Genomic DNA, 72,089 nt, shown 5'->3' with positions numbered 1-72,089 from the left:
TCCTTTTAGAGGAACTAGGTACATCAATATTATTTCTCTGAGAATCTTGCTCGATTCTCTTAGGGTGGCCTTCAGGATACAAAGGTTCCTCAGTCATTCTACCAGTTATAGTAGCCACTCTAACAGCATAATCATTTTTCTTAGTATTCATTTCATCAAGCACTTCTTTCTGAGCTTTAAGTACTTGTTCTACTTGAGTGGTAACCATAGAAGCATGTTTGCTAACAAGTTTAAGTTCACCTCTAATATCATCCATATAATCACCCAAGCATTTAATCATAAAGGTATTCTGTTTTAATTGTCTACCAAAATAAGCATTAAAGTCATCTTGCTTAAACATAAAGTCATCAAACTCATCCAAGCACTAACTAGCAATTTTAGTGGGAGGGACTTCAGCTTTATCATATCTATAGAGAGAATTTACCTTTACTACCTGTGTCGGGATATCGGGAGGTTCTTCAGTGAATAAGGAATTGAGATCATATACTTCTTCAATAGGCGGTAAATTAAGACCATGTATTTCTTCAATAGGAGGTAAATTCTTAACATCTTCAGCTTTAATACCTTTTTCTTTCATAGATTTCTTTGCATCTTGCATATCTTCGGGACTGAGAAATAGAACACCTCTCTTTTTCGGAGTTGGTTTAGGAATAGGCTCGGTAATTGGCTTTGGAGCTGGCTCAGGAGGTGGCTCAGGAGGTGCCCAACTATTTTCATTTGTCAACATATTATTCAATAGAATTTCAGCTTCATCTGGTGTTCTTTCCCTAAAAAGAGAACCAGCACAACTATCCAGGTAATTTCTGGAAGCATCAGTTAGTCCATTATAAAAGATATCAAGTATTTCAGGTTTCTTAAGAGGATGATCAGGCAAAGCATTAAGTAACTTGAGAAGCCTCCCCCAAGCTTGTGGGAGACTCTCTTCTTTAATTTGCACGAAGTTGTATATTTCCCTCAAAGCAGCTTGTTTCTTATGAGCAGGGAAATATTTAGCAGAGAAGTAATAAATCATATCATGAGGACTACGCACACAACCAGGATCAAGAGGATTAAACCATATCTTAGCATCACCCTTTAATGAGAACGGAAATATTTTGAGTAAATAAAGGTAGCGTGATCTCTCATCATTAGTAAACAGGGCGGCTATATCATTTAACTTAGTAAGATGTGCCACAATAGTTTCAGATTCATAGCCATAAAAAGGATCAGATTCAACCAAAGTAGTTATATCTGGATCAACAGAAAATTCATAATAATCCTTATCGGGAACACAGAGAGGTGAAGTAGCAAAAGCAGGGTCGGGTCTCATTCTATCTCTAAGAGATTCTTTACTCCATTTAACTAGCAACCTCTTAAGTTCGTATCTATCCTGGCAAGCAAAAATAGTTGCAGAAGATTCAACATCAAAAAGATAACCCTCAGGAATAGCAGGCATATTTTCATCATCACTATCATCATCGTATTCAGATTCAATAATTTCTCTTTCTCTAGACCTAGCAATTTGCTCATCAAGAAATTCACCAAGGGGCACAGTAGTATCAAGCATAGAAGTAGTTTCATCATAAGTATCATGCATAGCAGAAGTGGCATCATCAATAACATGCGACATATCAGAATTCATAGCGATAGCAGGTTTAGGTGCCGCAAGCTTACTTATAACAGAAGGAGAATCTAGTGCAAGGCTAGATGGCAGTTCCTTACCTCCCCTTGTAGTTGAGGGCAAAATAGTAGTTCGATCGTCTTTCAAGTTCTTCATAGTGTCCAGCAGATATAAATCCCAAATGACTCAAAGAATAGAGCTATGTTCCCCGGCAACGGCGCTAGAAAAAGGTCTTGATAATCCACAAGCATAGGGGATCACAACAGTTTTCGAGGGTAGAGTATTCAACCCAAATTTATTGATTCGACACAAGGGGAGCCAAAGAATATTCTCAAGTATTAGCAGCTGAGTTGTCAATTCAACCACACCTGGAAACTTAGTATCTACAGCAAAGTGTTTAGTAGCAAAGTAATATGATAGTGGTTGTAACGGTAACAAAAGTAAAGACAGTAAAAGTAATGCTTTTGGTATTTTGTAGTGATTGTAACAGTAACAACGAAAAACTAAATAAGCGAGAACCAGTATATGGAAAACTCGTAGGCACCGGATTAGTGATGGCTAATTATGCCGGATGTGGTTCGTCATGTAATAGTCATAACATAGGGTGACACAGAACTAGCTCCAGCTCATCAATGTAACGTAGGCATGTATTCCGTATATAGTCATACGTGCTTATGGAAAAGAACTTGCATGACATCTTTTGTCCTACCCTCCCGTGGAAGCAGGGTCCTATTGGAAACTAAAGGATATTAAGGCCTCCTTTTAATAGAGAACCGGAACAAAGCATCAGCACATAGTGAATACATGAACTCCTCAAACTATGGTCATCACCGGGAGTGGTCCTGATTATTGTCACTTCGGGGTTGCCGGATCATAACACATAGTAGGTGACTATAGACTTGCAAGATAGGATAAAGAACTCACATATATTCATGAAAACATAATAGGTTCAGATCTGAAATCATGGCACTCGGGCCCTAGTGACAAGCATTAAGCATAGCAAAGTTATAGCAACATCAATCTCAGAACATAGTGGATACTAGGGATCAAACCCTAACAAAACTAACTTGATTACATGATAAATCTCATCCAACCCATCACCGTCCAGCAAGCCTATGATGGAATTACTCACGCACGGCGGTGAGCATCATGAAATTGGTGATGGGGGATGGTTGATGATGATGACGGCGACGAATCCCCCTCTCCGGAGCCCTGAACGGACTCCAGACCAGCCCTCCCGAGAAAGATTAGGGCTTGGCGGCGGCTCCGTATCGTAAAACGCGATCATTTCTTCTCTTTGATTTTTTCTCCCTGAAAGCCAATATATGGAGTTGGAGTTGGCGTCGGAGGGCCACCAGGGGGTCCACGAGGTAGGGGGGCGCGCCCTCCACCCTCGTGGAGAGGGTGTGGGCCCCCTGGTCTTCATATTTGGCGAGGATTTTTTATTGTTTTTTCTAAGACGTTCTGTGGAGTTTCAGGTCATCCAGAACTTTTATTTTCTGCACATAAAACAACACCATGGCAATTCTGCTGAAAACAGCGTCAGTCCGGGTTAGTTCCATTCAAATCATACAAGTTAGAGTCCAAAACAAGGGCAAAAGTATTTGGAAAAGTAGATGCGATGGAGACGTATCAAAGATCAAGTACAATAGTATCTGAATGAGGAAATGAAAGGGTTGAGGAAATAGAACCAGTAGCTCGGAGAAGACAGTGATTTGGTAGACTAGTTCCAATTATTGTGACAGTCGTACATCTGGTTGGAGCGGCTAGGTATTTAAACCTGAGGACACACAGTCCTCACCGTATTCTCCTTGAGCTAAGGTCACACAGACCTCGCCAATAACTCGTGGTAAGTCTTCAGGTGACTTCCAAACCTTCACAGACTCAGTCACTCGGCGATCCAAAATTTCCTCTTGGATGCTCTAGACCATGACGCCTAACCGTCTGGAGGATGCACAGTCCTCAAAGGTAACAAGCGTCGGTTCCACACAGGAACAATCTCTTCAGTGATGCTTAATCACTTTGGGTTTGTAGGTGTTTGGGTTTGGGTTTTCCTCACTTGATGAGTTTCGCTCAAAGTCCTCGGAGGATGGGATGCTCTCAATGACAAGTGTCAGTTTCTCTCAGAGCAGACAACTAGCTAGTGGTTGTAGGGGGCGGCTATTTATATCCTAGGGAGCAACCTGACATGATAAGACATAAATGCCCTTTAATGATATGACCGTTAGGTGGATATTTTGGGACAACTGGCGCATAGCACAGCAACGGTCGGATATTTGATCTATCAAAGTCCTCGGGGCTATCATGTTCCTCACTTGTAGGCAATCCGCACTGGCGAATTCCTAACTCCTTAGTCAGAACAAATTCCGCAGAGACCAGAAGATCTTCATCTCCGTCAATGAAGAAATTGACTGAACTATATGAGATTTCCAATGGCTTCCCTCGGAAGGATTTGTAGGTGTAGGATTTTGAGATGAGCATCACTTGGAAACTTTTCCTTAGTTTCACCTCGACCCCCTTTAACAGTACTGTGTTTCCTATGACTCAAGAAAGAGAAAATGAAACTACGAAAACAAAAGTCTTCACGCTTCATATTCCTCGGATGAAAATCAAGTCTTCAGGATCACACCAATTTGTTCACTTTCAAAGTCTTCAGAAAGCCAAAGTCTTAAGTTGAAGACATTCATTTTCTAGGGGTCGACTTTCTCTGTAAATATCAAACTCCTCATAGACTTATAGAGATGTTGTGAGGGCATATTTATCCCTTAGGTGTTTTGGTGATTGATGACAATGCATTTGCAGACTAATCGTGTGCCTTGAGTTTCTCAGACGCTTATCACTAGGCACGAGACGATTCGGTGCCCCTCGAAGACTATTGAAGACGGCGTTGTTCTACATTTCTTTTTGGTGGATTTGAGTCGTAGGAGAGCCGTACTATTAAGAGGGGGTCTGCGTCAGAAAGGTTCGGGTGGAATCATCACATACAGGTTTCCTTCCTTGCCTCCACCTTTCCCTTGCACTTTGGAGCTTTCCTCCGTTATCCTCTTTGTGCTTGCTCTGACGGCTACTGCTGTACTTGCGGTAATACTGCTCTATGGAGCGGTAGTACCGCAAGCACCTACGGTAGTACCGCTGGGGTTCACGGTAGTACCGCTCCTCTGGAGCCTTAATACCGTGGCTCCCAGGCCTAGTGCTGCTCCGGTACAGTAGTAGGGGCGGATGTAATTTTTTACATCCGCGCTCACACGATAGTACCGCACGTACAGCGCGGTAGTACCGCGGGAGCTCACGGTAGTACTGCTCCCCTGGAGTCGTAGTACCATGGCCCTCATACCTAGTACCGTTGCGTCGCGGTAGTAGGAGCGGATGTAATTTTTTACATCCGCGCCTCAACGGTAGTACCGCGCCTCATGTGCGGTAGTACCGCGCGTGGCCTGGTTCAGCTAGGTTACGGTAGTACCGCGTCTTAGCGGTAGTACCGCGTCGGATTTTTGCACTGTTTCGTTTTCAGTGGAAGAAGGCACGGATGTATTTTTATTCATCCGCGCTCTTCGTAGGCTAGGACTCTCCTGCCTTGCGGTAGTACCGCAAGGGGGAGCGGTAGTACCGCGCTAGCGGAAGTACTGCTCTCAGACAGGCTAGTCCCAGCCTCTGCTGCTGCCGTGGAAGTACCGTGGTCTCCCACGGTAAGTACCGCGTGGCCTTGCGGTAGTACCGCGCTTCTGGAGTGGTAGTACCGCATGTCGCAGGTTGAACATGTGCATAACGGTTGGATCTCTTCCATCACTATAAAAGGGGCGTCTCCTACCTCTAGTTGACTACCTCTTCCACCTCTAAGCTCCATTGTTGCTCCAAGCTCCATTTTCGCCCGATCTCTCTCCCTAGCCAATCAAACTTGTTGATTTGCTCGGGATTAGTTGAGAAGGCCTCGATCTACACTTCCACCAAGAGAGATTTGATTCCCCCCACTTATCCCTAGCGGATCTTGTTACTCTTGGGTGTTTGAGCACCCTAGACGGTTGAGGTCACCTCGAAGCCATACTCCATTGTGGTGAAGCTTCGTGGTGTTGTTGGGAGCCTCCAATTGTTGTGGAGATTGCCCCAACCTTGTTTGTAAAGGTCCGATCGCCGCATTCAAGGGCACCAATAGTGGAATCACGGCATCTCGCATTGTGTGAGGGCGTGAGGAGAATACGGTGGCCCTAGTGGCTTATTGGGGAGCATTGTGCCTCCACACCGCTCCAATGGAGACGTACTTCCTCTCAAAAGGAAGGAACTTCGGTAACACATCCTCGTCCCCACCGACTCCACTCTTGGTTATCTCGCACCTTTACTTTTGCAAGCTTACTTGTGTTGTTTCCCTTACTTGCCCGTGTGCTTGTTGTTGTCGCATCATATAGGTTGTCCACCTAGTTGCATGTCTAGACAACCTACTTTGATGCAAAGTTTAATTTGGTAAAGAAGAGCTAAAAATTGTTAGTTGCCTATTCACCCCCCCTCTAGTCAACTATATCGATCCTTTCAATTGGTATCAGAGCCTCGTCTCTTTATTAAAGACTTTGTCGTCCGAAGAGTATGGTTGACACCACAGACGGTGCGGAGGAGCACTCCGGTGTGAATCCTATCTCGTCTACGGCCGATGGGGGAACCTCGATCTCTCGTGAGGAATTCAATGTGGCTCTACACACATTGAAAGACTCCATGACGACCAAGGTTGAAAGCATGTTTACTAAATTTCTTGAAGGACTTAAACTGTCCACCTCGCCGATGAAAGTGGGTGATCCCACTAACAAGGTGACGGATGCTACCTCCGGCAAGGGGGAAGCTAACAGTGAAAAGAGTCCTTCTACTTGTGGTAGAAATGGCACCGGCATCTTTGCCCATGTGGAACCTCCAATTTATGGAGGACCGATTCCCTCTACTCATTTAAATCATGCCGGTCCTCCTCCTAAGATTGTGAAAAATGAGGATTTTGATTCTTGGGTGTATCGCTTCAAGCGTCATTTAAATCATGTGAATACTAATCTTTGGAGATTCATTGAAGAAGGTTTCTATCCACATGACTGAAGTAACTTCACCCCGAGAGAAGTGGTGGATAATCAATTCAATGAGAGTGCTCTCTTCATCATCCAAGATGCAATTCTTCCTGAAGATCTCCCTCATCTTCGACCTCATGCCATGGCCAAAGATGCATGGCAATGCGTTGTGTCTCTCTATCGAGGAAGTGCTAGCATTCAACGCTCCAACTATGAAGTGGTACAAGATGAAGCCGATGAGTTTGCAATGAAAGAAGATGAAGAACCTCGTGAGCTCTTTTGAAGAGTGACCAAACTCGCGGTCTCACTCTGAGGTCATGGGAGCAAGGACACGGATGACAATTGGATCAAGCGCAAGTTCCTCAAGGCCATGATGCCCTACAACAAGGCCATGTCCTCCGTCATCCGTCAAAGACCAGACTTCCACTCCATGACCTCAAGTGAAGTGTTGGATGAGTTCGTTGCAATGAGCATCTTGGACAAAACCGCCGACAATGCGGTGCTCCGTTCTCAAAGGGCAAAGAAGCCCAACCTTGCTTTGAAGGCCAAGGTTAGTGTGGAAGAAGAGGAAGATGAGGAGAGCAACCCCGAAGACACCAAATATGATTATCATGAGCACATGGCTCTTGCTTCAAGACAATTTTGGAGCAAGAAGAATACAAGACCCAACTTCAACAAGAGTAACTCAAGTGGCTTCAAGGGCAAGCAACGAGTTAGAACTTGCTTCAACTGTGGCAATGTGAGCCATTTCGTTGTGGATTGTCCTTACGAGAAGCAGGAAGACAATGGTTGCAAGTTCATCCGAAAGGACAAAGCCAAGTCCTTCCCCAACAAGAACAACTTCACCAAGAAGACTCCTACTCGTGGGTTGGTGGTTCAAGAAGAATACCATGAGGATGACAATGATGATGAAGATGGAGAAGGAATGGCCATGACGTCCATTGTCGTTGCTACCACTCCCCGGGTGTCTCTCTTTGATTCACCCAACGAGAACATCACCGCCAAGTGCCTCATGGCTAAAGCTTCCAACAAGGTAACCCCCAACATCAAAACCACCATCATTACTAATCCCTCCTTGGAGGATTGCATTGATGAACATGATGGGTCTAATGAGGAAGTGAATGAATTTGAGTCTTTTATGAGTAAGCTCAAGGGCAAATCCAAGAAGCACTTTGTTGCTCTCTTGGAACAACTTGGTGAGGCCAATAACATGATCGAGGCTCACGAAGAAACCATCTCTAAGATGGAAGGTCATAGTCGTGACTATGCCGATGAGATATCGGATCTCTCTAGTGCTCTTGAGGAAGAGCATGGGCATCATTTGACTCTTGAGGAGTCATACAACAATGACCATGCTAAGTTAAAGAAAGATCTTGATCATGCTCTTGTCGTGTCTCGTGTGCTAACTTCCGTGAAGGCTAAACTTGGGGTTGATCATGCTAGACTCAAGAAGGAGTTTGAGATACTTGACAAGGCCCACAAAGTCTTGAAGGGTGCTCATGCTAACCTCAAGGAGTCTCATGCTCAACTCCAAGTTAAGCTAACCAAGGAAAAGGCCACCTTCCCTCATATGGTATTAATTGATAATGCATATGCTACTAACTCATGTTGTGAGCATGTGCATCTTGTGGAGGAGAATGCCAAGTTGAAGGATCAACTTGAGAAAGGCCTTGTGACTTGCATTCAAGGTGAGAAGAACCTCAACGACCTTTTGAGCAATCGAAAGGAAGTTGTGGCCAAGAAGGGAATTGGGTTTGCACCCAAGTCCAAGAGTAAGAAGAAGAACGACAAGACCAAACGTCCTCCTCCTCTCAAGCAAACTTTTGTGAAAGAGGGAGAGGGTGCTCCTAAGGAGAAGAAGGAAAAAGTGAAGGGCGTCGATGTCAAAAAGGGCAAAACCATTTCCTCCAACAAAGTCGGTGACTTTAACCCGTCATATGTGTTGTGCCGTGCTAGTGATGGACATGTTTATGCTAAATTTGTTGGTTCTCCTTATGAGTACATTGAATGGCCTATTTGGGTTCCTAAGACCCTTGTTACTAACATCAAAGGACCCATTACTAAATGGGTACCTAAAACCAAGCATTGATCTCTTGTAGGTGTTTGCTTTCGGTGGGGGATCATGGTTGCTCGATAGTGGAGCAACAAATCATATGATCGGGAGCAAGGACTTGGTGGTGGACGTGCAAAAGATTCCATCTATGCCCACCAATGTCGAGTGGGGTGATGCCTCACATTCTAAGGTATTGGGTCTTGGCAAGGTTGTCATTTCTCATGATCTAACGATCGAGAAAGTCATGCTTGTTGAGTCCCTTGCATACAATTTACTTTCCATTTATCAACTTGCACTCATGGGCTTTGCCACTTTCTTTGACATTGACACCGTGGCCCTCTTATGGAGCAAGACTCTTAAAGTAGCCTTTGTTGGGCATGTCGAGAATGGTCTCTATGTGATAAACTTTTCGGAGCGACCCACTAAGACCGAGACATGCCTAATGGCTAAAGTTGACGTGGGATGGCTTTGGCATCGCCGTTTAGCCCACGTCAATATGAGATCTTTGCAAAGTCTTCTCAAGGGGGACCATGTCCATGGACTAACAAATGTTAGTTTTGCCAAAGACCATGCTTGCAGTGCTTGTATTGAAGGAAAGCTTCATGAGAAGGCTCACCCTCCCATGACCATCATCTACTCGAAGAGACCCTTGGAGCTCCTTCACATGGATCTCTTTGGGCCCCCATCATTTGATAGTCTTGGAGGTAGAAAGTATTGCTTGGTGATTGTGGATGATTATATACGCTTGGGTATACTTCTTCAAGAGGAAGAGTGAGACTCAAAAAACCGTCATCGACTTTGCAAATGAAGCTCAACGTCAACATAATGCAAAGATCTTGACAATAAGAAGTGACAACGGCACCGAGTTCAAGAACTACACCTTGGATGAGTTTCTTAGTGATGATGGGATCAAGCATCAATATGCTGCACCATATACCCCTCAACAAAATGGTGTTGCAGAGAGGAAGAACTGGGTGTTGATGGATGCGGCAAGGACCATGATGGCGGAGTTCAAGTCTCCATACAACTTTTGGGCCGAAGCCATCAACACCGCATGTCATGCATCCAATCGACTCTATCTCCGCAAAGGCTTGAACAAAACTCCTTATGAGATACTCACCGGCAACAAGCCCAATCTCAAGTACTTCCGGGTGTTCAGGTGTAAGTGTTTCATTCTCAAGAAAGGTGTTCGTTTGTCTAAATTTGAGGCTAGAGCTTATGAGGGCATATTTGTTGGTTATGCTACAAACTCTCATGCTTATCGTGTTCTCAACAAGTCCACCGGACTCATTGAGGAGACGTGTAACATGGAGTTTGACGAAAATAACGGCTCCCCAGTGGAGCAAAGTGGTACTTGTGATGTAGGTTATGAAATTCCTCCCCAAGCCATAAGAAGAATGGGTATTGGTCATATTCTACCGATTGAGGAACCCTTTGTGGCCGAAGGAGAAGGACAATGCTCCACTCAAGTGGAGCCATCACCTCCCCAAGACCCACACGCTTCCGAAGAACAAAGTGAAGGCCCTCAACCTCATGAACAAGACCAAGGGCAAGATCAATCTCAAGATGATGGTGAACCTCCAAATGATACCCAAGGTCAAGTTCTCCCCCTCGAGCAAGTTCAAGATCATGCTCAAGCTCAAGATCAAGAACAAGCTCAAGACGACGCTCAAGATGATCAAGTTAACCCTCCTCCTTCCACATCCGAGGAGGAATTAGAGCGTCGTGCCGCGAAGATTGCTTCCAAGCTCACCACCAAAGGCCATCTCATGGAAAATGTGGTTGGAAGCCTAAGAAAGGGGGTAAACACTCATAGACAATTAGCAAACTATTGTGAACATCACACGTTTGTCTCTTGTGTTGAACCCAAAAAGGTCTATGAGGCGCTCGAAGACTCGGATTAGCTCAATGCCATGCATGAAGAACTCAACAACTTCGAATACAACAAGGTGTAGAGATTGGTGCCAAGGCCATCGGGGAATCACAACGTCATTGGAACCAAGTGGATTTTCAAGAACAAGCAAGATGCTCATGGGAACATCATTCGCAACAAGGCAAGATTGGTAGCACAAGGCTACTCCCAAGTCGAGGGTATCGACTACGGTGAAACCTTTGCTCCCCTTGCTCGCCTTGAATCCATTCGTTTGTTGATTGCTTATGCTTCCCATCACAACTTTAAGTTGCAACAAATGGTTGTGAAAAGTGCTTAATGGTCCTACTAATGAGTTGGTCTATGTCAAGCAACCCCCCGGGTTCGAGGACCCCTACTTCCCGGATCATGTGTATCAACTTGATAAGGCACTCTATGGCCTTAAACAAGCCCCACGTGTGTGGTATGACCACCTTACCGAGTTGTTACAAGATCGTGGATTTGAGGTGGGGCAAATCGACCCCACTCTTTTTACTAAGAAGGTCAAAGGGGAGTTGTTTGTATGCCAACTATATGTTGATGATATTATCTTTAGTTCCCCTAACAAAGCTTTCAATGAGGAATTTGCCGCTCTCATGACCTCCAAGTTCAAGATGTCTTCGATGGGAGAGTTGAAGTTCTTCCTTGGTTTTGATATCAAACAAAGAAGAGAAGGAACCTTCATCAACCAAGCCAAATATACTCAAGACATGCTAAAAAGATTCAAGCTAAGTGATGTCAAGCCGGCGTCTACTCCAATACCTACCAAGTGCCAACTTGACATCGATCCCAATGGTAAAGCGGTGGATCAAAAGGTATATCGCTCCATGATTGGCCCCTTGCTTTAACTTTTGTGCATCTAGACCGGATATCATGTTGAGTGTGGGAATGTGTGCATGGTTTCAAGCCGCACCAAAGGAAAGTCACTATGTGACGGTCAAGCGAATCTTTCGATATTTGGCTCATACCCCAAACTTTGGCTTATGGTACCCAAGAGGGGAAAACTTCAAGCTTGAAGGATATACGGATTCCGATTAGGCGGGAGACAAAGTGGATAGGAAGTCCACCTCCGGAGGGTGCCAATTTCTTGGTTACTCTTTGGTGAGTTGGTCTTCCAAGAAGCAAAGTTGTGTGTCTCTCTCGTCCACCGAAGCAGAATATGTGGCGGCCGGTAGTAGTTGTGCACAACTCTTATGGATGAGGCAAACTTTAAAGGAGTACGGTGTCATTTGTGACAAAGTGCCTCTTTGGTGTGATAATGAAAGTGCCATCAAGATTTCTCTCAACCCGGTGCAACACTTCAAGACGAAGCATATTGAGATTGGGTATCACTTCATCCAGGATCACATTAGGTGAGGGGAGATCGAGCTCAAGTATGTCAACACTCATGATAACCTTGCAGATATTTTCACGAAGCCCTTGGATGAAGCAAGATTTCGCGAGTTAAGGCATGAGCTAAATATCATTGTTTCGAGCAATGTGACTTGAACCCTTGCACCCCCCACCACACTCAACTTGTTGTCTAGTTTAGGTGTAGGCATGGACATAGGGGGAGTGTTGTTCTCTCAATGAACTCTCCCTCCCCCCATTATGCATAAATAGATCAACTCTTTCACATTAGCCATTTTTGATGGTACTTGTGCTTCAAAGACGAGTTTTGGTCATGGGCCCAAGGATAATTCTTCGCAGTGCCATACCAACTAACTCAAACATAGGTGGCTCCGGCCACCGCCCTCTCCTTTTGAGAGGTTGTGTCGCACGGTGGTTTCTTGTTGTCTTTCTGCCTTTGGATTGTGCGTGTTCTTGTAGTGTCCTTTGTGCTAAAAGTTTCCTTGCAAATATCTTCTTCTTTTGTTGAAACCTTCTTTTTCTTGAGCTCATAGTACTACCGCAGCCAGCTACGGTACTACCGCGTGTGGGGAGCACGGTACTACCGCCCCCACGCGGCAGTAATTTTTTACTGCCGCCTAGGAGAGCGGTACTACCGCTTTGGTGCGGTACTTCTGCCCAAGCGGTACTACCGTGATGACATGCGGTACTACCGCGCCGTCATAGACGCGTGGGGATAAGGACGGGCGGGGGGAGTTCTAACTCCCCCATACCCATTCGTCAGTTCCCCCACATTGTCTCTCTCTCTCCCTCGCTCAAGAACGGGGCCGGCGTCCGTTGCCGGATCTCCGCCTCCGGCTGCCCTCCTGTGATTCCATCCGGTGGGATCGTTCCCCACCACGTGCTCTTGCCATGGACCAAGGTCTTTCCCCAACTCCCTCTCGTTTTTGTTGTGTTCTTTGTCTCTAGGTTTTGGGGAGAGACTTGTGTGTTCTAGAGATTCTTAGGCTAAATCTATGCAAGAGTAGGATGAAGGAGAGTAGTATTGCGTAGGAATTATACTTGTCTTTTTGTCCTGTGCTAGATTTGATCACCGTAGCACCACCATGGTTTCGCGGTTCTTTTTAGATTCAAACTATCGTTTGGATCTGACGCGGTGCGGTACTACCGCTCGTCTGGCGTGGTACTACCGCTAGTCCGGTACTACCGCCTGTCTGGCGCGGCACTACCACACTCGCTGCGGCACTAAAGTTTTACTACCGCTCCCACCATGGTACTACCGTGACCTCGCACGGTACTACCGCGACTTGGAGTAGTACTAAAATTTTAGTACCGCAGGCTCTGGCAGTACTACCGTGGATCACATCTATCTCATGGCAACTTTCACGTATACTTTCTATGTGTTTCTTGTGCTTTGCCGTGGTCTTTGCATTGATCCTTTTTGCGTTTCGTGGGTGTTTTGCGTTTGTGTCTCAGGTGGTGGCTCTCGCCGTTCCAATCCCAGTCGTGACACAGGCTCCAAGCGTCTGCGCAATCCAAGTGAAGCACCAGAGGGCTCCACTGCCCCCAAGCGCCATGTCAAGACATCCGCTAGCAAGCACAAGGAACCCACTAAGGGCATGGACGAGATACCCCAATCTGAGTACGTCCGTCTCAGGCAGCTCAACCCATATGTGAACCCTCGTGCTACTGTCAGAGGTTGTGAGCTGTTTTGGAACAAGCAACAGACTCTCACTTATCTAGATGTCATCAAGAACAAGCAGAATACCTATGTGGATGTCAAATGGATAGAAATGCATCACCTGAGGAAGGACCAGCATCGTGAGTACTTTGGAGAAGCTCTAGACTTGGTGGAGCACTTTGTTATTGAACATGTGATCTCTTTTCACCTTGACTATGACCCTGAGCTTATTTGTCAGTTCTTTGCCTCAGTATACTTTCACCCTGATGAGGAGCGGAGGATGACCTGGATGACCAATGGCCGTAAGTTGACTGCTACTTGGAAGGAGTTCATGGATCTACTCCATGTTCCTGATGACGGGCTCGCCACTCCCGTGGGTGTCCGCCCCCATGCTAATTCTGAGTCTGCTAACAAGGACAAGCTTCAGCCATACTTTGTTGAGAAGGCGCTTGCAAATGGCAAGTCAGCGTGGGTGCTCAACTCCTTTCTGGATATCATGTATTGCATCTTCCGTAACTCATTGTTTCCCCGCATTGGTGACAAGGACAATGTTCATGCCTATATGATGGATATGATGCTCCTATGTGAGGAGGCTCGTGTGTCTCAGACTCAGCCACTTGATGTCTCACACATCATGTGGTGTGAGACTCGGTTTGCGGTGTTCAACCGCAAGGTGCCTATCTATGGGCCATATCTATTTTTGCTGATCTCGAAGACTTGGGAGAAGATGTTCCCTGGTGATGAGTTCCTTGCTCCAGACTGGATTCGACATGATCCCATCTGTCTCCGTGTCAAGCCCAACTGGGCCAACACTACTACTTGTGCCGAGGCGTCTGCTGCTAGGGCTACTGTTGATGAGGAGGATGCTGGCGCAGAGGATGTTGCTGAGGGCTGTACTGCTAGATCTTCCCAGAGTTCCTCTATGCCCTCGTGGGCCAAGAAGCCGAAGGACAAGATGAAGACTCTTTTCTGCATGCAAGCCAAGGGGCAATACAGGACTCACGTGGCATCTAAGGAGAGTCGCCGCCGGGACAAGAAGATCTTGCAGCTGTATGGCGAGGAAGTGTCTGGCGGTTTTGAGGATCGCATCACTCCAGAGGCCGAGTGGATGGAGAAGCAAGGCTACAGGTGGAATGATTCTGAGGAGGACGTCGAGGAGACCATCCCTGTCGCCAAGGAGTCTGACAAGGAGCCTTGGGATGAGTTCCCTGCTTGAGCCACCCCTTGTGTGTAGGTGTCCTCTCTGCCTTTTTGGCGTCTTGATGCCAAAGGGGGAGAGAGTGTAGGGATTTGTGAGTCGTGTGTCGTCGTTCGTGTTCGGTGTGTTTGCTGCTTTCTCGTTTGAACCTCATTTCAGTTGCTTTGGGTTGCTTTACTTCATATGGTGTAAGACATATGCACTCTATCTATCTTAGCGAGCTTGTGATATATTGTGCTACCTTTGTGCTATGCTCTGCTTAGATGTTAGTTATCATGCATTTGTCTCTAAAATATAGGGGGAGTGTTGATCCTAGTTTGTGTGCTATGTAGTCCAAAGCATCCATCTAGATTGCACACATCTAGGGGGAGCCCGTCTATATTCTACAGAGGAGGGGTTTGCCTTTGCTCAATATTATCTCATCTATGTGCAAATCCCGTATTGTCATCAATCCACCAAAAAGGGGGAGATTGTAAGGGCATATTTATCCCTTAGGTGTTTTGGTGATTGATGACAATGCATTTGCGGACTAATCGTGTGCCTTGAGTTTCTCAGATGCTTCATCACTAGGCACGAGACGATTCGGTGCCCCTCGAAGACTATTGAAGACGGCGTTGTTCTACGTTTCTTTTTGGTGGATTTGAGTCGTAGGAGAGCCGTACTATTAAGAGGGGGTCTGCGTCGGAAAGGTTCGGGTGGAATCATCATGTACACGTCTCCTTCCTTGCCTCCACCTTTCCCTTGCAATTTGGAGCTTTCCTCCGTTATCCTCTTTATGCTTGCTCTGACGGCTACTGTTGTACTTGCGGTAGTACTGCTCTATGGAGCGGTAGTACCGCAAGCACCTGCGGTAGTACCGCTGGGGTTCACGGTAGTACCGCTCCTCTGGAGCCTTAGTACCATGGCTCCCAGGCCTAGTGCTGCTCCGGTACGGTAGTAGGGGCGGATGTAATTTTTTACATCCGCGCTCACATGGTAGTACCGCACGCCCAGCGCGGTAGTACCGCGGGAGCTCACGGTAGTACTGCTCCCCTGGAGTCGTAGTACCGTGGCCCTCATACCTAGTACCGCTGCGTCACGGTAGTAGGAGCGGATGTAATTTTTTACATCCGTGCCTCAACGGTAGTACCGCGCCTCGTGTGCGGTAGTACCGCGCGTAGCCTGGTTCAGCTAGGTTACAGTAGTACCGCGTCTTAGCGGTAGTACCACGTCGGATTTTTGCACTGTTTCGTTTTCAGCGGAAGAAGGCACGGATGTATTTTTATTCATCCGCACTCTTTGTAGGCTAGGACTCTCCTGCCTTGCGGTAGTACCGCAAGGGGGAGCGGTAGTACCGCGCTAGCAGAAGTACTGCTCTCAGTCAGGCTAGTCCCAGCCTCTGCTGCTGCCGCGGAAGTACCATGGTCTCCCACGGTAAGTACCGCGTGGCCTTGTGGTAGTACCGCGCTCCTAGAGCGGTAGTACCGCATGTTGCGGGCTGAACATGTGGATAACGGTTGGATCTCTTCCATGACTATAAAAGGGGCATCTCCTACCTCTAGTTGACTACCTCTTCCACCTCTAAGCTCCATTGTTGCTCCAAGCTCCATTTTCGCCCGATCTCTCTCCCTAGCCAATCAAACTTGTTGATTTGCTCGGGATTAGTTGAGAAGGCCTCGATCTACACTTCCACCAAGAGAGATTTGATTCCCCCCACTTATCCCTAGCGGATCTTGTTACTCTTGGGTGTTTGAGCACCCTAGATGGTTCAGGTCACCTCGAAGCCATACTCCATTGTGGTGAAGCTTCGTGGTGTTGTTGGGAGCCTCCAATTGTTGTGGAGATTGCCCCAACCTTGTTTGTAAAGGTTTGGTTGCCTCCTTCAAGGGCACGAATAGTGGAATCACGACATCTCGCATTGTGTGAGGGCGTGAGGAGAATACGGTGGCCCTAGTGGCTTCTTGGGGAGCATTGTGCCTCCACACCGCTCCAACGGAGACGTACTTCCTCTCAAAAGGAAGGAACTTCGGTAACACATCCTCGTCTCCACCGGCTCCACTCTTGGTTATCTCGCACCTTTACTTTTGCAAGCTTACTTGTGTTGTTTCCCTTACTTGCTCGTGTGCTTGTTGTTGTCGCATCATATAGGTTGTCCACCTAGTTGCATATCTAGACAACCTACTTTGATGCAAAGTTTAATTTGGTAAAGAAGAGCTAAAAATTGTTAGTTGCCTATTCACCCCCCCCCCTCTAGTCAACTATATTGATCCTTTCACATGTGTACACTCACAAACGCATTAGTCCCTTAACCTATAAGTCTTCAATACATCAAAATCACTAAGGGGCACTAGATGCACTTACAACCCTACTCACTACTTTACTCTTACTACTACCGCACATATCTATGGCTTCGTAATTGTTGATGATTACTCTAGATATACTTGGGTGCATGCAATTCTCTACAAGACAGAAGTGCAAGATGTCTTCAGACTATTTGCCAATCGTGCCATGACCAACAATGGCATCAAGATCAAGCACATCAGGAGTGACAATGGCACTGAATTCTAGAACACTGGCATCGACACTTACCTTGATACACTAGGCATCACTCACGAGCTATCCGCTCCATATACTCCTCAGCAGAATGGCATCATGGAGTGATACGTCTCCAACGTATCTACAATTTTTTATTGTTCCATGCTATTATATTACCCGTTTTGGATGTTTATAGGCTTTACTTTACACTTTTATATCATTTTTGGAACTAACCTACTAACCGGAGGCCCAACCCGTATTGCTGTTTTTTTGCCTATTTCAGTATTTCAAAGAAAAGGAATATCAAACTAAGTCCAAACGGAATAAAACCTTCGGGAGCGATCTTTTTGGAACAAACGTGATCCAGAGGACTTGGAGTGCAAGTCAAGAAACAATCGAGGAGGCCACAAGGGTGAAGGGCGCCCCCCTACTGGGCGCACCCCCCCTATCTCGTGGGCCCCTCGGGAGTCCACCGACCTACTTCTTCCTCCTATATATACCCACGTACCCCGAGAACATTAGAAGCGACCATGAAAAACTATTTCCATCGACGTAACCTTCTGTATCCGCGAGATCCCATCTTGGAGCCTTCGTCGGTGCTCCGCCTGAGGGGGAATCAACCATGGAGGGCTTCTACATCAACACCATAGCCTCTCCGATGAGTTGTGAGTAGTTTACCATAAGCCTTCGGGTCCATACTTATTAGCTAGATGGCTTCTTCTCTCTCTTTGAATCTCAATACCATGTTCTCCTCGATCTTCTCGGAGATTTATTCGATGTAACTCTTTTTGCGGTGTGTTTGTCGAGATCCGATGAATTGTAGGTTTATGATCAAGTTTATCTATGAGAAATATTTGAATCTCCTCTGAATTCTTTTATGTGTGATTAAGTTATCTTTGCAAATCTCTTCAAATTATCAGTTTGGTTTGGCCTACTAGATTGATCTTTCTTGCAATGGGAGAAGTGCTTAGCTTTGGGTCCAATTTTGCGGTGCCCTTTCCCAGTGACAGCTGGGGCAGCAAGGCACATATTGTATTGTTGCCATCGAGGATAAAAAGATGGGGTTTATATCATATTGCATGAGTTTATCCCTCTACATCTTGTCATCTTTCTTAATGCATTACTCTGTTCTTCATGAACTTAATACTCTAGATGCATGCTGGATAGCGGTCGATGTGTGGAGTAATAGTAGTAGATGCAGGCAGGAGTCGGTCTACTTGTCACGGACGTGATGCCTATATACATGATCATGCCTAGATAATCTCATAATTATTTGCTTTTCTATGAATTGCTCGACAGTAATTTGTTCACCCACCGTAATACTTATGCTATCTTGAGAGAAGCCACTAGTGAAATCTATGGCCCCCGGGTCTATCTTTTATCATATAAGCTTTCAATATACTTTTATTTGCATCTTTACCTTTCCAATCTATATCATAAAATACCAAAAATATATTTATCTTATCATATTATATCTATCAGATCTCACTTTCGCAAGTGGCCGTGAAGGGATTGACAACCCCTTTATTGCGTTGGTTGCGAGTTCTTGTTTGTTTGTGTAGGTGCGTGGGACTTTTGAGGAGCCTCCTACTGGATTGATACCTTGGTTCTCAAAAACTGAGGGAAATACTTATGCTACTATTGTTGCATCACCCTTTCCTCCTCAAGGAAAACCAATGCAAGCTCAAGACGTAGCAAGAAGGATTTCTGGCGCCGTTGTCGGGGAGGTCTTCGCTCAAGTCAAGATATACAAAGTACCCATCACAAACTCATCTCCCTCGCATTTACATTATTTGCCATTTGCCTCTCGTTTTCCTCTCCCCCACTTCACCCTTCCCATTTTATTCGCCCTTCTTATGTTCGTCTTTTCGTTTGCTTTGATGTCTTACTTGGCTCGTTTGCTCGTTTGGTTGGAATAGTTGTTTATTTATTGCTAAACAGAGAACATAAGATCTATGGATCCTCATCCGCTTGCCAATCTTTTTAAGATATCCAATTATGATGAACCAAATTCTAGTGATTTGAGTGCACTAGATTATCTTTATGAGGTTTTGCTTGAAATTTGTGAATTTGAAAATTGTGATGAAGAAATTTATGAAGAGATTCACGATAGCTCCTTGAATAAAAAGCATGATTGCAATGATTTTATTTTAAATTCTCTTGGTGTCAATTGTGCTAATAATATCCAAAACCCTAAGCTTGGGGATGCTAGTTTTGCTATGTCTACTACTTGTTGCAATGATCATGATTGGGTTGACTCTTCTTACGATCTTGAAAATTTATTTAAGCCCCATGATGAATATGAGATTGATAATAGTGTTTGCAATAATATTGAAAGTGGGTTAAGAAGAGTATTAACTTTAGATCCCACATATTTGGAGAATGTTAAATCTTATGGTATTTTTGATAAAAGTGGGTTTGGAGAGGTCATGACTTTAGTTAATGATAATCTCACTATTTTGGAAGAGAGTCAACTTCACATGCATGCGGATCATGTTGAGAATATGTTATGTGATAGATATTTTGTTGAATTTGCCTATGATCCTACATGTAATTATTATAAGAGAGGAAAATATGGTCGTAGAAATTTTTATCTTACTAAATTACCTTTCGTCATGTTGAGATTGCTATCGTCTCTTTCTTCTTCCTTGCATATGCTAGTTTTTGCTTGCCTTGCAAATTTGTTTGCTTATAATATGCCTATGCATAGGAAATATGTTAGACTTAGATGTGGCCACGTGTTTCATGATGCTCGCTTTGCGCTTCAATTCTTGTCTTTCATGTGAGCATCATTAAAATTATCAATGCCTAGCTAAAAGGCTTTAAAGAAAAGCGCTTGTTGGGAGACAACCCAATATTTTTCTTTGCTGTTATTCAATAAATTTTTCATCTACCTTCTGTTTAGATGTGTTTTTATGTTTTAATTAGTGTTTGTGCCAAGTAGAACCTATAGGATAACCTATGGTGATAGTTAATTTGATTCTGCTGAAAAACAGAAACTTTGCGCGAACGGAAATAATTTTAGTAATTCACAGAAACGTGCTTTTGCGATGATTCTTTTTGCTGTAGATAAATAGACTAATTCCCCAGGACTTCCTATTTTGGTAGGAGTGTTAGAGTTCCATAAGTATTCGAGAGTTACAGATTGCTACAGACTGCTCTGTTTTTGGCAGATTCTGTTTTTCGTGTGTTGTTTGCTTATTTTGATGCATCTATGGCTAGTATGTGAGGGTATGAACCATAAAAAAGTTGAAATACAGTAGGTTTAACACCAATATAAATAAATAATGAGTTTATTACAGTACCTTATGTGATGGTTTTTCTTTCTTTCACTAACGGAGCTTACGAGATTTCCTGTTGAGTTTTGTGTTGTGAAGTTTTCAAGTTTTGGGTAAAGATTTGATGGACTATGGAATAAGGAGTGGCAAGAGCCTAAGCTTGGGGATTCCCATGGCACCCCAAGATATTCAAGAATATCCAAAAGCCTAAGCTTGGGGATGCCCCGGAAGGCATCCCATCTTTCGTCTTTGTTTATCGGTAACTTTACTTGGAGCTATATTTTTATTCACCACATGATATGTGTTTTGCTTGGAGCGTCTTGTATGATATTAGTCTTTGATTTTTAGTTTACCACAATCATCATTGCTATACACACCTTTTGGGAGAAGCCCACTTGATTAGAATTTATTAGAATACTCTATGTGCTTCACTTATATCTTTTGAGCTAGATAGTATTTGCTCTAGTACTTGACTTATATCTTTTAGAGCAAGGCGGTGGCTTAATTTTGAAGAAATTTTTGATCTCTCATGCTTCACTTATATTATTTGAGAGTCTTTTAGAACAGCATGGTATTTTCTATGGTTATGAATTTGGTCCTAGAATGATGAGCATCCAAGTTGGGTATAATAAAAACTATCATGGAAAGTGCATTAAACACTAGGATCAATTTGATGCTTGATAATTGTTTTAAGATATAAAGGTGGTAATGTTAGAGTCATGCTAGTGGGTAATTATGAAATTGATAAATACTTGTGTTGAAGTTGGCAAGTCCCGTAGCATGCACGCATGGTAAAAGTTCTGTGACAAATTTGTTGCATGAGGTGCTCTTTTGATTGTCTTCCTTATGAGTGGCAGTCGGGGACGAGCGATGGTCTTTTCCTACCAATCTATCCCTCTAGGGGCATGCGTAGTAGTAATTTGCTTCGAGGGCTAAGTAGACTTTTGCAATAAGTATATGAGTTCTTTATGACTAATGTGAGTCCATGGATATACGCACACTCACCCTTCCACTTTGCTAGCCTCTATGGTACCGCGCAACTTTCGCCGGTATCATGCACCCATTATTTACCTTCCTCAAAACAGCCACCATACCTACCTATTATGGCATTTCCATAGCCATTCCGAGATATATTGCCATGAAACTTTCCACCATTCCGTTATATGACACGCTCCATCATTGTCATATTGCTCTTTGCATGATCATGTAGTTGACATCGTATTTGTGGCAAGATCACCCTCATAATTTTCATACATGTCACTCTTGATTCATTGCATATCCCGGTACACTGCTGGAGGCATTCATATAGAGTCATATTTTGTTCTAAGTGTCGACTTGTAATTCTTGAGTTGTAAATTAATAAAAGTGTGATGATCTTCATTATTAGAGCATTGTCCCAAGTGAGAAAAGGATGATGAAGACTATGATTCCCCCACAAGTCGGGATGAGACTTCGGACTTAAAAAAGAGAGGCCAAAGAGCCCACCAAATAAAAAAAGAGAAAGGCCAAATAAAAAAAGGAAAAAAATGAGAGAAAAAGAGAGAAGGGACAATGCTACTATCTCTTTTCCACACTTGTGCTTCAAAATAGCACCATGATCTTCATGGTAGAGAGTCTCTTGTGTTGTCACTTTCATATACTAGTGGGAATTTTTCATTATAGAACTTGGCTTGTATATTCCAATGATGGGCTTCCTCAAAATGCCCTAGGTCTTCGTGAGCAAGCGAGTTGGATGCATACCCACTTATTTTCTTTTGTTGAGATTTCATATATTTATAACTCTAGTCCATCTGTTGCATGTCAATCCCTACTCACTCACATTGATATCTATTGATGGGCATCTCCATAGCCCGTTGATACGCCTAGTTGATGTGAGATTATCTTCTCCCTTTTTGTCCTCACAACCACCACCATATACCACCATAGTGCTATGTCCATGGCTTGCGCTCATGTATTGCGTAAGAGTTGAAAAAGCTGAAGTGCGTTAACAAGTATGAACCAATTGCTCGGCTCGTCATCGGGGTTGTTCATGATGGGAGTATTTTGTGTATTGAAAATGAAGCATGGCCTAACTATATGATTTTGTAGGGATAAGCTTTCTTTGGCTGTGCTATTTTGATAGGACATGATATGCTTCGAGTATTGTTATTTTTATGTTTTATAAGCTTTTATCTTGAATCATTTGGATCTAAACAATCATGCCACAATAAAGAAAATTACATTGAGAATTATGCTAGGTAGCATTCGACATCAAAAATTCTATTTTTATCATTTACCTACTCGAGGACGAGAAGGAATTAAGCTTGGGGATGCTTGATACGTCTCCAACATATCTATAATTTTTGATTGTTCCATGCTATTATATTACCCATTTTGGATGTTTATGGGCTTTACTTTACAATTTTATATCATTTTTGGGACTAACCTACTAACCGGAGGCCCAGCCCGTATTGTTGTTTTTTTTGCCTATTTCAGTATTTCGAAGAAAAGGAATATCAAATGGAGTCCAAACGGAATGAAACCTTCGGGAGTGATCTTTTTGGAACAAACATGATCCAGAGGACTTGGAGTGCAAGTCAAGAAACAATCGAGGAGGCCACGAGGGTGGAGGGCGCGCCCCCCTACTATGCGCGCCCCCTATCTCGTGGGCCCCTCGGGAGTCCACCGACCTACTTCTTCCTCCTACATATACCCACGTACCCCGAGAACATCATAAGCGACCACGAAAAACTATTTCCACCGCCGTAACCTTCTGTATCCATGAGATCCCATCTTGGAGCCTTCACCGGCACTCCGCCGGAGGGGGAATCAACCACGGAGGGCTTCTACATCAACACCATAGCCTCTCCGATGAGTTGTGAGTAGTTTACCATAGACCTTCGGGTCCATAGTTATTAGCTAGATGGCTTCTTCTCTCTCTTTGAATCTCAATACCATGTTCTCCTCGATCTTCTTGGAGATCTATTCGATGTAACTCTTTTTGCGGTGTGTTTGTCAAGATCTGATGAATTGTGGGTTTATGATCAAGTTTATCTATGAGAAATATTTGAATCTCCTCTGAATTCTTTTATGTGTGATTAATTTATCTTTGCAAGTCTCTTCAAATTATCAGTTTGGTTTGGCCTACTAGATTGATCTTTCTTGCAATGGGAGAAGTGCTTAGCTTTGGGTTCAATCTTGCGGCATCCTTTCCCAGTGACAGCGGGGCAGCAAGGCACGTATTGTATTGTTGCCATCGAGGATAAAAAGATGGGGTTTATATCATATTGTATGAGTTTATCCCTCTACATCATGTCATCTTTCTTAATGTGTTACTCTGTTCTTCATGAACTTAATACTCTATATGCATGTTGGATAGCGGTCGATGTGTGGAGTAATAGTAGTAGATGCAGGCAGGAGTCGGTCTACTTGTCATGGACGTGATGCCTATATACATGATCATGCCTAGATAATCTCATAATTATTCGCTTTTCTATTAATTGCTCGACAGTAATTTGTTCACCCACCGTAATACTTATGCTATCTTGAGAGAATCCACTAGTGAAACTTATGGCCCCCAGATCTATCTTTTATCATATAAGCTTTCAATCTACTTTTATTTGCATCTTTACTTTTCCAATCCATATCATAAAATACCAAAATATATTTATCTTATCATATTATCTCTATCACTTTCGCAAGTGGTCGTGAAGGGATTGACAACCCCTTTATTGCGTTGGTTGCGAGTTCTTGTTTGTTTGTGTAGGTGTGTGGGACTTTTGAGGAGCCTCCTACTGGATTGATACCTTGGTTCTCAAAAACTGAGGGAAATACTTACGCTACTATTGCTGCATCACCCTTTCCTCTTCAAGGAAAACCAACGCAAGCTCAAGACGTAGCATGGAGCGCAAGAACCGGACTCTTATTGAGATGGCTCGTATGATGCTTGATGAGCACAAGACTCCGCGAAAGTTCTGGCCTGAAGCCGTTGGTACTGCATGCCACATCATCAACATAGAATATCTTCACAAGTTCTTCAAGAAGACATCTTATGAACTACTCACTGGTAAGAAGCCAAATGTAAGTTATTTCAAAGTCTTCGGTGCTAGGTGCTGGATAAGGGATCCACATCACACTTCCAAATTTGCATCGAAAGCCCATGAGGGTTTTATGCTTGGCTACGGAAAGGATTCACACACCTACATGGTCTTCAACCTCTTTCACTATAAAGTGGTTGAAACTGTAGATTTGCGGTTCGATGATACTAATGGCTCGCAAATAGAGCACCTACGAGATGTGCTAGAAGATGTTGCGGCTAGTGAAGCTATCAAGCTAATGGGTACTGGAGAAATCATCCCCAGTGAGGAATAGGGTGATAATGAAGTTGTGATTCCAGCCCTTGTTCGGTGTAAAGACAATGCTGAGACTAAAGACAATGCTAAAGATGAAGACATTGATCAGCAACAGCAAAGTCTTCACCCTGTTCATCCTTGTGTTGCTAATGAAGTTTAGATTGAGAAGATAATTGATAGCATCAATGCACCTGGTCCGCTCACTCGATCAAGAGATATGCAACTAGCTAACTTCTGTGGGCACTTTGCATTCGTCTCCATATCCGAACCCAAAAAAGTTGATGAAGCCTTCATGGAACCAGAATGGATTCAAGCTATGCAAGAAGAGCTTCAACAATATGAGCTCAATAATGTCTGGGAGCTTGTCAAACGTCCTCATCCATGCAAGCACAATATTATTGGCACCAAATGGATCTACCACAACAAACAAGATGAACATGGTCAAGTAGTCAGAAACAAAAGCTCTTCTTGTTGCTCAATGTTACACACAAGTAGAGGGAATTGACTTCAATGAAACCTTTGCTCCTGTGGCTAGACTTGAATCCATTCGCATATTGCTAGCCTATGCAAATCACAATGACATCCTTCTGTACCATATGGATGTGAAGAGTGCTTTCCTCAATGGAAAAATTGAAGAAGAACTCAATGTTGCTCAACCACCTGGTTTTGAAGATCTCAAGCATCCTGACATGGTCTACAAGCTCAACAAGGCATTATATGGCCTCAAACAAGCGCCTCGAGCTTGGTAGGACACACTGAAAGAATTCCTGAACAGCAAAGGCTTTAACCCTGGTTTTATACATCCCACTCTCTTCACGAAGACATATGATGGAGAACTATTTGTATGCCAAATCTATGTGGATGACATTATCTTCGGCTGCATTGCCAAAAGATACACTGATGAGTTCAGTCACATGATGCAAGAGCAATATCAGATGTCCATGATGGGGGAGCTAGAATTCTTCCTTGGTCAACAATGCAATGGGATCTTCATATCTCAGGAGAAATATCTCAAAGATTGTTTGAAGAAGTTTGGAATGCAAGATTGCAAGGGTTACCAGACGCCAATGCCAACAAGCAGTCAACTGGGCTCCAACGACAATGGTAAAGAGTTTGATCAAAAGGTATACTGCTCCATGATTGGTTCTTTATTGTACTTATGTGCATCTATAGGCTAGATATAATGCTTAGCATTTGCATGTGTGCCCGATTCCAAATGGCACCAAAGGATTCACATCACCTCACTGTGAAGCGAATACTTTGATATTTGGCTCACACCCCAACGTTAGGATTATGGTATCCAAAGGGCTCAGAGTTTGATCTAGTTGGATTCTCATATTTTGATCATGTTGATGACAAGGTGGGTCGCAAGTCTACATCTGGCACATGCCATTTTCTACTACTGAAACTGAATACATTGCTGCTGGATCTTGTTGTGCTCAGCTTCTCTAGATGGAGCAAACTCTCAAGGTCTATGGCATCAATAAGAAGATGGTGCCCCTCTACTACGCCAATGAAAGCGCCATCAAGATTGCACACAATCTTGTTCAGTACTCCAAGACAAAGCACATTCAGATTCGTCATCATTTTCTCAGCAATCATGTGCTGAACAAAGACATTGATATCATTCACGTCAGCACTGAAAAGCAATTGGCAGATATCTTCACAAAGCCTTTGGATGAGAAGAGATTTTGCAAGCTGCGGTGTGAGCTAAATATCTTAGAATCATCAAATGTCTTGTGAATGGACACACATCCTAACGCTTATGCATGTTGATGACTTAGGTGTGGAACACACGAGGTAACCTATGTCTTCAATTCATGAAGACACACACTCTGAGTGTGAAGACATTAATGTGGAATTTGACTTCAGAGCGCCATGATAATTGTGCGTCATGTCTGGGTATAATACTTGCCATATGGTGGGTAACGCCACCACCAATCTTTCTTGAAGATTTTTGTTTGGCGTCACATACATTGCATTATCTTCATAATTGGTTTGTCTTCAACATTGGATCTGTCTTCACAATTTATCTTCACGTTCTATTTGGATCTCATTGCCTATATATGTTTGGTGACTAGAACTAAGAGCGCAAGCATAAAGTAAAGGAACAAGAGAGTAATGGAAATGATGAAATCAACAATAGGGCCAAGGCGTTACAGTGGGGCTGTCACAGACTTGGACTCATGGAGACACTCACTATTTGATTGTACTATGGCCAAATGCACGTGAACATTAGCTTTAGAGGAAGTTGTCGAGCTAATGGTACTAACACATGCAAGCAAAGCATCTAACTTGATTTTTGAGTTGATCGAGAAACTTCCACAACCTGGGTTGACAATGGTGTTGGTAACCTTGTTGGCAATTTGGATGATCGACAAAAGATCATTCATACAAGTATATTTTGGAGTTCGTTATCCACACATTGCTTCATTAGGAGTTTCATGGCAGACTTGGATGTGCTACAATCTTCGAAGAATGACAACTTGGCAAGGCAGAGGGATGCGATGACGCCACCTTGGATCCCTCCTCCAACGGGCTATTGGAGTGAACATTGATGTTGTCTCTAACAAGCAAGATAGTAAGGGTGCAGCGACGATGATCGTAACAAATTTTGACGGTGATATCATGGGAGCTTCGATTGTCATTTCTAAAGGTATCCGAGTCTTTGAGACTTTAGAATCACTCGTCTGCTAGGAGGCGCTCTCACTCCCAAGTGTTTTGCTCGTCCATAAGGCGAGAATTGCAAGCGACTGCCTCTGGGTCATCAATACCCTCCGTGATAGTTCGATGTGTCACTATAGGAAGATGACAAAGGAGATTTTGGCAGGAGCAGGGTGTTCGAAATGATATCATTTGTTGATGTGAATATAGAATCACATATGTTAACAACTGTTGGTCACTGAGTGTGGCTGACTACTCCGTCTAAGGACACATATATCTCAAATTCCTTAAATAAAGTGGGTACTGTGTCTAAAAAAAATTCCAGATATCTGTATGTCTCTGCAGGAAAATATGATTAATATCCTTTAGTACGATTTTTTTAAACATCCTTGCAGAGTGAAATCGAAGAGCTAAGAGAAAAATCGAAGAGCTGGAGCCAAATAAGACTAGCCACAGCGGGAGTAACTTCGGTAGTAACATCGAGTCCAACTCAGCAAATTTGCTTATGTGGCAATGAGTTAATGAGGAGAGATGTAGTACTAGTTGATGAAGCCATGTACCTAGGGTAGGGTCACGGACCTGACCAAAGTACTCTACCCAAGGACATCTCTAGAAGAAACTACCTTTCAGTCGACCTGGAAGGATTCCACTCGACGGACTCGAAGACAGTCGACCATGAAGACTCACTCGACCACCAGAAGATCTAGGGTCACTCTACATCCAAAGGGTCTGTTATTAAGTAGTCTTTATGGCCATGATATCACTTTATGTAAGGCATTACCAGTAACGCCTAGCCTTTATGTACATTGAACTCTCTGCTACGTGGGCTGGCTGGGGTCCTGGCGCACTCTATATAAGCCACCCCCCTCCACAGGCAGAAGGGTTCGCACCCCTGTAACTCTCACACATATAATCTAGTCGACCGCCTCCGGGCACCAAGACGTAGGGCTATTACTTCCTCCGAGAAGGGCCTGAACTCGTAAAACTCTTGTGTGCACAACTACTCCATAGCTAGGATTTTGCCTCTCCTTAGTACCCCCCTACATTACTGTCAGACTTAGAACCACGACAGTTGGCGCCCACCGTGGGGCAGGTGTCTTAGCGGCTTGTTGGAGAAGTTGCAGTTTTTCCGATTCCCTTCATCATGGTTTCAGGCGGAGTTTTGGTCGAGGGCCGCGAGATCCGTCTCGGCGCGCTTACGTTCGTCACCGACGACTCTGCCTGGCTACAGGAGGCTCCGCTTGACATCACGCGCTCCCAGTCTGCGGAGCTACTCACTTTCGGGCATGCGTCCGCGGTGTCCTCCTGTGGCAATCGTCGACCCAGTATCGGCTGGTTTTTGTGTCATCCTCCCTCCCAGCTTCCCGTCGGCGCAAGCGCTCCGGTTGGTCGAGGCTTCAGCGGTGTGTGAGGCACGCGGTGGCTCGCTAGTCGACCACCGCCCAAGTCGCGGCAATCGAGCCTGACGAATCTCTCTATGGCCTGTTCGATCTGTCGACTAGCTCTGCAGAGACTGCATCCGAGTGCAACAGCAGTGATCCAGCAGCAGAGGTCCTAATGGTCAATGGACCACACGGTCCCCCCGGCTTTCAAGGTGTCGAGGGAGGTGACGGCGGAGGCGACCCGTCGCACGTCCATGAGGAATACCTCCCCGAGCCCCTCAATTCGCTGCAGAGGGAAGAACTTCGCCGCCGGAACATGGATGTGCTTCACACTCCAATCGTTGGAGAAACCCCCGAGGCTCGCGCCTTACAGGACGCCCGCTTGGCCAACTTGGCTGAGCGCACTCGACTGGAGAACCTTCAACGAGCACTCGGCGAGCGCGCGCGGAACGGATCCCTGACTCCAGTCGACGCCAGCTCTTCCCGCCTCCAACTCAGGTATATCGAACTCCGATTCAGAATTTAGCAGCTGCAGCCCGTATAGTAGAATCAATTCAGCCTTCCCAGTCAGAGGCTGGCAGAGGCTTGATGCAGATCAGAGATTTGCTCCGAGCAGTGGGAGATCAGAACTCAGCTGTATCGCAGTCGCGGAACAGGATTCACAACAGATCCGTGGCAGCGAACACAGTCTAGTCGGCTCATAGCCCCAGATCGCCCCCGAGGCGTGAAGGGCGTGGCGATCGGCACGATCAGTACAAGAACCGTGAGCAGCATGATCACCGATTCAATCGCAACGATCGACGTCGAGTGCCCACTCCTCCCCCAAGGGGTGGGTCCTATGTGCCTCGACAGCAGGATGATAGACGCCAGCATAGTGGCGGACGAAGGATTCCAGTCGACCCCAGGGAACCAGGCTTTGATGCAAGATCCATCATCGTTCAAGGCCTGGTCGACCGGAACAGAGCCCACAGAGAGGGTAACGACGGAGATATACCCACCAGCAGCCGAGTGCATGTCTCCGGACCAGAGTGTTTCAGTAGAGCCATCAGAGCCGCGGTGGTTCCTCCCAAGTTCAGGTTGGCGAATGGAGCCAGCAAGTTCAACGGTGAGTCTAAGCCCGATACTTGGCTTGAAGACTATCGAGTTGCTGTCCAGATCGGCGGCGGGAATGACGAGGTGGCCATGAAACATCTGCCCCTTATGTTGGAGGGATCAGCCAGGGCATGGTTGAATCAGTTGACACCCAGCATCATTTACATGTGGGAAGATCTCTCCCGAGTGTTTGTCAGAACGTTTGAAGGAACATGCAAGCGACCAGCAGGACTGACGGAGCTGCAATCTTGCGTGCAGAAGTCGAATGAGACTTTGAGAGATTACATCCAGAGATGGATCACACTGCATCACACTGTAGAAAATGTATCTGATCACCAGGCAGTCTGCGCCTTCAAGGAAGGCATTAAGTACAGAGAGCTAAGCCTAAAATTCGGTCGAACCAGAGACATGTCTCTGAGTCGAATGATGGAGATAGCCACCAAATATGCCAATGGTGAGGAAGAGGATTGGCTCCGGAGCAGCAAGCACAAGTCAGTCGCCCAGGAAACCGGAGGAGGGAACTCCAGTCGGAAGCAAAAGCGGAAAGCCGAGCCAGCTGCTCCTGGAGAAACCTTGGCCGTGACTCAAGGTAAGTTCAAAGGCAAGCCCAAGGGGCCTTGGAACCCCAAGAAAGTAAAGGATAAAGAAGGAAACGACGTGATGGATTTACCGTGTCACATCCACACGAAGAAAGATGAAGAGGGTAATTTCATTTACCCGAAGCACTCGACAGTGTCGACTTCTGATACAGCAGTTCCAGGGGAAACAATCCAAGGATAAGGAAAAGGAGTCAGACAAAGTTGATGACAAGGGGGATAGTGACGAGGAATACCCTCAGGTCAATTCTACTCTGGTGATTTTTGCTGACGTTGAGAGCAAAAGTGGACTGAAAGTTATAAACCGAGAGGTGAATATGGTTGCTCCAGCGACACCCAATTATCTGAAGTGGTCTCAGACGGCCATCACATTCGACCAATCTGATCACCCGACGCACATAGCCACCCCTGGGAGGCAAGCTCTGGTGGTCGACCCAGTCGTTGAGGGCACTCGACTGACTAAAGTGTTAATGGATGGCGGCAGTAGTTTGAATATACTATACGCTGAGACGCTGAAAAGGATGGGCATTCCGATGTCCAGACTCAGCACAAGCAACATGAGTTTCTACGGAGTCATTCCTGGCAAGAAGGCCGCATCACTCGGCCAGATTGCTCTCGATGTAGTTTTTGGTGATTCCAAGAACTTCCGCAAAGAAAAGCTGACATTTGAGGTTGTAGATTTCCAGAGTGCCTACCACGCTATTTTGGGCAGGCCAGCTTATGCACGTTTTATGGCTCGACCATGTTACGTGTACCTCAAATTGAAGATGCTTGGACCTAAAGGCGTGATCACTGTTACTGGTAATCGCAAGAAGGGGGAAGAGTGCTTCCAGAAAGGCTCAAAGATCGCCGATGCTCAGATGGTGGCAGAAGAGTGGCAGGAACACCAGAGGAATGCAGACCCGAGTGATTTGCTGCGAGCCAAGAAGCCCGCTACGGAATCAGCGTTTCAGTCGTCTGGTGAGACAAAACCAGTTCACATCCACCCGACTGATCCCAACGTTGCTCCGACTCATATCTCCACAACACTCGACCCCAAATAGGAAGAAGCGCTCATCCAGTTCCTCCGTGAGAACTGGGACATCTTTGCATGGAAACCATCTGACATGCCAGGTGTACCCAGGGGGCTGGCTGAGCATCGTCTGCGAGTCGATTCAAAGGCAAAACCTGTCAAGGAACATCTGCGACGGTCCGCCATCCAGAAAAGGAAGGCTATTGGTGAAGAGGTGGCTCGGCTCCTAGCAGCAGAGTTTATCCGAGAGATTTACCACTCCGAGTGGCTCGCCAATGTTGTCATGGTCCCCCAAAAGGACAACTCACTTCGCATGTGCATTGACTTTAAACATATCAATCGGGCCTGCCCGAAAGATCATTTTCCTCTTCCCCGCATCGATCAAATAGTTGACTCGACTGCGGGATGTGAGCGACTGTCTTTCTTAGATGCCTATTCCGGGTACCATCAGATCCGTCTGTATGGACCCGATGAGATCAAAACAGCTTTCATCACCCCATTTGGGTGCTTCTGTTATGTCACCATGCCATTCGGCCTCAAGAATGCCGGAGCCACGTTCATGAGGATGATTCAGAAGTGTTTGCTCACTCAAATCAGTCAGAATGTGGAAGCATACATGGATGACATTGTGGTCAAGTCACGGGAAGGTTCCGACCTGCTGACTAACCTCGCTGAAACATTTGCCAACCTCAGGAGGTATGATATCAAGCTTAATCCATCCAAGTGCACATTCGGAGTTCCTGGCAGAAAGTTACTCGGTTTTCTCATTTCCGAACAAGGAATCGATGCAAACCCAGAGAAAGTGGGCACTATACTCTGAATGAAATGACCTGTGTGCGTGCATGATGTTCAGAAGCTTACTGGTTGCTTGGCCGCTTTAAGTCGATTCATCTCTCGTCTCGGTGAGAAGGCATTGCCTCTTTACCGACTGATGAAGAAGTCAGACAAGTTCGAGTGGACTCCTGAAGCTGACGCAGCATTCATAGAGTTAAAAACCCTGCTTTCCACCCAGCTGGTGCTTGCTGCCCCGATCAGCAAAGAGCCATTGCTTCTTTACATTGCAGCCACAGGACAAGTCATCAGTACAGTACTTATGGTCGAGCGGGATGAAGAAGGGAAAACCTTCAAAGTTCAGCGCCCAGTATACTATATTTCCGAAGTCCTGACCCCATCAAAGCAACGATACCCTCATTATCAGAAGCTTGTATATGGGATTTATATGACCACGAAGAAAGTTGCTCACTACTTCTCTGACCATACCATCACAGTCGTCAGCGACGCCCCCTTACCAGAGATTCTGCACAACAGAGATGCAACTGGTCGAGTGGCAAAATGGGCGATTGAACTCCTTCCCCTTGATATCAGATTTGAGCCAAAGAAAGCTATCAAGTCCCAAGCAATAGCAGATTTCCTCGCCGAGTGGACTGAACAGCAATTACCGACTCAAGTTCACTCGGAGCACTGGACTATGTTCTTTGATGGCTCTAAAATGCTGAATGGTTCCGGTGCCGGGGTCGTGTTGGTTTCCCTCCGAGGAGATAAGCTCAGATATGTACTCCAGATTCACTTTGACTCCTCCAACAACGAAGCAAAATACGAAGCACTTTTGTATGGGTCGCGTATGGCCATTTCACTCGGCGTCCGTCGCCTCATGGTCTACGGTGACTCGGATTTGGTGGTTAACCAAGTGATGAAGGAGTGGGACGTCAGAAGCCTAGCTATGACTGGTTACTGCAACGCAGTAAGAAAGCTGGAGAAGAAGTTCGAGGGGTTAGAGCTTCATCACGTACCCCGACTGAAATATCAAGCAGCTGATGACTTGGCAAAGATAGGTTCCAAAAGAGAAGCCATTCCCAGTGGCGTGTTTTTGGAACATGTACACGTACCGTCGGTTCAAGAGGATCCCTTCACCGAAGAAGCCCCGCAGCCAAAAAGTGCCACGGATCCGACTGAAGTTGAGGTCCCAGCTGTGGTTGACTTAATCATGGAAGTTCTGGTTATCACTCCCGACTGGACAGTGCCTTACATCGCGTATATCCTAAGGAAAGAGCTCCCAAAGAATGAAGAAGAGGCTTGGCAAATCGTCCGTCGATCCAAGGCCTTTATTGTCATGAGGGGACAGTTGTACAGAGAAAGCGCGACTGGAGTCAGCCAGAAATGCATAACACCGGAAGAGGGTCGAATGATTCTCAACGACATCCACTCGGGGACCTGTGGCCATCATGCGTCCTCTCGGACCATCATTGCTAAAGCATACCGAGCTGGCTTTTACTGGCCCAGAGAAAATGAAATGGCAAAAGAGATAGTCGACAAGTGTGAAGGATGTCAGTTCTACTCCAATATGTCACACAAGCCCGCCTCAGCCTTGAATACCATTCCAATCGCCTGGCCTTTTGCTGTTTGGAGGTTAGATATGGTTGGACCACTGAGAACTGGCAGGAGCGGCTTCACCCATGTACTGGTGGCAGTCGACAAGTTCACCAAGTGGATCGAAGCCAAGCCCATTAAAAATCTTGATGCTGGCACTGCCATCAGCTTCATCAGAGAATTGATATTCAGATATGGAGTCCCGCATAGCATCATCACTGATAATGGGTCAAACTTCGATTCCGATCAGTTCAAAGCTTTCTGCGCTTCTCAAGGCACACGAGTCGACTATGCTTCAGTCGCCCACCCCCAGTCGAATGGACAAGCAGAAAGAGCAAACGACCTGATTCTCAAAGGACTGAAACCCCGGTTGATGCGTGACCTCAAGCACGCAGCAGGCGCGTGGGTCGACGAACTTCCATCGGTTCTTTGAGGATTGAGGACTACTCCAAATCGGTCGACTGGGAGAACTCCGTTTTTTCTGGTCTACGGAGCTGAAGCGGTTCTGCCAAGTGACCTGCTTCACAATGCACCGCGAGTCGAGCTCTACTCTGAATTCGAAGCTGAGCAAGCCCGGTAGGACGCAGTCGACCTTCTGGAAGAGGAAAGAGAGATGGCCATGATCCGGTCGACCATCTATCAGCAAGACTTGCGCCGATTCTACGCCAGAAATGTGAAGAGTCGAGCCTTCCAAGAAGGAGACTTGGTCCTCCGAGTGGACCAACAGAAGCCGCACAAACTCGTCCCTACTTGGGAAGGACCCTTCATTGTTACCAAAGTTCTCCACAATGGAGCATACTGTCTTTACAACATCGATCGCCAGATTGACGAGCCACGAGCTTGGAATGCGGATCTGCTCCGCCCTTTTTATACTTAAGTATTCACTCGGATGAGTTGTAATAAAAGTACTTCTGTAGTTTATTTATCAAAGACAAGAGTTTTTATAATTTTCTCAGTGATTGTTATTACTTTTGTTCACATAAATCAGTCCCCCATTGGGTGGCTTAACTGCGAATCCGTTTCGCCTAAGTTTGTAAAAAAATCCTTACCGAGTGGTGAGCCAGCCTCCCGCTCGGAGGCTTAGCTGCGAATCTGTTTCGCCTAAGTTTAAACAAAATCTTATTGAGTGGTGAGCCTACCTCCCGCTCGGAGGCTTAGTTGCGAATATGTTTTGCCTAAGTTTAAACAAAATCCTACCGAGTGGTAAGCCAGCCTTCCACTCGGAGGCTTAGCTGCGAATCTATTTCGCCTAAGTTTAAACAAAATCCTACCGAGTGGTAAGCCAGCCTTCCACTCAGAGGCTTAGCTGCGAATCCGTTTCGCCTAAGTTTAAAACAAAATCCTACTGAGTGGTAAGCCAGCCTTCCACTCGGAGGCTTAGCTGCAGTCCAAGTACCCGCCTAAGTTTAAACAAAATCCTGCCGAGTGGTGAGCCAGCCTCCCACTCGGGGGCTTAGCTGCAACCTAGTGATCGCCTAAGTATAAAATACAACATGCGCCCCGCAAGGAGGACGAAGCGCAGGTCGACTGCCACCTTCTCCTTCCGAGCTACGCCACAAATACAACGTGCGCCCCGCAAGGAGGACGAAGCGCAGGTCGACTGCTACCTTCTCCTTCCGAGCTACGCCACAAATACAACGTGTGCTCCGCAAGGGGGACGAAGCGCAGGTCGACTGCTACCTTCTCCTTCCGAGCTACACCACAAATACAACGTGCGCTCCACAAGGAGGACGAAGCGCAGGTCGACTGCTACCTTCTCCTTCAAAGCTACGCCACGGAAATCCTACCGAGTGGAGAGCAAACCTCCCACTCGGGGGCTTAGCTGCAACCCAGTGCTCGCCTAAGTTTTTGAAAATCCTACCGAGTGGAGAGCAAACCTCCCACTCGGGGGCTTAGCTGCAGCCCAGTGCTCGCCTAAGTTTTTGAAAATCCTACCGAGTGGTGAGCAAACCTCCCACTCGGGGGCTTAGCTGCAGCCCAGTGCTCGCCTAAGTTCTTGAAAATCCTACCGAGTGGTGAGCAAACCTCCCACTCGGAGGCTTAGCTGCAGCCCAGTGCTCGCCTAAGTTTTTGAAAATCCTACTGAGTGGTGAGCAAACCTCCCACTCGGGGGCTTAGCTGCAGCCCAGTGCTCGTCTAAGTTTTTGAAAATCCTACCGAGTGGAGAGCAAACCTCCCACTCGGGGGCTTAGCTGCAACCCGGTGCTTGCCTAAGCATGACGAGTACAAGTCGATTGCAATTTGTGCTCCGTCCCTACCTGCAAAAGTGCATCACAAACACTAGTATATATTCCGAGCGAAGGATAATGATCGTTCGAAGGCAGAAGCAAACATATTTCAATGGCAAACCCAAGTTCAGATAACGTCCTACGGATCCAGAAGTGCTCAGGCACCAAGCCTGTTAAGGTTTATCGGTTACAAAAACCACTCAGCATTCCGAGGCAAATTTAAGGCATCGAGCATAGAAGTTTTTTACCCCTCCTGCAGAGGACTGGAAGGCGCGACGAACTCGTCCAGGTCGATTCCATCTGCGATCCGAGTGGCAGCAGCAATGAAGGTCTCCATGAAGGATCGGAAGTCATGCTTCTTGGTATTGGCCACTTTGAGAGACGCCAGCTTGTCCTCCCGTGCGTCCTTGAAGTGAACACGGACCAGAGACAAAGCAACGTCAGCACCACACCTGGCAGAAGACTTTTTCCATTCTTGCACTCGACTTGGGACTTCGTTCAGTTGAGTCATTAGAGACTCGAGGTCATTCTGAAGTGTTTCTCCCGGCCAGAGTGCTGTGTCGATGCGTGATGTTGCAACCTTCAGTCTCGCAAGATAGTCGACCATAGCAGCAACGCGAGACTCGAGACAGAGCATGTTCATGGCGGCTTCATCCTTCACAGGAGAGTTGATGGGATCTAAGCCAGTCTCCACTCGACTAGTCTCCTCTTCAAAGTTTTGGCAGAATTCTGTGGATACGATCCAAGGATAAGCTAACGTTCCTACAATAAGTAAGTGATTGCCAGTCGGATATAAGGGGTTACCTTCGAGCGTGAGGAATAACTTCTTCGCGAGCCCTCCCAGATAAGCTTCTAAGTCGTTTTTCTTTCCCACCAGTTTGCTAGCCTTGTCACTCAGGGCCATCTTGTCATTCTTCAGTCGACTGACCTCCTTGTTGGCCACGTCGAGAGCAGCTTTCAGATTGGTATTCTCCTCTTCAAGTTTGCTGATTGAAGCCAACTTTTCTTTTGCGAGTTTCGTCTTGTTCAAAGCCGCTTTCTGCGCCTCGGCGAGGTCAAGGTCCTTCTTCTTCAGAGCATCCCTTAGTTTATCTACGAAATGACAGTGAGGTCAGACTCAGGAATGGACAACAAATAAGGGCAGTCGTCAAGATTCTCACCAAACATACCTTTTGTCTCCTCCTTCACCTTCGTGAATTTCTCCTAGACAAGCTTCAGATCAAGTTCGAGCTGGATATGCTTGTTCTCCAACTCAGTATAACGAGCCACAAGCTCGCAAGATTTCTGCGAAGGATCAGTCGACAGACATCAAAGACAGGTCATTTCTGAGTGACTAAGAGAAAAATCGTAGCATTTCTAAGACTACAGCCGAATAAAAAATTTCAACTGTAGTCTCGGGGACTACACCCAGTGGGTGCACTCAGCGTGCCCCCACTGGTTCTACTGGCTCGGATCGATCAGTCGACCGAAAGTAACTAACTACCAACAGTTAGACACAGTTTCAAAAAAAAGGAGAAAACAAAGTACCCTTCAGACCATAGCCGACTACCAGCAGTCGACCACGGTCTCGGGGACTACACCCAGTGGGTGCACTCAGCGTGCCCCCACTGGTTCCATGATTTCATTCGACCAGATCGAGTGGAGAAAGTAAAAAAGAAAAAAAGTTTAAGACATAAAGACTACAGTCGACTGCCAGCAGTCCACCGTAGTCTCGGGGACTACACCCAGTGGGTGCACTCAATGTGCCTCCACTAATACAGACATTTCAATCGACACACCCAGTGGGTGTATGACAAGTTTTAAGATGTTCAGAAAGAAAAATTGTCAGATATCATATCCTAACAGAACATGCGGTGGTCAACTAACCTGGACATTGCTCTGAAGAGCTAAACTTGCATCATAAGCTTCTTGGCTGGCGTCTCGGATCGCCTTCACCTGCTCCATCATGACCCCCGCCTGGCGTATGGCTTCCTTGGCAGCACCTGCTTGGTCCTCTGGGACGTGGTGTGTGGAGAAGAGGGAAGGTGGATCAGCACTCGACGACGGAGGGCGGACACTCCTCAACAGCACCGCAAAGGACACGGTAGCCCGAGCAACGTTGCCCCCCTCCGGAACCAATGTCTCAGGCGCTGACGCAACCTGAACAGTCTTGCCAGCAGACGCTTTCCTGTTCTTCCTTTGCCTCAGTGGCTCCTCGTCATCGTCGTCGGGGAGATCAATGATAATGCTAGGTGGAGCTACAGAAAAGGTTCAAAGTTAAAAATGAAGATCCGATCGACCGAAAGTGAAACTGCACAGATCATACCAGGATTGGAAGTGGCAGCATCCTCCATTTCTTGATCGTCATGCCTGGCTGAGGTCTCAGAAGTAGCAGCACTGCGATTTTCAGAAATCGGTGAGTCAGCAATCGAGTCGACCAAGAATATATCCATGTTGAAAGAGAAAACATGAGTTATGCCGTTACCCAGAAACACTCGGAATCTCCATCCTCATCTTTGGTAGAGCCTTCGCCGGTTTTGTCGGTGCCGCTCGGGGTTGCTTCGACGCTTTCTCTGTCGGCGTCGGAGAAGTCGTCCGAGGGCGTTTGGTCGACTGCCCAGCAGGCACGATTCCCTTGCCTCGCTCGACCGCATGATCATGGGCGAGCTTGGACCGTCTTTCAGTACGAGGAGGCTCGACTACCTCCTCCTCTTCCTCATCAGAGCCAGCATCTTCTTCACCTTCGTCGCCGTCCGACTCCCACTCCTCCTGACTTTCACCTCCACTTCCTTCTTCTTCTTCGGTCTGTTCTTGCGCCCTGTTGGGCATCGAGTACATCTCGGTTGTGATCTAGAAGACAACAAACAAGATAAAGGTCAGTCGACCGAATTGCAGCAAAGCAGAATGAAGAAAACAGAGTCACAAGTCAGAGAAATGTAGTCAGACCTTGTCTGGTTCGTAGAACTGGTCGAGTGGCGGGATCCTCCTGGCTCCACGAGGATTATCTCTGTTCCCCGTGATGCCGGTCATCCACCTCTCCAGAGTGACATCGTCGACCTCCTCCGGGTGGACCCGAGTGGTGTCTTCAGTACCAGAGTACAACCACATCGGATGGCCCCGGCACTGAAGTGGCTGAATGCGCCGTCGAAGGAAAACCTCTAGAAGATCCATGCCCGTCACTCCGTCGCGAATGAGCTGGACCACGCGCTCCATCAACATCCTAACCTGAGCCTTCTCCTCCGGAAGCACCTTCAGAGAAGATGGCTTGTTCACTCAACCACCAGAAGATCTAGGGTCACTCTACATCCAAACGGTCTGTTATTAAGTAGTCTTTATGGCCATGATATCACTTTATGTAAGGCGTTACCAGTAACGCCTGGCCTTTATGTACATTGAACTCTCTGCTACGTGGGCTGGCTGGGGTCCTGGCGCACTCTATATAAGCCACCCCCCTCCACAGGCAGAAGGGTTCGCACGAGGCGGAGGTGGAAGCGAGCGCAGCGGGCGAGTTCGAGGAAGAGGGAGAGGAGATTGAGGGCGCACTATTTGAAAAAAACCCGTCTGGCGCCTTATATGAAGTCTCTTCCGAGTGGCTGACTGGTAGGCCCGGGCGATCCTGTCAAATCCCGCAACAGTCGCGCGCGCGATACGTGGCGAAAAAGGTGGCGCGGAAATCGAGGCATCCCTGCCTTATCCCATCCGAGTACTGTGGCTTCCTCCGCCCCACGCGCTTCCCGAAATTCAGATCCCGCTAAATCCGCAAACAGCAGAGCAACTTGTCAGACTGAAGATTTCCTCTGATCCGTCGCTCGGAGATCTCCAAGTATAAAAAAGTCACTCGACTAATATAAAGAATGGATCAAGGCGACTGAAAAAAAAGTTGGTGCCATCACCTAAGGTCATTGATCCAGAACAAGACATACTCATATCACAAAAAGAGGAGTCGGAAGAATTCTCAACTCCTTCCTCACTCAAACCTCGATCCATTCGGGGGCTAATGATGAAGCCATGTACCTAGGGTAGGGTCACGGACCTGACCAAAGTACCCTACCCAAGGACATCTCTAGAAGAAACTACCTTTCAGTCGACCTGGAAGGATTCCACTCGACGGACTCGAAGACAGTCGACCATGAAGACTCACCCGACCACCAGAAGATCTAGGGTCACTCTACATCCAAACGGTCTGTTATTAAGTAGTCTTTATGGCCATGATATCACTTTATGTAAGGCGTTACCAGTAACGCCTGGCCTTTATGTACATTGAACTCTCTGCTACGTGGGCTGGCTGGGGTCCTGGCACACTCTATATAAGCCACCCCCCTCCACAGGCAGAAGGGTTCACACCCCTGTAACTCTCACACATATAATCCAGTCGACCGCCTCCGGGCACCGAGACGTAGGGCTGTTACTTCCTCCGAGAAGGGCCTGAACTCGTAAAACTCTTGTGTGCACAACTACTCCATAGTTAGGATCTTGCCTCTCCTTAGTACCCCCCTACATTACTATCAGACTTAGAACCACGACACTAGTAACTTAGCTAGTTACTGTAACATCACATGTCCTAATGTAATATGAGTCTATAACCTAATAAATAAAGCTTTGCATGTTACCACACTTATGTTACTATCCACTATTGAGGTAGTAATATAGTCTAGGAATATATGTATGTTACTAGTGTATGTTACTCTCCATTGTGGCTGGTCTAAGGCTGGTCATAGTGGGGAGTAACTTAGACTAGTAACATGCATATGTTACTAGTCTATGTTACTACATCTATAGTGCATAGTATTATAGATTAGTATCATAGATGGTCTTATTTATTGCCATGCATGACACATAGTAGCATCACATTTATTATGTTACTGTATCTACCTATGTTACTATATTCATCTCTTTCTTCTTTAGTTGTCTGCCACATAAGCATGTTTGCGAGTTTCAAGTGCATGATACTATTTATGTTACTCCCACTATGGCCAGCCTAAGGGCATGTTTGGTTCCAAATAAGTCACCAACTTATAAGTCGAAAAGTGAAAAAAGTGACTTATTTTGCCAAACAGACCCGACTTATAAGTCACCCCAACTTATAAGTCATAAGTTACTCCACCCCAACTTAAAATTTATAAGTCACCCCCTTTTACGTGGGTCCCACCACCTGTATGATGATGATTGATGTGGAAAGGTGTGTCAGGTGACTTATAAGTCAGGTGACAACCAAACAGACATGACTTATAAGTCATTGGTTTTAAGTTACCTGATTTATAAGTCAGGTGATTTATTGGAACCAAACCTGCCCTAATAACATTAGCACCACACGGTACCCCACCACCCCTGCTCCGTATGGCGGTCCACGCATGTCAGTGATGGAACCGCACAAACTAAGGACGGGCCCACCAGTTTTAGCGACCCCAAAACGGGTCGACATCTGGGTCTACCCGTCATTGGCGTGAAGCAGACGAGGGGCACGCGGAGAGAGAGAGAGAAGAGAGTTAAAGCGGCCATTTCTTCGTCGACCTCGTCGCCCCCGCGCAGACGTGCTCCGTCGTCGTCGTCGTCGCGGCCGTCCAAAGGAGAACGATTCCACACGGAGTTGCTGTTTTTATCCGAGAAGCCCGGATACTCGGTCAGAACCACTCGATCTCGTTCTCTCGCTTTGTTAATCTTGGGTCTAGCTAGGTGGATAAGGTGCGATTTTGGGGGCGAATTTTCCTCCGTTTCTTCATACAATCTTGATTGGTTATGGAATGACCTCGATTGCTTGGATTTCCGCGCGAATTTTATATCTAAATCTTGCCGTTCGCGTTGTTGCAGGGATTGCGCGGGGGAGGCAGCGGTCCATTCCTGCGGTCGACTCGGTTCTTAATAGGCTTAATTAACAGAGAGGGAGGGAGGGAGGGATGGACGAGAAGGCAGCCAAGATGGAGAAGCTCTCGTCGGCGGCGGCTTTCGTGGAGGGCGGCGTGCAGGACGCCTGCGACGACGCCTGCAGCATCTGCCTCGAGGCCTTCTGCGACAGCGACCCCTCCACGGTACCTACCGCTCGCTTACGGATGTAATGGTGATTGGCCATGGAAATCTTTCGATTCGGTGGTAGACGTGTCTGAAGTTCTGGTTTCTTGTTTTGAATTGCCACAGGTTACAAGCTGCAAGCATGATTTCCATCTCCAGTGCATCCTTGAGTGGTGAGGACCATGCTTTCTCGTCTTTGCATTTCCCCTCAAGTTCTGTAACCATTCCGTTAGAAATTTAGAATGATATTGCCTGAAACTATCATGCGAGTATGCAGTTTGCTGCTGTTAGTTTGTTCATGGTAAGATTTGGAACATCGATGAATTGATTCGAGAGTCACATTATATTTTCAAGAGTTGCAGTTTATATTTTGGATGCTGAATGATTGGTTTCCTGCGTTGCACTTTTTGACCGGAGGATTTGTTGTTCTGCACCATTTATCTTCATTTCTTACTTCTGCCACTCATTCAGAACTTTCAGATGAAACGCCATGTTACTACTATATAGTAGCTTGATCACTACAATGACCCATTGACTGTCACTTGTAATTCGGAAGAGTTGCAATTTCTCTTTGTAACTGTTGGTTGATTGGTTTACCACATCGTTGTGTTGCAACTGCAACTCCTTATCATATACTTTCTGATGTACTAACGTAATTGATGTTGTAGGTGCCAGAGAAGCTCCCAGTGTCCCATGTGTTGGCAGGCAATCAGCATGAAGGACCCTCTGAGGTAGAAATTCTTATGTAAACCAGGAGTGAGATCAATTGTACATTTGTAGCCAAGTCTCACTTAAATTCTTGAATTACAGTCAAGAGCTCCTTGAGGCTGTTGAACAGGAGAAGAATGTGCAAGCAGATCGCTCACACACGACCGCCGTTTTTCGCCATCCAATGCTCGGACATTTTGAGGTGTCATTTTGCATTTCCATTGCCCTTCTAACAATGGCTTTCTTGCTGCCATGTCTCGATCCACCCAATGCCTGTACTGCTGCTGATGCTGCTATTTCTCCCAGGTACCAGTTGATACAGATGATGCTGAGCTTGAAGAACGTCTCATGCAACACCTGGCCGCTGCTGCCGTGACACGTAGGTCGCACCGCCATGGTAGAAGGGAAGGCCACCGCGGAAGATCAGGACCACACGGCCGCACACAAATTGTAGTATTTTCGACAACTGAAACTACCTCTAGTGACCCCATTTCTTCAGATTCACCACAAGTAGGGGACAGTGAGTATTCTCCTGCTATAATCTCTGCTCCTGTGGATGCCATGGAAGAAGCATCTGCCAACATACTAGTGCACAATAATACTTCATCTAACTGCCCTGTTGGATCAAATGATAGGTGATTCCTATTTTCATATGATGACATAACTACCGGACGGCCTACATCGGTGGTTTTTTGTCTTCTTCTCATGTATATTAGTTTAACACTCACTACATAATGACCTTGATCAGAATTTCTGGTGATGAAGCATCTCCCATCAACCAGGATGGAGCTGGACCATCCGATCCACAATCTTTCTCAAACACACTCAAGACTCGCCTGCAGTCGGTTTCGGTCAAGTAATACTCTCTGATTCCTTCAAACTTCAGAGACCTTTGGAATTGGAAAACCAACATTATTGTAGCCAACTTATATTTGTGGTCTCCCTTAACAATGCTAGGTACAAGGACTCGATAACGAAGAACACCCGTGGGTGGAAGGAACGGTGGCTCTCTCGGAGTGACACGATATTGAGTCTTGGTTCTGATGTGAGGAGGGAGGTTAACGCCGGAATCGCTGCTGTGTCTCGCATGATGGAGCGACTAGAAACGAGGGACGGGACTGGCTCTGGGCCCTCATCGGCTTCTTCGGACAATGTTTCTTCTGCTACAGATAATCAGGGGGCCGCGTCGTCCAACTTTTGTGCTTCCGTAAATGGCGCCTCGTCTTCGGCAACTTGTGCGTCGAGATCTGGTTCACAATGAACCATCTTCTACCATGAAAGATGAACTTATTTTTAGCTGCAAGTTGAACCTGGCATCTGGTACTATTAGAACAGTCACATGTAACATGTTTGATTTGTGCAACCAAAGATGCAGCTGTAAAGAACTGGTTTCAAGAATGATATGAGCCAAGGTGGTGCAACGTCAACCACACAGTAGCTCTTGTTCGTTTCTTCGTAGACCTGCAAGGCTACGACAGCCAGTTGTTTCATCAGGCCATCTTATGAGCCATAGTGAAGGGAACATCAGAGTCGTGATATGAGATTCATGTCTCCATGAACTCTCTGTATAGAGATGCAGAACAGTAACTGCACAGATAATTTCTGTTCATTGTTGACAAAAAATCTGCATCGATTTGGCAGTCTCGGATTCCTTCCGAATGTGGCACCGATACACAAAACTTGCACTTCTTTCTGGCCTAACATGTTCTTTGGCCTCTTCTTTGCTTTCCAACTCAAATAGCTAACCAGGCCATGGACTGATGGATTGTCTGTACTTGAAGGGGCGCACTTTGTTGTGCCATTGATATTTTGGGTTTTGATAATTTTTTACTTCCTCTGGTTTAAAATATAAGGTGCATTAGTTTTTTGATAAGTCAGACCTCTTTTAAGGTGTATTTTCTTCTTAGGCTCAATAATCTGGATACTAAGCGTGTGTCAATTAATCTGAATCGGAGGGAGTCATTCTTCTGTACTTTCTTCTTGCTTTCTTAGCCATGAATTTAGAACATCAAATATGGAGGCTCATGATTTTGCTAAGCATGCTTTAGCTTTAGAGGTTGACGGCCATATTATCAACCCGACGATCTTTTCTTTGTCCAAGTAAACATTATGACAAATCAACCACGCTTTTGTTTTCCTAAAATCAACAACAACATTCTTTTAGGTTAGGAGCAATAGCATTTTTTTTCTCTCCCGGTGATATAAAAAACAAGTATTTCTCCCGTTCCTACGGACACATCTTTTGGCCGTCGGCCTTCCTTCTACTTAGTGAAATCACAGCAGCTCTCCTGCTGTCTTTAAAAAAAGAAATAGACACATCTTTGGTCAGACACATCTATGGGTTCTTGCCCATAGACCACCGTGAATGGAGTTTTGTCCAGGGTGGAGTGAAACGCCGAGTTGTACGAGAACTCTGCAAGCGGCAACCATTTGCTCCAAGAGATCAGTTCTCCTCCATCTCCACCTCCTTTGTGTCATCGTCTCACATCTTCTTCACCATCAGCATCCACAAGCTACGCGAGGAAACACTAAGGTAAGGTGAGTGCACACCTCGCCGCTGCCGCTACGGTACCGGCGGCTACAACCCTTGTCGTACGACCAACAACGGCCTCAACAGTGTCGAAGCTCATCAAGATGGCTACCTTCCATCTTCCCACTGCCGAGCAGATCGCTCATGAGGACGAGAACCGGGGCTGCCTCCACTCCATCCTGCTGGCTGCGGACATGCCCAAGCCTTGCGTCATCGTATCCTTCGACCCGGCTGGCATGTGCTTCTCCTTCAAGCTTGAGCTGAGCCACTACCTACTGCCACGGGAGTGATTCCTGTGCGCCCGGTGGCGGTGGATGATGGCTATTTCCCTTCGTTTGATCTTCCCTCCGAGTTGCTCGCGCGGGAAAGTTGTCGCTCATTGTTGTCCAAATTTTGGTCTTCGACAGGAGACAACAGGTGATACGTCTATCTATATTTTTTTATTATTCCATGCTATTATAGTATCAATTTTGGATGTTTTATATGCAATTATATATTATTTTTGGGACTAACCTATTAACTTAATGTCAAGTACCAGTTCTTACTTTTTGCCTGATTCTGTTTTTTTCCAGGAAATTAGTATCAAACGAAGTCCAAATGCCACAAAACATTTTGATGATTTTTTTGGACAAGAGAGACCTTAGAAGCTTCAGGAGGAGACCAGACGTGCAACGAGGAGACATCAAGGCACTTGGGCGCGCCCAGGGAGGTAGGCGCGCCCAATTACCTTGTGGGCCTCTCGTGGCTCTGTCTGGCCTAATTCCACCTCTATAAATTCTCTAAATCGAGAAACCAACAGAGAGCCACCCAAAATACGTTTTCCGCCGTCGCAAGTTTCTGTTCTTCGGAGATCCCATCTGGAGACCATTTCCGGTACTCTGTCGGAAGGGGAATCGATCATGGCTTGCCGCCCTTACGATGATGTGTGAGTAGTTTACCACAGACCTACGGGTCCAGAGCTAGTAGCTAGATGACTTCTTTTCTCTCTTTGATCTTCAATACAGTGTTCTCCTTGATGTTCTTGGATTTCTATTTGACGTGATCTTCTTTTGCGGTGTGTTTATTGGGATCTGATGAATTGTGGATTTATGATCAGATTATCTATGAATATTACTTGAGTCTTCTCTGAACTCTTTTATGCATGATTATTATAGCTTTGTATTTCTCTCCGATCTATCCATTTGGTTCGGCCAACTAGATTGATTTATCTTGCGATGGGAGAGGTGCTTTGTGACGGGTTTAATCTTGGGGTGATCTATATCCAAGTGACAGAAAGGGACAAGACACATATTTATATCGTTGTCATTAATGATAAAACGATGGGGTTTATTCATATTGCTTGAGTTTACTTTGTCTGCATCATGTCATCTTACTTAAGGCGTTACTCCGTTCTTTATGAACTTAATACTCTAGATGCATGCTGGATATTGGTCGATGTGTGGAGTAATTGTAGTAGATGCAGGCAGGAGTCGGTTTACTTGTCTTGAACGTGATGCCTATATACATGATCATTGCCTTGGATATCATCATAACTACGCGCTTTCCTATCAATTGCCCAATAGTAATTTATTTACCATCGTATGATTTTTGTTCGAGAGAAGCCTTTAGTGAAAGCTATGGCCCTCGGCTATCTTTATCATATATTAAAATCCAAAAATACCTTGCTGCAATTTATTTACCGTTATTTTATAATGTGCCTTTTGTTTATCTATCTACCATGATCACACTTGATCCTTGCAATTGACCGCCGAGAGGATTGACAACCCCCTTGATCGCGTTGGGTGCAAGTATTTGTTCTTTTGTGTGTAGGTGCTGTTCACGAGGTCTTGTGTGGTTCTCCTACTGGATTGATAACCTCGGTTCTTAATAGAGGGAAATACGTATCTCAATTGTACTGCATCATCCTCTCCTCTTCGAGGAAATCCCAACGCAGCTCACAAGTAGGAGGAAGAATTTCTGCCGCTGTTGCCGGGGATGAAGGAAATATGCCCTAGAGGCAATAATGAAGTTATTGTTTATTTCCTCATATCATGATAAATGTTTATTATTCATGCTAGAATTGTATTATCCAGAAACATAATACATGTGTGAATACATAGACAAACATAGTGTCACTAGTATGCCTCTACTTGACAAGCTCATAAATCAAAGATGGTTAAGTTTCCTAACCATAGACATGAGTTGTCATTTGATTAACGGGATCACATCATTAGGAGAATGATGTGATTGACTTGACCCATTCCGTTAGCTTAGCACTTGATCGTTTAGTATGTTGCTATTGCTTTCTTCATGACTTATACATGTTCCTATGACTATGAGATTATGTAACTCCCGCTTACCGAAGGAACACTTTGTGTGCTACCAAACGTCACAACGTAACTGGGTGATTATAAAGGTGCTCTACAGGTATCTCCTAAGGTACTTGTTGAGTTGACGTATTTCGAGATTAGGATTTGTCACCCCGATTGTCGGAGAGGTATCTCTGGGCCCTCTCGGTAATGCACATCACTATAAGCCTTGCAAGCAATGTAGCTAATGAGTTAGTTACTAGATGATGCATTACATAACGAGTAAAGAGACTTGCCGGTAACGAGATTGAACTAGGTATTGGATACCGACGATCGAATCTCGGGCAAGTAACATACCGATGACAAAAGGAACAACTTATGTTGTTATGCGGTTTGACCGATAAAGATCTTCGTAGAATATGTAGGAGCCAATATGAGCTTCCAGGTTCCACTATTGGTTATTGACCGGAAACGAGTCTCGGTCATGTCTACATAGTTCTCGAACCCGTAGGGTCCGCACGCTTAAGGTTTCGTTGACAGTTTTATTATGAGTTTATGAGTTTTGATGTACCGAAGGTTGTTCGGAGTCCCGTATGTGATCACGGACTTGACGAGGAGTCTCGAAATGGTCGAGGCATAAAGATCGATATATTGGACGACTATATTTGGACACCAGAAAGGTTCCGGGTGAGATTGGGACAATGCCGGAGCTCCGGGAGGTTATCGGAACCCCCCGGGAGGTATATGGGCCTTATTGGGCCTTAGTGGAAAGGAGGGAGAAGAAGCAAAGGAGCCCCCCCAAGCCCAATCCAAATTAGGAGGGGGGCGCCCCCCTTTCCTTCTTCCCTCCCACCTCTTCCTTCCCTCTCCCTCTCCTAATAGGAAAGGGGGGAGTCCTACTCCCGGTTGGGGTTGGACTCCCCCCTAGGGCACGCCACCCCCCTTGGCCGGCCCCCTCATCCACTCCTTTATATACGGGGGAGGGGGGCACCCCATAGACACAACAATTGATCATTGATCTCTTAGCCGTGTGCGGTGCCCCCCTCCACCATAGTTCTCCTCGATAATATTGTAGCGGTGCTTAGGCGAAGCCCTGTGACGGTAGAACATCAAGACCGTCACCACGCCGTCATGCTGACGGAACTCTTCCCCGACATTCTACTGGATCGGAGTACGGGGAACGTCATCGAGCTAAACGTGTGCAAGAACTCGGAGGTGCCGTAGTTTCAGTGCTTGATCGGTCGGGCCATGAAGACGTACGACTACATCAACCGCGTTGTGCTAATGCTTCCGTTTTCGGTCTACGAGGGTATGTGGACACACTCTCCCCTCTCGTTGTTATGCATCACCATGATCTTGCGTGTACGTAGGAATTTTTTGAAATTACTATGTTCCCCAACAGTGGCATCCGAGCCTAGGTTTTATGTGTTGATGTTATATGCACGAGTAGAACACAAGTGAGTTGTGGGCGATACAAGTCATACTTCTTACCATCATGTCATACTTTGGTTCAGCAGTATTGTTGGATGAAGCGGCCCGGACCGACACTACGCGTACGCTTATGCGAGACTGGTTTTACCGCCGTGCTTTGCACACAGGTGACTAGCGGGTGTCTGTTTCTCCAACTTTAGTTGAACCGAGTGTGGCTACGCCCGGTCCTTGCGAAGGTTAAAACATCACTAACTTGACGAACTATCGTTGTAGTTTTGATGCGTAGGTAAGAACGGTTCTTGCTAAGCCCATAGCAGCCACGTAAAACTTGCAACAACAAAGTAGAGGACGTCTAACTTGTTTTTTCAGGGCATGTTGTAATGTGATATGGTCAAGACATGATGCTATATTTTATTGTATGAGATGATCATGTTTTGTAACCGAAGTTATCGGCAACTGGTAGGAGCCATATGGTTGTCGCTTTATTGTATGAAATGCAATCGCCCTGTAATTGCTTTACTTTATCACTAAGCGGTAGCGATAGTCGTAGAAGCAATAGTTGGCGAGACGACAACGATGCTACGATGGAGATCAAGGTGTCGCGCCGGTGACGATGGTGATCATGACGGTGCTTCGGAGATGGAGATCACAAGCACAAGATGATGATGGCCATATCATATCACTTATATTGATTGCATGTGATGTTTATCTTTTATGCATCTTATCTTGCTTTGATTGACGGTAGCATTATAAGATGATCTCTCACTAAATTTCAAGATAAAAGTGTTCTCCCTGAGTATGCACCGTTGCCAAAGTTCGTCGTGCCCAGACACCACGTGATGATCGGGTGTGATAAGCTCTACGTCCATCTACAACGGGTGCAAGCCAGTTTTGCACACGCAGAATACTCAGGTTAAACTTGACGAGCCTAGCATATGCAGATATGGCCTCGGAACACTGAGACCGAAAGGTCGAGCGTGAATCATATAGTAGATATGATCAACATAGTGATGTTCACCATTGAAAGCTACTCCATTTCACGTGATGATCGGTTATGGTTTAGTTGATTTGGATCACGTGATCACTTAGATGATTAGAGAGATGTCTATCTAAGTGGGAGTTCTTAAGTAATATGATTAATTGAACTTAAATTTATCATGAACTTAGTACCTGATAGTATTTTGCTTGTCTATGTTTGTTGTAGATAGATGGCTCGTGCTGTTGTTCCGTTGAATTTTAATGCGTTCCTTGAGAAAGCAAAGTTGAAAGATGATGGTAGCAATTACACGGACTGGGTCCGTAACTTGAGGATTATCCTCATTGCTGCACAGAAGAATTACGTCCTGGAAGCACCGCTGGGTGCCAAACCTGCTGCAGGAGCAACACCAGATGTTGTGAACGTCTGGCAGAGCAAAGCTGATGACTACTCGATAGTTCAGTGTGCCATGCTTTACGGCTTAGAACCGGGACTTCAACGACGTTTTGAACGTCATGGAGCATATGAGATGTTCCAGGAGTTGAAGTTAATATTTCAAGCAAATGCCCGGATTGAGAGATATGAAGTCTCCAATAAGTTCTATAGCTGCAAGATGGAGGAGAATAGTTCTGTCAGTGAGCATATACTCAGAATGTCTGGGTATAACAATCACTTGATTCAACTGGGAGTTAATCTTCTGGATGATAGCGTCATTGACAGAATTCTTCAATCACTGCCACCAAGCTACAAGAGCTTCGTGATGAACTATAATATGCAAGGGATGGAAAAGACAATTCCCGAGCTCTTCGCAATGCTAAAGGCTGCGGAGGTAGAAATCAAGAAGGAGCATCAAGTGTTGATGGTCAATAAGACCACCAGTTTCAAGAAAAAGGGCAAAGGGAAAAAGAAGGGGAACTTCAAGAAGAACAGCAAACAAGTTGCTGCTCAAGAGAAGAAACCCAAGTCTGGACCTAAGCCTGAGACTGAGTGCTTCTACTGCAAGCAGACTGGTAACTGGAAGCGGAACTGCCCAAGTATTTGGCAGATAAGAAGGATGGCAAGGTGAACAAAGGTATATGTGATATACATGTTATTGATGTGTACCTTACCAGAGCTCGCAGTAGCACCTGGGTATTTGATACTAGTTCTGTTGCTAATATTTGCAACTCGAAACAGGGACGACGGATTAAGCGGACACTGGCTAAGGACGAGGTGACGATGCGCGTGGGAAATGGTTCCAAAGTCGATGTGATCGCCGTCGGCACGCTACCTCTACATCTACCTTCGGGATTAGTTTTAGACCTAAATAATTGTTATTTGGTGCCAGCGTTGAGCATGAACATTATATCTGGATCTTGTTTGATGCGAGACGGTTATTCATTTAAATATGAGAATAATGGTTGTTCTATTTATATGAGTAATATCTTTTATGGTCATGCACCTTAAAGAGTGGTCTATTTTTGATGAATCTTGATAGTAGTGATACACATATTCATAATGTTGAAGCCAAAAGATGCAGAGTTGATAATGATAGTGCAACTTATTTGTGGCACTACCGTTTAGGTCATATTGGTGTAAAGCGCATGAAGAAACTCCATACTGATGCACTTTTGGAATCACTTGATTATGAATCACTTGGTACTTGCGAACCATGCCTCATGGGCAAGATGACTAAAACGCCGTTCTCCGGAACTATGGAGAGAGCAACTGATTTGTTGGAAATCATACATACTGATGTATGTGGTCCAATGAATGTTGAGGCTCGCGGCGGATATCGTTATTTTCTCACCTTCACAGATGATTTGAGCAGATATGAGTATATCTACTTAATGAAACATAAGTCTGAAACATTTGAAAAGTTCAAAGAATTTCAGAGTGAAGTTGAAAATCATCGTAACAAGAAAATAAAGTTTCTACGATCTGATCATGGAGGAGAATATTTGAGTTACGAGTTTGGTTTACATTTGAAACAATGCGGAATAGTTTCGCAACTCACGCCACCCGGAACACCACAGCGTAATGGTGTGTCCGGACGTCGTAATTGTACTTTACTAGATATGGTGCGATCTATGATGTCTCTTACTGATTTACCGCTATTGTTTTGGGGTTATGCTTTAGAGACGGCCGCATTCACGTTAAATATGGCACCATCAAAATCCGTTGAGACGACGCCTTATGAACTATGGTTTGGCAAGAAACCAAAGTTGTCGTTTCTTAAAGTTTGGGGCTGCGATGCTTATGTGAAAAAGCTTCAACCTGATAAGCTCGAACCCAAATCGGAGAAATGTGTCTTCATAGGATACCCAAAGGAAACTGTTGGGTACATCTTCTATCACAGATCTGAAGGCAAGACATTTGCTGCAAAGAATGGATCCTTTCTAGAGAAGGAGTTTCTCTCGAAAGAAGTGAGTGGGAGGAAAGTAGAACTTGATGAGGTAACTGTATCTGCTCCTTTATTGGAAAATAGTTCATCACAGAAACCGGTTCTTGTGACGACTACACCGATAAGTGAGGAAGCTAATGATGATGATCATGAAACTTCAGATCAAGTTATTACAGAACCTCGTAGGTCAACCAGAGTAAGATCCGCGCCAGAGTGGTGCGGTAATCCTATTTTGGAGGTCATGTTACTTGACCATGGCGAACCTACAAACTATCAGGAAGCGATGATGAGCCCAGATTCTGCAAAATGGCTTGAAGCCATGAAATCTGAGATGGGATCCATGTATGAGAACAAAGTGTGGACTTTGGTTGACTTGCCTGATGATCGGCAAGCCATCGAGAATAAATGGATTTTCAAGAAGAAGACTGATGCTGATGGTAATGTTACTGTCTACAAAGCTCGACTTGTTGCAAAAGGTTTTCGACAAGTTCAAGGGGTTGACTACGATGAGACTTCTCACCCGTAGCGATGCTTAAGTCTGTCCGAATCATGTTAGCAATTGCCGCATTTTATGATTATGAAATTTGGCAAATGGATGTCAAAACTGCATTCCCGAATGGATTTCTGGAAGAAGAGTTGTATAAGATGCAACCAGAAGGTTTTGTCAATCTAAAGGATGCTAACAAAGTGTGCAAGCTCCAGTGATCCATTTATGGATTGGTGCAAGCCTCTCAGAGTTGGAATAAACGCTTTGATAGTGTGATCAAAGCATATGGTTTTATACAGACTTTTGGAGAAGCCTGTATTTAGAAGAAAGTGAGTGGGAGCTCTGTAGCATTTCTAATATTATATGTGGACAACATATTATTGATTGGAAATGATATAGAATTTCTGGATAGCATAAAAGGATACTTGAATAAAAGTTTTTCAATGAAAGACCTCAGTGAAGCTGCTTACATATTAGGCATCAAGATCTATAGAGATAGATCGAGACGCTTAATTGGACTTTCACAAAGCACATACCTTGATAAAGTTTTGAAAAAGTTCAAAATGGATCAAGCAAAGAAAGGGTTCTTGCCTGTAATACAAGGTGTGAAATTAAGTCAGACTCAATGCCCGACCACTACAGAAGATAGAGAGAAAATGAAAGAAGTTCCCTATGCTTCAGCCATAGGCTCTATCATGTATGCAATGCTGTGTACCAGACCTTATGTGTGCCTTGCTATTAGTTTAGCAGGGAGGTACCAAAGTAATCCAGGTGTGGATCACTGGACAGCAGTCAAGAACATCTTGAAATACCTGAAAAGGACTAAGGATATGTTTCTCGTTTATGGAGGTGATAAAGAGCTAGTCGTAAATGGTTACGTCGATGCAAGCTTTGACACTGATCCGGACGATTCTAAATCGCAAACCGGATACGTGTTTATATTAAACGGTGGAGCTGTCAGTTGGTGCAGTTCTAAACAAAGCATCGTAGCGGGATCTACATGTGAAGCGGAGTACATAGCTTCTTCGGAAGCAAAAAATGAAGGAGTCTGGATGAAGGAGTTCATATCCGATCTAGGTGTCGAACCTAGTGCATCGGGTCCAATGAAAATCTTTTGTGACAATACCGGTGCAATTGCCTTGGCAAAGGAATCCAGATTTCACAAGAGAACCAAGCACATCAAGAGACGCTTCAATTGCATCCGGGACCAAGTCGAGTTGGGAGACATAGAGATTTGCAAGATACATCGGATCTGAATGTTGCAGACCCATTGACTAAGCCTCTTCCACGAGCAAAACATGATCAACACCAAGACTCCATGGGTGTTAGAACCATTACTGTGTAATCTAGATTATTGACTCTATTGCAAGTGGGAGACTGTAGGAAATATGCCCTAGAGGCAATAATAAAGTTATTATTTATTTCCTCATATCATGATAAATGTTTATTATTCATGCTAGAATTGTATTACCCGGAAACATAATACATGTGTGAATACATAGACAAACATAGTGTCACTAGTATGCCTCTACTTGAGTAGCTCGTAAATCAAAGATGGTTAAGTTTCCTAACCATAGACATGAGTTGTCATTTGATTAACGGGATCACATCATTAGAAGAATGATGTGATTGACTTGACCCATTCTGTTAGCTTAGCACTTGATCATTTAGTATGTTGCTATTGCTTTCTTCATGACTTATACATGTTCCTATGACTATGAGATTATGTAACTCCCGCTTACCGGAGGAACACTTTGTGTGCTACCAAATGTCACAACGTAACTGGGTGATTATAAAGGTTCTCTACAGGTGTCTCCGAAGGTACTTGTTGAGTTGACGTATCTCGAGATTAGGATTTGTCACTCCGATTGTCAGAGAGGTATCTCTAGGCCCTCTCGATAATGCACATCACTATAAGCCTTGCAAGCAATGTAGCTAATGAGTTAGTCACGAGATGATGCATTACGTAACGAGTAAAGAGACTTGCCGGTAACGAGATTGAACTAGGTATCGGATACCGACGATCGAATCTCGGGCAAGTAACATATCGATGACAAAAGGAACAACGTATGTTGTTATGCGGTTTGACCGATAAAGATCTTCGTAGAATATATAGGAGCCAATATGAGAATCTAGGTTCTGCTATTGGTTATTGACCGGAAACGAGTCTCGGTCATGTCTACATAGTTCTCGAACCCGTAGGGTCCGCACGCTTAAGGTTTCGTTGACAGTTTTATTATGAGTTTATGAGTTTTGATGTACTGAAGGTTGTTCGGAGTCCCGGATGTGATCACGGACTTGACAAGGAGTCTCCAAATGGTCGAGGCATAAAGATCGATATATTGGACGACTATATTTGGACACCGGAAAGGTTCCGGGTGAGATTGGGACAATACCGGAGCTCCGGGAGGTTATCGGAACCCCCCGGGAGGTATATGGGCCTTATTGGGCCTTACTGGAAAGGAGGGAGAAGAAGAAAAGGAGGGGGCGCCCCCCCCAAGCCCAATCCGAATTGGGAGGGGGCTCGACCCCCTTTTCTTCTTCCCTCCCACCTCTTCCTTCCCTCTCCCTCTCCTAATAGCGAAGGGGGGAGTCCTACTACCGGTTGGGGTTGGACTCCCCCCCTAGGGCGCGCCACCCCCCTTGGCCGGCCCCCTCCTCCACTCCTTTATATACGGGGGAGGGGGGCACCCCATAGACACAACAATTGATCATTGATCTCTTAGCCGTGTGCGGTGCCCCCCTCCACCATAGTTCTCCTCGATAATATTGTAGCGGTGCTTAGGCGAAGCCCTGCGATGGTAGAACATCATGATCGTCACCATGCTGTCGTGCTGACGGAACTCTTCCCTAACATTCTGCTGGATCAGAGTTCGGGGAACGTCATCGAGCTGAACTTGTGCAAGAACTCGGAGGTGCCGTAGTTTCGGTGCTTGATCGGTCGGGCCGTGAAGACGTACGACTACATCAACCGCGTTGTGCTAACGCTTCTGCTTTCGGTCTACGAGGGTACGTGGACACACTCTCCCCTCTCGTTTCTATGCATCACCATGATCTTGCGTGTGTGTAGGAATTTTTTTGAAATTACTACGTTCCCCAACAGGGGAGACATCACCAAAACCTATCAAGTACTATCGCATAAACTTTCATCTCCTTGTATTTACTTTCATTTGTCTTTTGCCTCCCATTTTCATCTCCCCCACTTCTAAAACGTTTTCACAAAAACTCAAAAATATTTTCCGTTTGCCTTTTTGCTTATTTGCTCACTTCAAGTTGCTATCATGTCTGAGTTCGTTATAAAAAAAGTGAGGATAGTAAAATTCCTGAAGTTAAAAATTCCACAAATTTGGATTCTAAAAATTTTCTTGCGAGAAGTGGGAACATCAGAGGGAAAAGTGTTATTCGGGAATTCTTTAATTGCGCATGGGCATTGATACGTCTTCTTCGTATCTACTTTTCCTAATGCTTTTCCTCTTGTTTTGGACTCTAATTTGCATGATTTGAACGAAACTAACCCGGACTGACGCTGTTTTCAGCAGAACTACCATGGTGTTGTTTTTGTGCAGAAGTAAAAGTTCTTGGATTGGAACAAAACTTTTTGGAGATTTATTTCAGAATAAAAGAAAAATACTGGAGCCAAGAACCACCAGAGGGGGCCCCTGGGTGAGCACAACCCACCAGGGCTCCCCCCTCTAGGCGCGCCCAGGTGGGTTGTGCCCACCTGGTGGCCCCGCAGACCCTGATTCCGACTCCATAAATACCTATTTTTCTAGAAAAAATCAGGAAGGAAGAATTATCTCGTTTCACGATACGGAGCCGCCACCACCTCCTGTTCTTGATCGGAAGGCTAGATCTGGACTCCGTTTTGGGCTCCGGAGTGGGGGATCTTCGATCTTCATCATCACCAACCCTCCTTCATCGCCAATTTCATGATGCTCCCCACCATGAGTGAGTAATTCCTTCGTAGGCTCGCTGGTCTGTGAGGAGTTGGATGAGATTCATCATGTAATCGAGTTAGTTTTGTTAGGGCTTGATCCCTAGTATCCACTATGTTATGAGATTGATGTTGATATGACTTTGGGCTCGGGTGCCATGATTTTAGATCTGAACTGTTTATGTTTTCACCATTATATCTATGTTCAGGATCCGATCTTGCAAGTTATATTTACCTGTTACGTGTTATGATCAGTAAACCCCAGAGTGACAATAGTCGGGATACTTTCCGGTGATGATCGTAGTTTGAGGAGTTCATGTATTCACTATGTGTTAATGCTTTGTTCTGGTTCTCTATTAAAAGGAGGCCTTAATATCCCTTAGTTTCCTTATGGACCCTGCTGCCACGGGAGGGTAGGACAAAAGATGGCATGCAAGTTCTTTCCATAAGCACGTATGACTATTTACGGAATACATGCCTACATTGTATTTATGAACTGGAGCTAGTTTGCATCGTCCTAGGTTATGACTGTTATATGATGAATATCATCCAACGAATCCACCTATCCAATGCCTACTAATTTCTCTTATATTGTTCTTGCTAAGTTACTACTGATGCTACTACTGTTACACTTGCTACAAAATCATTGCTATCACTGTTACTATTACTATTGCTGTTGCCACTATTATCAAAACTATCATATTACTTTGCTACTAATCACTTTGCTACAGATAATTAATCTCCAGGTGTGGTTGAATTGATAACTCAGCTACTAATACTTGCAAATATTCTTTGGCTCCCCTTGTGTCGAATCTATAAATTTGGGTTGAATACTCTACCCTCGAAAACTGTTGTGGTCCCCTATACTTGTGGGTTATCAAGACCTTTTTCTGGCGTCGTTGCTGGGGAGCATAGCTATATTTGTTGAGTCACTTGGGATTATTATCTATTTATCACTATGAAGAATCTGAAGGATAGCAAGACTAAGATATTTCCCTCTAAGACGAGGGGAGGTAAGGAACTGCCATCTAGCTCTACACTTGATTCACCTTCTATTTTGAGTAAACTTGCAACACCACCACATGCTATTAATTCTGATATGTCGCAAGTTATTGATGATGCTACTTCTGCTATGGATAATGCCTATGATGATGCTAGTACCTTGCTTGATGATAATGTGCCACTAGGTGAATTTCTTGATGAACAACTTGCTAGAGCTAAGGATATTGAGAATGTTGAAACTGATGAAATACTTGAAACTAAAAATCTTGAAACACCTATTAGACCTAGCTCTCCTAGATATGAATTGCCCAAGATACCCGAGGGTTATGTTATGGATGAGGAGACAACTAGAGACTTTCTTGCTTGCAATGATAGGGATGATCTTAAGAAATTATTATGCAAACTGAAAGAAAAGTCTTTGAATGCTAGAATGAAATGTGATCCTAAGTTTGATACTTCACCTATCTTTGTTGATGATAAGGATTATGAATTCTCTGTCGACCTAGAGTTAATTACTTTGGTTGAATCTGATCCTTTCTATGGTTATTAAACTGAAACTGTTGTGGCACATCTTACCAAGCTGAATGATATAACCACCCTATTTGCTCATGATGAGAAAATTCACTACTATTATATTCTCAAGTTATTTCCAGTCTCATTAAAGGGTGATGCTAAGACTTGTTACAATAGTCTTGCCCCTGGTTGTGTGCGTAGTCCCCATGATATGATTTACTACTTCTCTAAAAAATATTTTTCTGCCCATAAGAAACAAGCCGCCTTACAGGAAATATTGGACTCTGTGTAAATTGAAGAAGAGAGTATCCCACAAGCTTGGGGGAGGCTTCTCAAATTGCTGAATGATTTGCCTGATCATCCTCTTAAGAAAAATGAAACACTTGATATCTTCTATGGTGGACTAACCGATGCTTCTAGGGACTTCCTAGATAGTTGTGCTAGTTGTGTTTTCAGGGAACAAACTGTTGAACAAGCTGAGAAGTTATTGAACAACATATTGAGAAATTATGATGATTGGACTGTTCCTGAACCACCGCCTAAACCCACTCCGAAGAACAGGGGTATCTTATATCTCAATCCTGAAGATATGCAAGAGGCAAAGAAATGCATGAAGGAAAAGGGTATTAAAGCTGAAGATGTCAAATATTTACCTCCTATTGAAGAAATACATGGACTTGATATACCACCGCCACAGGTGGTAGAGGTAAACTCTTTAATGAAATTTGATGAAAGTGACATCCCTTACAACAAACACCATAGTCAATGCCTTTATGAGTTTGATAATTACATTAGAAAACAAGATCACTTCAATGAAAATCTTATAAAACAATTGAAATACAATTATGATATGATTGCTTTCTTGAGTAACTTGTTATTTAGAATCACTAATGATGTCAGAGGTGTAGGAAAACATGCCTCTATGGTTCATACCCAGTTAGAACAATTTGCTAAATCTTGAAAATAATTGCTTGATGAAATGAACAATAATATAAATGACTTTGCTATTAGAGTAGCAACTAGAGGAGGTAAAATGACTCAGGAACCACTCTATCCTAAGGGTCAGCCTAAAAGAATTGAACAAGACTCTCATAGAATTAACACTGACGCACCTAGTCCTTATAAAAGGAAAAAGAAAAAGAAAATGATAGGACTTTGCCTACCTCTAGTGAACCTGAAATAGAAAAACCTCCTGAAGCTAATAATGATGCCCTCTATTTTTTATGCTGAAACTCAATCTGGTAATGAACATTCGTCTAGTGATAATGAAAAAGATAATGATGACATTCATGAAGACACTCAACTAGATAAAGATAAAGAACCAGATAATTATGTTGAAATAGAACCAGTTGTTGATCTTGATAACCCATAACCCAAAAATAAAAGATATGATAAAAGAGACTTTGTTGCTCGAAAACATGGAAGGGGAAGAGAACCATGGGTTCAAAAACCCATGCCCTTTCCACCCAAATCAACTAAGAAGAAAGATGATGAATAATTTGAACGCTTTGCCAAAATGATTAGGCCAGTCTTTTTGTGTACTTGCTTGACTGATATTTTTTTTGGGAATACGCAAAGCTTGCGTATCTTTGCATTGATAGGAGAAATTGAATGAGTACAGAAGGTAATACAACACATGGCACGGACGCATGGTTCCCCAAACCAGAGAGACATGAGACACACGACCCAAAGAAAAACACAGCTGAACTCGCCAACCAGAGACACAATCCGACCAATAACTAGACGACCGACATCACCGAAGTTGGCACCGAGGACGCTGTGAGCAAACAAGACAATGCCTTCAGGAAGGAGAACGACACGAGACGCTGCCGTCGTCCGATCCGGGAAGCCAGACCTAGGGTTTCCCCTGTTGCTCGAAGAGGGGCCCAGATAGTGGCCATGGCAGTGCCTCCAAGAAGGGAACGACACCCGCAAGTGTCGCCAGAGCCAGCATAGAATGCGGGGATTTCTCCCTGGCCAAATTCTGAACAATCCCAAGGCGCCGGAGAACAAATCGGAGAAGAGGAAGTCGGGTATAGGCCGAAATTGCGACTGGAGGAAGGGGAGCCACACCCGATGCTGAAGAAGGCACCGAGCGTCGCCGGACTTGCGAGCTCCGTTAGAGGGCGGGGTTGCGTGGCTGAGCGAAATGGAAGGCAACGAGATGTGACGGTGGCCGGAGCCCCGGACAAACCAAGATCTGGAAAGCGCAGATCAAGGCCACCGAGATCAGAGCAGCAGAGCACCGGCAATCCTGGGAGCTGGAAGGGGACACAGCTCCTGGAGCGAGCCGGAAATGGAGATGCGCCGGGATGGACGACCAACCAAGGGCACCGGCAGGGTGATGGTGCAGTGATGCCAAGGAGCCAACGAGCCAAGGAAGCCGGAAAGAGCACAGCTTCCATGGTGTGCTGGATCCAAAGCCGCGCCGGCTGGACATGGACGCAGGAAGGGGCGTAGGTCCGTAGCCACCGTGCCGAAGCCGCCCCTGCCGGGGGTGGGTGGGTTGTGAAGTTCACGCGCAGCCAAACCTCCCGGCCCGCGCACTATAGGAAGCAGCCGCCGCCGGGCACAATCCCACACCTCCACGGCCGCCATAGCGAAAGGCAGAACAAGAGCCGAGCAGGGGGTGAGGGTGGTGGGGGTCGGTGGAAGGGGGTGGACGCAGCAGAGAAGGCACGCCGGCCGCCGCGGAGGCCAAACGGAGAGCGCCACATTCAGCCGGGCGAGGTCCTAGATCCCATCTGGGCCAGCAGAAGCCACCCGCGTGGGAGCCGCAGCCGGGGAGGCCACCAGCGCTAGCGTCATCCAGGGGGAAGACATCACCGGGGGGAGGCCGCCGGCACCGCCGCCACCATCCTAGGGTCGGTGAGGCTTCGCCGGCCGGAGGGGGAGAGAAAAAACAGCCCCGCCGCCACCATCCTAGGGTCGGTGAGGCTTCGCCGGCCGGCCCTCCCACGGCGGCGACGTGGAGGTGGGCGAGAGGTGGCGGGGCCGGCCGGCGGCGGTAGGGATCCCCTTAGTCGCTCGGTCAGGCGACGCGAGGGTCAGGAGTTTTTCGTCTCTCGCTCCTCCTTGACTGGTATTTTAAAGATGGCCCCTTATGCAAAATATATGAAAGACATCATCATCACTAATAGAAGGAAAATACCTGAAGCTGAAATCTCCACCATGCTTGCTAATTATTCTTTTAAGGATGGAGTACCTAAAAAACTAGGAGATCCGGGAATACCAACTATGTGAAAACTGCTTTGTGTGATCTAGGAGCTGGTGTTAGTGTTATGCCTTTTTTCCTTATATAAAATACTTGACTTGAATAAACTCACACCTACTGAAATATCTTTGCAAATGGCTGACAAATCAACTTCCATACCTATCGGTATTTCTGAGGATGTGCCCGTTGTTGTTGCAAATGTTACTATCAGACTTTGTTATACTTGAGATGCCCGAGGACGACAACATGTCGATTATCCTTGGTAGACCCTTTTTGAATACTGTACGGGCTTTTATCGATTGCAATAAAAGCAAGGTCACTTTTCATATCAATGGTAATGAGCATATGATGCACTTTTCAAAGAAACAATTCTAAGCGAATGGTATTAGTGTTGTTGAAAAATCTCCGACGCTCACTATTGGAAGTTGTCAACTACCTCTACCTATTGCCAAAAAGAAATATGATATACTTATTATCAGGGACATGCAGATCCCCTCCCGTTGAGGTAACTTAGTGTTTTACAAAAGTTCTTCGGTTTCATATAAATCGAAGGTGGCTGTTAATAAGACTTGATCAACCTTATTAATGGATCATTTTTGAGAGGTATGAAGATGATGAATTTAGTAGGCACAGCCTTCTGTCCTTACCTTGTGTTTTCTGTTTTTCTTAGTTAAATAAAATAAAATGCCTTGTTTATCCTGTTTTTTGGATTTTCCGTGCAATAAAAAATGACCCAGAAATAAAAGTTCTCAGAATGTCCTGCAAATTTAAGAGATTTTTTCTAAATATTTCTGAATTTTTAGTGCAAATAACATCAGAGGGGGCATGTGCACTAGGTGGGCACAACCCACCTGGGCGCGAGCAGCCCCAGGCGTGCCTTGGTGGGTTGTGGTCCCCATGTGGGCCCCCTCACTTATCTCTTTAGCCCATGTCATCTCCTACCTACAAAAAATGACCATTGCTCTCTCTCTCTCTCTCTCTCTCTCTCTCTCTCTCTCGTGTTCTTGCTCTCAAACCCGCGGATTTTGATCTCTTTGCTCAAAGCTCCATTTCCAAAATTGTTTTGGGGGATTGCTACTTGGTATGTGACTCCTCCATTGGTCCAATTAGTTTTTTGCTTTAGTGGATTATATTTTGAATAATTACCTACTCTTGGTGCTGTTGTAGATGAGCTTGCATGTTGAATTCTTAGAGTTCTAAGTAGTTTGAATGCTCAATATAGCCTCTATGCATGCTTATGAGTAGTTGCTATCAATCTTGTGAAGTTTGGTTGACAAATTTTTTTGTGGACTAAAAATTTCAGAATTTTATCTATAGGAATAAGATGAGTTTCTTTAGGAAGTTTGCTTCCAAGAAGAGCTCCAAGGGAGTCATTGGGGAATCATCGGACGGTGGCCTCCATACTCGAAGAATGGCGGAAGTGTGGCCGTGCGAATGGCTGCATAACCCCTTCATGGATGGAGTCGAAATCCGTCAAGAGTTCGCACAATTTGCTGCTAATGCTGGCCTCACCGACTTCATCGTAGCTGAGTGTGAACAATATAATCTCCTTACAAATTCCTTTGTGCAAACTTTTCATTTCACGAGTAGGAATAACCCCCTGAGGTGCAGTTTAATTTATATGCCGAAACCCGTCAGATACCACTCGTTGACTTTTGTGATATATGCCTGATTCCTTCTTGAAGGAAATATGCCCCAGAGGCAATAATAAAGTTGTTATTTTATATTTCCTTATTCATGATAAAGGTTTATTATTTGTGCTAGAATTGTATTGATCGGAAACCTTAATACATGTGTGAATACATAAACAAACACTGTGTCCCAAGTGAGCCTCTACTAGACTAGCTCGTTGATCAAAGATGGTTAAGGTTTCCTAACCATTGACATGAGTTGTCATTTGATAACATGATCACATCATTAGGAGAATGATGTGATGGACAAGACCCATCCGTTAGCTTAGCATTATGATTGTTCAATTTTATTGCTATTGCTTTCTTCATGTCAAATACATATTCCTTCGACTATGAGATTATGCAACTCCCGGATACTAGCGGAATGCCTTGTGTGCTATCAAATGTCACAACGTAACTGGGTGATTACAAAGATGCTCTATAGGTATCTCTGAAGGTGTTTGTTGAGTTGGCGTAGATCGAGATTAGGATTTGTCACTCCAAGTATCGGAGAGGTATATCTGGGCCCTCTCGGTCATACACATCATAAGCTTGCAAGCAAATGACTAAGGAGTTGGTCACAAGGTGATGTATTACGGAACGAGTAAAGAAACTTGCCAGTAACAAGATTGAACTAGGTATGAAGATACCAACGATCGAATCTCGGGCAAGTAACATACCGATAGACAAAGGGAATTATGTATGTTGTCATAATGGTTTGACCGATAAAGATCTTCATAGAATATGTAGGAGCCAATATGGGCATCCTGGTTCCTCTATTGGTTATTGACCGGAGAAGTGTCTCGGTCATGTCTACATAGTTCTCGAACCCGTAGGGTCCGCACGCTTAACATTCGATGACGATATAGTATTATATGAGTTATGTGATTTGGTGACCGAATGTTGTTCGGAGTCCCAGATGAGATCATGGACATGACGAGGAGTCTCTAAATGGTCAAGAAGTAAAGATTGATATATAGGACGATGGTATTCAGACACCGAAAGTGTTCCGGAGGGTACCGAGTACATATCGGGTCACCAGAAGGGGTTCCGGGCATCCTCGGCAAAAGATATGGGCCTTATGCGCCAAGAGGGGAAACGCACCCGCCACCATGGGCTGGTGCGCCCCCCATATGGGCCAAACCAGGGGGAGAAGGAAAGAAGGGAAGGGAAAGGAAAGGGGGGGGGGATTCGGCCTCCCCCTTCCCTTTCTCCCTCATCCTCTTTCCTCCTCCCTCCGGCTAATATGGAAAGGGGGCGCGGCCAAGGGGGTGTAAATATTTTTGTAGTGCTTAGGCGAAGCCCTACGGAGATCACTTCACCATCACCGTCAGCACGCTGTCGTGCCGACGGAACTCATCTACTACCTCGACGTCTTGCTGGATCAAGAAGGCGAGGGACGTCACCGAGCTGAACCTGTGCAGAACGCAGAGGTGCCGTGTGTTTGGTACTTGATCGGTTGAAGCGCGAAGAAGTTTGACTACATCAACCGCGTCGTGAAACGCTTCCGCTTACGGTATACGAGGGTATGTAGACACACTCTTCCCCTCGTTGCTATGCATCTCCATGGATATATCATTGCGTGTGCATATAATTTTTTTTGTTTTCCGTGAAACAATTTCCAACACTTCTAACGGGGAAATAAGAGAGCCTAGACCTACAGAGTTTGAGGAGTATATTATTGAGTGTCACCAGCACTAGCATGCAGTTTCCTTCTGTGCATTATTTTGCTCTATTCATTGCGAAGTGTTTACTTGCTTGGGAGAAGGTTGGTCCACTTAGTGCCCCCAATTTTGCTGTCCTATGCCGTGCATTACACGACGATAACACTTATAGCCTAGGGGTTGTTATTGCACGTCGTCTACACCTTAACAGGACCAAGGGTAATATTCATGGCGGTATTTATGCTACTCATTTGGCGAGTCACTTTAACATTCAGATTCGCCAACATGATTATCATTTACCAAGGTCTATTTGGATCACCAAGCTATGAAAGACCACCAGTTTATTGATATTAATGATTCTATTAATAATATTCCATACAACCTGGTTTCAGTGATGATACCCGTGATATTATTCCGTTGCCTACACCTTCTTTGTTTGATTTATTGCGAGAGGTTGATAACCCACAAGTATAGGGGATCAGTTGTAGCCTCTTCCGATAAGTAAGAGTGTCGAACCCAACGAGGAGCTAAAGGTAGAACAAATATTCCCTCAAGTTCTATCGACCACCGATACAACTCTACGCACGCTTAATGTTCGCTTTACCTAGAACAAGTATGAAACTAGAAGTACTTTGTAGGTGTTGTTGGATAGGTTTGCAAGAAAATTAAGAGCACATAAATAAAAAGTAGGGGCTGTTTAGATAATGACACAACTAAATTAGTTTTAGTAGAGAGCTTTTTGTCACGAGAAAGTTATTTGTCCCTAGGCAATCGATAACTAGACCGATAATCATTATTGCAATTTTATATGAGGGAGAGGCATAAGCTAACATACTTTCTCTTATTGGATCATATGCACTTATGATTGGAACTCTAGCAAGCATCCGCAACTACTAAAGATCATTAAGGTAAAACCCAACCATAGCATTAAAGCATCAAGTCCTCTTTATCCCATACGCAACAACCCCCTTACTCGGGTTTATGCTTCTGTCACTCAAGCAACCCACTACAAGCGAATCATGAACGTATTGCAACACCCTACAGCAGGAATCCCTCATGCTTGCGTGACACGAAGAGCAACATAGGACAACACCAATAATAAAACATGCAACTCAAACCAATCACGATCATCAATTAGCCCATAGGACAAAATAGATTTACTCAAACATCATAGGATAGCCATACATCATTGGGAAATAATATATAGCGTTGAGCACCATGTTTAAGTAGAGATTACAACGGGTAAAATAGGGGTTACACCGCTTCATAGAGGGGAGAAGAGTTGGTGATGAGGGCGGTGAAGTTGTTGGTGTAGATTGCGGTGATGATGATGGCCCTGGCGGCGTTCCGGCGCCACCAGGAGAGAGGGGGAGAGGGCCCCCCTTCTTCTTCTTCCTTGACCTTCTCCCTATACGGGAGAAGGGTTTCCCCTCTGGCCCTTTGTCTCCATGGCATGGGAGGGGCGAGAGCCCCTCCGAGATTGGATCTGTCTCTTTGTCTCTCTCTGTTTCTGCGCTCCAGATTCTGCCCTTTCACCATTTCTTTTACAACCGAAGATCCGTAACTCCGATTTGGCTGAATTTTGGATACGATCTCTATCCGGATATTAGCTTTCTTGCGGCAAAATAAGGGCTCAAACCACCTTAACGGGGTGTCCATGAGGGTCAGGGTGCGCCTGCCCCCCTTGGGTGTGCCCCCTGCCTCGTGGCCCCCTCGGGCATCGTCTCACGTTGATTCCACTTCCCAAAAATCAGATATATTCCAAACAAAATCTCCATTAGTTTTATTCCGTTTGGACTCTGTTTGATATGGATTTTCTGCGAAACAAAAAACATGCAACAAACAAGAACTCGCACTGGGCACTGGATCAATATGTTAGTCCCAAAAATAGTATAAAAAGTTGCCAAAAGTATGTAAAAGTTGTAGAATATTGGCATGGAACAATAAAAATTATAGATACGACGGAGATGTATCAACATCCCCAAGCTTAATTCCTGCTCATCCTCGAGTAGGTAAATGATAAAAAAGATAATTTTTGGTGTGGAATGCTACCTAGCATAATCTTGATCATGTAATCTAATCATGGCATGAATATTAAGACACGAGTGATTCAAAGCAATATTCTATCGTTTGACATTAAGACAATAATACTTCAAGCGCACTAATAAAGCAATCATGTCTTTTCAAAATAACATGGCCAAAGAAACTTATCCCTACAAAATCATATGGTCTGGCTATGCTCCATCTTCACCACATAAAATATTCAAATCATGCACAACCTTGATGACAAGCCAAGCAATTGTTTCATACTTTTGATGTTCTCAAACCTTTTCAACTTTCACGCAATACATGAGCATGAGCCATGGACATAGCACTATAGGTGGAATAGAATATGATGGTAGATGTTGTTTGGAGAAGACAAAAAGGAGTAAGTCTCACATCGACGTGGCTAATCAACGGGCTATGGAGATGCCCATCAATTGATGTCAATGCGAGGAGTAGGGATTGTAAAAGTGCAACTATCCCTAGGTGGTTTTGGTAATTCATAACAACATATAGCTCATTGAGCTAATGGCTATTCCAAGACTATTGTTTCAAGAAAGCTCAATGAATGGCATGTCATGGATGATGAAAGTGGATCCCTCAAAATACTAAGGACAAAGGATTGGCTCAAGCTCAAAAGCTCAAGACTCTTCATCTTACATTTTAGTGATCCAAGATCACATTGAGTCTATAGGGAAAGCGAATACTATCAAGAAGGGATGAGGTGTTGCTTAATGAGCCTCTTGCTTCATGTGCTTAGTGATATGCTCCAAAACCCTCAACTACTTTCCCACATCCACAAATGACCTAAACCTAAAGCCAAAATTGGTCACACCGATTCTTCCTATCCGGCGCCACCGATTCCAAAAATCATAGCCACTGCCACAAACCCTAAGCAAATCGGTCTTACTGATAGGGATCTCGGTCTCACCGAGATGGGATTGTAATCTCTCTGTTTCCCTTCGTAACATTTCGGTCTAACCTAAGTGAGCGATCGGTCCCACCGAGATTGCAATGTAAACTCTCTATTTCCTTTTTGTAACATTTCGGTCTCACCGAAAAGAGCAAATCGGTCCCACCGAGTTTACCTGACCAATTCTCTGGAAAGCTTATTACCAAAATCGGTCTTACTGAGTTTGTGTAATCGGTCTTACCGAGATTAAGTTATGCCCTAACCCTAACAGAATCGGTCTCACCGAGATGCATGTCGGTCCCACCGAAAATCACTAACGGTCACTAGGTTTACTAAATCGGTCCGACCGAGTTTAACTATTCGGTCCCACCGAGTTTGGTAAATTGTGTGTAACGATTAGATTTTGTGTGGAGGCTATATATACCCCTCCACCTCCTCTTCATTCGTGGAGAGAGCCATCAGACTAAACCTACACTTCCAACTTACCATTTTTGAGAGACAACCACCTACTCATGTGTTGAGGCCAAGATATTCCATTCCTACCATATGAATCTTGATCTCTAGCCTTCCCCAAGTTGCTTTCCACTCAAACCCTCTTTCCACCAGATCCAAATCCTATGAGAGAGAGTTGAGTGTTGGGGAGACTATCATTTGAAGCACAAGAGCAAGGAGTTCATCATCAACGCACCATTTGTTACTTCTTCAAGAGTGGTGTCTCCTAGATTGGCTAGGTGTCACTTGGGAGCCTCCGACAAGATTGTGGAGTTGAACCAAGGAGTTTGTAAGGGCAAGGAGATTGCCTACTTCGTGAAGATCTACCGCTAGTGAGGCAAGTCCTTCGTGAGTGACGGCCATGGTGGGATAGACAAGTTTGCTTCTTCGTGGACCCTTCGTGGGTGGAGCCCTCCGTGGACTCGCGCAGCCGTTACCCTTCGTGGGTTGAAGTCTCCATCAACGTGGATGTACGATAGCACCACCTATCGGAACCACGCCGAAAACATCCGCGTCTCCAATTGCGTTTGAATCCTCCAAACCCTTCCCTTTACTTTCTTGCAAGTTGCATGCTTTAATTTCCGCTGCCTATACACTCTTTGCATGCTTGCTTGTATTGTGTGATGATTTCTTGACTTGTCCTAAAATAGCTAAAATCTGCCAAACTCTAAAATTGGGAAAAGGTTAAGTTTTTATTGGTCAAGTAGTCTAATCACCCCCCTCTAGACGTACTTCAAGGTCCTAGAAGTGGTATCAGAGCCTTGGTCTCCATTTGCTTTGATTTCCATAGCTTTTGGTGGTCATAGCCTTGGTTTCACAACCTAGGAGAGTATGGCGTCTAGCGAGGGAAATTATCACCGTAGAGGTCCTTACTTTGATGCTACTAATTTTGCTAGTTGGAAGCATAAGATGAAAATGCACATTCTTGAACATAACCCCGCCGTTTGGGCAATTATTTGTATTGGCTTGCAAGGTGAATTCTTCGATGGGAGAGAATCGAACCGTGAAGCTAATGCGGAAGAATTGAAGATGCTGCAATACAATGCTCAAGCATGTGACATCATCTTCAACGGATTGTGCCCCGAAGAATTTAACAAAATCAGCCGTCTTGAGAATGCAAAGGAAATTTGGGATACTTTGATTGATATGCACGAAGGTACCGAGTCCGTCAAGGAATCCAAGTTGGATGTGCTCCAAAGTCAGCTTGACAAGTCCAAAATGAAGGATGGTGAAGGTGTCGCTGAAATGTACTCTAGGCTTGCTCTTATCACAAATGAGATTGCCGGCTTAGGGAGTGAAGAGATGACCGACAAATTCATCATCAAGAAAATCCTAAGAGCATTGGATGGAAAGTATGATACCGTGTGCACATTGATCCAAATGATGCCAAACTACAAAGATCTCAAGCCAACGGAAGTCATTGGAAGGATTGTTGCTCATGAGATGTCACTCAAGGATAAGGAGGAACTTCACAACAAGTCAAGTGGTGCTTACAAAGCCTCAAGTGAAGCCCCCACATCATCAAGTGAGAAACAAACCTTCAATGAAGAATTGAGCTTAATGGTGAAGAACTTCAACAAATTCTACAAGAGTAGAAGCAAAGAAAGAAGCTCCAAGTCAAGGTCTTACAATGACAAGAGATCTTCTAGTCGAGAGCGCAATTGCTACAATTGTGGGAGGCCTGGACACTACTCCAATGAGTGTACGGCACCCTACAAAAGAAGAGAAGATTCTCCAAGAAGAAGGAGCAAAAGAGAAGAATCACCACCAAGAGAGAGGAGGAGTAGAGATGATCGTTATGAACGAAGACCCTCACGGAGAAGCAAGGATTCGGAAAGGAAGGACAAGTCATCAAGGAGCTACACAAAACGAAGACATCAAGCTCATGTTGGTGAATGGGTTTCCGGCTCCGACTCCGACAAACACTCCGAGAGAAGCTATCACTCCGACTCCGAATATACTCAAGATGAAGGTGTTGCCGGTCTAGCACTTGTGTCAACCAACTCCTACGACATATTTGATTCACCAAATGAAGGAATTGGAAGATGCTTCATGGCCAAAGGTCCAAAGGTAACACATCCCGAGTATGTTGATTTTAATAGTGATGAAGATGACTTGCTTGTGGATGATGATTTACTTGTTGACAACTCTAGTGATGAATACTATGATGAAACGTCAATTAATCATGCTAATCAAACGAATGACAATGATAAGGAGAAAATTGAGCTTCTAACTAAAGAACTAAACACTCTTAAGTTGGCTCATGAAACTATCTTCGAAGATCATCGAGAACTTTTAAGGGCTCATGAGAAGTTACGCTTTGAAAAGCTCAATCTTGAGCAAGAGCATGAGTTCTTAAAGGCAATCAATGATGATCTCCGCAAGAAAAGTTCTTCTTACATTGCCAAGCGTTTACTCTTATCTACTTACATGCCTCAAGTCAAGTCTAGTAACAAGTACAAGAAAGATACTTCCTCTAGTAGTAACAATAATAATGTTAAATCCAATATTGTTGCTTCTAGTAGTTCTCTTGATTCCACTAATGATTCTCTTAGCCAAGTTACACTTGAGCAAGAAAATAGTTTATTGAAGGGAATTATAGAGAAAGGTGTTTACAAGAGCCTTGCCGGGAGTAAGCAATTCGAGGAAATTGTACGCAAGCAAGGAAGGCACCGGAAGAATCAAGGTGTTGGTTTTGAACGAAAGTTCAACGCCAATGGAGTTGAGTGGGAAGAAGATCAATACCCCAAGACAAAGTTTGTTCCTCAACAAGAGAAGTATGATCCTACTTCCTTCAAGGGGACACAAGCTCAAGATGATCTTCCACCACAAGACCACAAGAACAAAGGCAAGGACAAGCTTCAAGAAGAGATTGATGCATTTGAAGAAGCACCTAAAGCCTCGTTCAAGTGGGTCCCCAAGACTACGTCAAGTTCTACTTCATCAAGTACAACTACAACTCCAAGGATTCCCATCAAGATGATGTGGATCCCGAAGAAGAAGAACTAGAGAGTTCTTGAGGGTGACTCCGCCAACATTCTTCACTCATATCATTTTGGCAAGAACAAGTGCAATCAACCTTCACATCTTGCACTAGTTCAAGGAGTCACAAACCCTCATGTTGGTAAGGCAAGGGACAAGGTAACCTAATGTTTTCATGGACATCATCTTGTGTGTGCATCACTCTATGTCTATGGATATTCTTGTTTGTTCCTTGTGGGACTAACCCATGTAGGTAAGTTGAAAGTGCAACTCACTCCAAAGGATTGCTCCAAATGATCTACATCAACATTGAGCATCTACATCTTCAACACCTACATGAAGTCATCATCGACAAAACCCAAGGTTAGTTCATCCCTCTAAGGGGGGATCTCACATCTAGGGGGAGCTTAACTCTAAGAATTGAGTCAAAGCAACTCTAATGGTGTGAACACATTAATGCATTATGTAAAAGTGGTAACCCCACTTGAGCTTAAACGATGAGTATGACCTATGATCAAATGTTCTCATTTGACTCCTAAGTCAATATACTCATATATAGATGACCTAGTCATCGCCAATTGTTTGATAGATGCTAGAATTGGTT

General features: G+C 45.0%; 1 protein-coding gene across 1 annotated transcript; it reads left to right on the top strand.

Annotated features, from left to right (window-relative positions):
* Positions 1 to 41,675: 41,675 nt before the first annotated feature.
* On the top strand, positions 41,676 to 44,390 carry LOC123045051 (E3 ubiquitin-protein ligase RHF2A). The gene is made up of 8 exons (XM_044467968.1): positions 41,676 to 41,869; positions 42,058 to 42,275; positions 42,382 to 42,428; positions 42,924 to 42,986; positions 43,066 to 43,165; positions 43,270 to 43,598; positions 43,712 to 43,819; positions 43,921 to 44,390. The coding sequence occupies exons 2-8, from the start codon at positions 42,144 to 42,146 to the stop codon at positions 44,222 to 44,224; spliced, it is 1,083 nt and encodes a 360-aa protein (XP_044323903.1). The 5' UTR covers positions 41,676 to 41,869; positions 42,058 to 42,143; the 3' UTR covers positions 44,225 to 44,390.
* The last annotated feature ends 27,699 nt before the right edge of the window (positions 44,391 to 72,089 follow it).

This window comes from Triticum aestivum, chromosome 2B (genome assembly GCF_018294505.1).
Source record: "Triticum aestivum cultivar Chinese Spring chromosome 2B, IWGSC CS RefSeq v2.1, whole genome shotgun sequence".
Taxonomy (NCBI): domain Eukaryota; kingdom Viridiplantae; phylum Streptophyta; class Magnoliopsida; order Poales; family Poaceae; genus Triticum; species Triticum aestivum.
This window is presented reverse-complemented; position numbering and strand designations above follow the sequence as displayed.

Excerpts from the sequence above, each read along its gene's own strand:
- LOC123045051 (XM_044467968.1), top strand. The coding sequence starts at position 42,144 with ATGGACGAGAAGGCAGCCAAGATGGAGAAGCTCTCGTCGGCGGCGGCT. Across the intron at positions 42,276-42,381 it reads GCGACAGCGACCCCTCCACG|GTTACAAGCTGCAAGCATGA; the intron begins GTACCTACCGCT and ends GAATTGCCACAG. Across the intron at positions 43,820-43,920 it reads CTGCAGTCGGTTTCGGTCAA|GTACAAGGACTCGATAACGA; the intron begins GTAATACTCTCT and ends TAACAATGCTAG.